The sequence below is a fragment of the Salvelinus namaycush genome, chromosome 5, assembly GCF_016432855.1.
Source record: "Salvelinus namaycush isolate Seneca chromosome 5, SaNama_1.0, whole genome shotgun sequence".
In the NCBI taxonomy this organism is placed as follows: Eukaryota; Metazoa; Chordata; class Actinopteri; order Salmoniformes; family Salmonidae; genus Salvelinus; species Salvelinus namaycush.
Window position 1 is genome coordinate 73539799 of NC_052311.1, and position 72089 is coordinate 73611887.

General features: G+C 43.7%; 1 protein-coding gene across 1 annotated transcript; it reads left to right on the forward strand.

Annotated features, from left to right (window-relative positions):
• Positions 1-2395: 2395 nt before the first annotated feature.
• On the forward strand, positions 2396-20998 carry has2 (hyaluronan synthase 2). Its single transcript, XM_038993344.1, has 3 exons — positions 2396-3022; positions 16781-16882; positions 19119-20998. Exons 1-3 carry the CDS (start codon positions 2396-2398, stop codon positions 20052-20054), a joined length of 1665 nt encoding a protein of 554 aa, XP_038849272.1. The 3' UTR covers positions 20055-20998.
• The last annotated feature ends 51091 nt before the right edge of the window (positions 20999-72089 follow it).

A 72089-nucleotide genomic window follows, 5' to 3' on the forward strand; every position in this document is an offset into this window, starting at 1 on the left:
TTATTGTAGTCTACCAAAACGTCCCTCAGCCTTTAATATAGACTACCAAGACGACCTCAGCCTTTAATGTAGTCTACCAAGACGACCTCAGCCTTTAATGTAGTCTACCAAGACGACCTCAGCCTTTAATGTAGTCTACCAAGACGACCTCAGCCTTTAATATAGACTACCAAGACGACCTCAGCCTTTAATATAGACTACCAAGACAACCTCAGCCTTTAATATAGTCTACCAAAACGTCCCTCAGCCTTTAATATAGTCTACCAAAACATCCCTCAGCCTTTACTGTAGTCTACCAAGACGACCATCAGCCTTTACTGTAGTCTACCAAGACGACCTCAGCCTTTAATGTAGTCTACCAAGACGACCTCAGTCTTTAATGTAGTCTACCAAGACGACCTCAGCCTTTAATGTAGTCTACCAAGACGACCTCAGCCTTTAATGTAGTCTACCAAGACGCCCTCAGCCTTTACTGTAGTCTACCAAGACGACCTCAGCCTTTAATGTAGTCTACCAAGACGCCCTCAGCCTTTAATGTAGTCTACCAAGATGACCTCAGCCTTTAATGTAGTCTACCAAGACGCCCTCAGCCTTTACTGTAGTCTACCAAGACGCCCTCAGCCTTTAATGTAGTCTACCAAGACGCCCTCAGCCTTTAATGTAGTCTACCAAGACGACCTCAGCCTTTAATGTAGTCTACCAAGACGACCTCAGCCTTTAATGTAGTCTACCAAGACGACCTCAGCCTTTAATATAGACTACCAAGACGCCCTCAGCCTTTAATGTAGTCTACCAAGACGCCCTCAGCCTTTACTGTAGTCTACCAAGACAACCTCAGCCTTTAATGTAGTCTACCAAGACGCCCTCAGCCTTTAATGTAGTCTACCAAGACGCCCTCAGCCTTTAATGTAGTCTACCAAGACGCCCTCAGCCTTTAATGTAGTCTACCAAGACGACCTCAGCCTTTAATGTAGTCTACCAAGACGACCTCAGCCTTTAATGTAGTCTACCAAAACATCCCTCAGCCTTTATTTGACCAAGAAGTACTACTTTGTTCTCCATTGTGACAGATGGGTCTTTAGTGTTACTGGACAGACCCATGCAGGCAGCATTGGACACATCAAAGTGTCACTTATGATAGATCCAAGATCTTTAATTAAAACAAAGTAACAAGATGCACTACTACCTGCTTCACTGTGACAGAAGGGTCTTTAGTGGAGACCCCCAAAACTGGCATTCAAATAAAACAAGTCATGATAGTGTTTCTTTGTTTTTCAACAGCACCTTGAAGTGTCACTTAAACTATCACATGTCTAAGCCTTAAACAAAAGGTGCCACCCTCCTACTGCCTCAACTGATCAAATGTACCACCATATTCTTCAATGTGACAGAAGGGTCTTTAGTAGAGAGGCAGCGTTTTATATTTCCCTGCTCTTGTCTTCCCACGGAGATATAAACAGATGATGTCAGAGGGTGGTGCTCGCTCTCTCGCTCGACTCTTACGTCTGCCCAGCAGATGGGATGCAGCGTTAATAAAAAAGACTTGGAACAATCGGCCATAGAGAACCATCTGACATTTAGAGGGGGATTTTGGGGAGGGGGATGTAGGGAGAGAGGGATGGGAGGAGTCTGTTTACAGTCTGTCTGAACCCGTTTTCTTGTTGTTGTAAAACATGGAGTCTGTTGCTATGGTGACAGAGTAGAGTTAGGGAAGAGCTTTTACAGTGACGCATCGTAATGATGATTATTAGGTACATTTATCATCATTATCATCATTATGGTGATTATTAGGAACATTTATCATCATTATCATCATTATGTCTTCTGTATATTTCTAACAAGTTGACCAATTCATATCTGAAGCTGTGTTCATTTAGTAATTACCATATCAATGTCCTCCCAGTTACTCTACTGTCATCTCATTATTGATCCCACTGTATGTCTCTACTGTCATCTCATTATTGATCCCACTGTATGTCTCTACTGTCATCTCATTATTGATCCTGCTGTATGTCTCTACTGTCATCTCATTATTGATCCCGCTGTATGTCTCTGCTGTCATCTCATTATTGATCCCACTGTATGTCTCTACTGTCATCTCATTATTGATCCCACTGTATGTCTCTACTGTCATCTCATTATTGATCCCACTGTATGTCTCTACTGTCATCTCATTATTGATCCCACTGTATGTCTCTACTGTCATCTCATTATTGATCCCACTGTATGTCTCTACTGTCATCTCATTATTGATCCCACTGTATGTCTCTACTGTCATCTCATTATTGATCCCACTGTATGTCTCTACTGTCATCTCATTATTGATCCCACTGTATGTCTCTACTGTCATCTCATTTGACATTGACAATGATTCTGTTCTTGTTTGCTTTTCCAGATGAAATGTGATAAAGCTCTCACCTACCTAAGAATTTTCGGGACGACAATGTTTGGAGTCTCGCTACTTGTGGGAATTTCTACCGCCTACATCATGGGCTACCAGTTTTTCACCACGGCACGAAACCACTTGTCCTTCGGGCTGTACGGGGCCATCCTGGTCATCCACCTCATCATCCAGAGTCTGTTTGCTGTCCTAGAACACCGGAACATGAGGAGATCCCTGGAGACGCCCATCAAACTCACCAAATCACTGGCCCTGTGCATTGCAGCCTATCAGGAGGACCCGGCCTACCTGAGGAAGTGTTTGGTATCGGTCAAGAGGTTGACCTACCCGGGCATCAAGGTCATCATGGTGATCGACGGGAATAACGAGGAAGACAACTACATGATGGAGATCTTCCGGGAGATCATGGGGTGGGATAAAGCCACCACGTACGTCTGGAAAAATAACTACCACCACCGGGGACCTGAGGAGACGGACCAGATGTACGCTGAGAGCCTGCAGGCCATCTCGCGCCTTGTGCTCAATAATAAATGTGTCTGCATCATGCAGAAGTGGGGAGGCAAGAGGGAAGTAATGTACACAGCCTTCAAAGCCCTGGGGAGGAGTGTGGACTATGTTCAGGTAAGTCCTGGAGGGAGGAGGGGTTGGAGGGGGGGGGGGAGCGGTGGGGTACACAAAGACCCTTTTGTGCTCTCTTTCTTTAAAAGGATGGTGTGGAAGCCTTGTGTATGTACTGTAGCCCTACGGCTGTAAGGCTAATGCTGTTCACAGAGTGCTAGAGCTCAGCGTTAAACCCATTTACATATGTTTCTGCACTCAGTCCAACTCAGACAAAGTGGAGAGACCTGTAGGCTAATAGGTTGGAGTCAGATCATGTTGCATAGCATCGTGTCAAAACACACAGTATTCTCAGTGAGGAACTTTAAAAGTGACAGTATCCGCATTAGCTACTATCCCAAGGCGTGTATTAAGTTCCTTCATTAACATTTACTAAGTAAACAGCACCAACTGTGCTGTATATACTACATTGTGAATAGTTATACAGCAATACTGTAGCGTAGGTCCTCCAAACTGTTCTGGATAATACTGTAGCGTAGGTCCTTCAAACTGCTCTGGATAATACTGTAGTGTAGGTCCTTCAAATTGCTCTGGATAATACTGGAGTGTAGATACTCCAAACTGTTCTGGATAATACTGGAGTGTCGGTCCTCCAAACTGCTCTGGATAATACTGTAGAGTAGGTCTGATCAAACTGCTCTGGATAATACTGTAGTGTGGGTCCTCCAAACTACTCTGGATAATACTGGAGTGTAGGTCCTCCAAACTGCTCTGGATAATACTGGAGTGTCGGTCCTCCAAACTGCTCTGGATAATACTGGATTGTAGGTCCTCCAAACTGCTCTGGATAATACTGGAGTGTAGGTCCTCCAAACTGCTCTGGATAATACTGGAGTGTAGGTCCTCCAAACTGCTCTGGATAATACTGGAGTGTAGGTCTGATCAAACTGCTCTGGATAATACTGGAGTGTAGGTCTGATCAAACTGCTCTGGATAATACTGGAGTGTAGGTCCTCCAAACTGCTCTGGATAATACTGTAGTATAGGTCTGATCAAACTGCTCTGGATAATACTGTAGTGTAGGTCTGATCAAATTGCTCTGGATAATACTGGAGTGTAGGTCCTTCAAACTGCTCTGGATAATACTGGAGTGTAGGTCTGATCAAACTGCTCTGGATAATACTGTAGTGTAGGTCCTTCAAACTGCTCTGGATAATACTGGAGTGTAGGTCTGATCAAACTGCTCTGGATAATACTGTAGTGCAGGTCTGATCAAATTGCTCTGGATAATACTGGAGTGTAGGTCCTTCAAACTGCTCTGGATAATACTGGAGTGTAGGTCTGATCAAACTGCTCTGGATAATACTGTAGTGTAGGTCCTTCAAACTGCTCTGGATAATACTGTAGTATAGGTCTGATCAAACTGCTCTGGATAATACTGGAGTGTAGGTCCTCCAAACTGCTCTGCATAATACCGGAGTGTAGATCCTCCAAACTGCTCTGGATAATACTGGAGTGTAGGTCCTCCAAACTGCTCTGGATAATACTGGAGTGTAGATCCTCCAAACTGCTCTGGATAATACTGGAGTGTATGGCACCTATTCAGTGCACTACTTTTGTCCAGGGCCCCTAGGGCTCCATTTGGGACGCAGCCTAGTACACTGCTGTCTTTCCACCTTAAACTCCTGGTTTCAGTTATAATTCTAACCTCTGATCCAAAGCTTATGGAGGGCTAACTGTGTTGGCCTTGTCACAGATCTGTTTTAGCTAGCTATTAGCTACCAGACCTGTGTGGTTATTCTCACTGTGGGGTCGTCTGTCTAACGTACCTGATCGTGACGGTTAAAGCCTTGGCTTGGCAACACACAGATGACTTACTTGACTTGACTTAGGTTACGTCCCAAATGGCACCCTATTCCCAAACATAGTGCACTACTTTTGATCACTACCCTAAGGGCCCTGGTCAAAAGTAGTGCACTATATAGGGAATAGGGTGCCAAAACAGTTCGGTAGAATTCGTGCATATACTGTATTATGACAACATTTTGTGACATTTTTGTTATTTTTGGACTTCGGTGAGGGTTTTTTCAGCTGTTCGTGCACACGCATTTTTTTTCTGGAGGCAATCACCTTCGTCGGTGATTGGTCAACGGTAGGGATTCTTCAATAAAGTCTTTGTTGTCATTCAACATAAGACGACTTGTTTTCATGCACATTTTGTCATTGAAAAACACTGCACCAAACATAAATTGTTTGACTAAGATCACTTCTGCAAAAAAAAAAAAGATTTCTTGAGTTATCTTAGATTAATTCTGACTATTTTGAGGGAGTGTATACTGGCTACGGCGTCTCAAAATGGACAAACAGTACTACTGCCGCTCTTTTATCATTTTCAAAGTGAAGGTCTTTTTAAGGGAGTATGCGAGCACACTCGTTCGGTTCGACTAGCTTCAGCCGAAAAGTGCTAAGCATATGTGGGAACTCCTTCAAGACTGTTGGAAAAGCATTCCAGGGTGAAGATTCATTCCAACTGAAGCTGACGCCTTAATTCCTTTTAGCTACTAGTGGAGCAGAGGGCCTCGACAGTTCAACACAGACATGACAGATTGTTCTCTACGGCCATGTCCTTTCAAAGGGCCTCGACAGTTCAACACAGACATGACAGATTGTTCTCTATGGCCATGTCCTTTCAGAGGGCCTCGACAGTTCAACACAGACATGACAGATTGTTCTCTACGGCCATGTCCTTTCAGAGGGCCTCGACAGTTCAACACAGACATGACAGATTGTTCTCCATGTCCTTTCAGAGGGCCTCGACAGTTCAACACAGACATGACAGATTGTTCTCTATGGCCATGTCCTTTCAGAGGGCCTCGACAGTTCAACACAGACATGACAGATTGTTCTCCATGTCCTTTCAGAGGGCCTCGACAGTTCAACACAGACATGACAGATTGTTCTCCATGTCCTTTCAAAGGGCCTCGACAGTTCAACACAGACATGACAGATTGTTCTCCATGTCCTTTCAGAGGGCCTCGACAGTTCAACACAGACATGACAGATTGTTCTCTATGGCCATGTCCTTTCCGAGGGCCTCGACAGTTCAACACAGACATGACAGATTGTTCTCCATGTCCTTTCAGAGGGCCTCGACAGTTCAACACAGACATGACAGATTGTTCTCTACGGCCATGTCCTTTCAGAGGGCCTCGACAGTTCAACACAGACATGACAGATTGTTCTCCATGTCCTTTCAGAGGGCCTCGACAGTTCAACACAGACATGACAGATTGTTCTCTACGGCCATGTCCTTTCAGAGGGCCTCGACAGTTCAACACAGACATGACAGATTGTTCTCCATGTCCTTTCAGAGGGCCTCGACAGTTCAACACAGACATGACAGATTGTTCTCTACGGCCATGTCCTTTCAGAGGGCCTCGACAGTTCAACACAGACATGACAGATTGTTCTCTATGGCCATGTCCTTTCAGAGGGCCTCGACAGTTCAACACAGACATGACAGATTGTTCTCTACGGCCATGTCCTTTCCGAGGGCCTCGACAGTTCAACACAGACATGACAGATTGTTCTCCATGTCCTTTCAGAGGGCCTCGACAGTTCAACACAGACATGACAGATTGTTCTCCATGTCCTTTCAGAGGGCCTCGACAGTTCAACACAGACATGACAGATTGTTCTCTATGGCCATGTCCTTTCAGAGGGCCTCGACAGTTCAACACAGACATGACAGATTGTTCTCTATGGCCATGTCCTTTCAGAGGGCCTCGACAGTTCAACACAGACATGACAGATTGTTCTCTACGGCCATGTCCTTTCAGAGGGCCTCGACAGTTCAACACAGACATGACAGATTGTTCTCTATGGCCATGTCCTTTCAGAGGGCCTCGACAGTTCAACACAGACATGACAGATTGTTCTCTACGGCCATGTCCTTTCAGAGGGCCTCGACAGTTCAACACAGACATGACAGATTGTTCTCCATGTCCTTTCAGAGGGCCTCGACAGTTCAACACAGACATGACAGATTGTTCTCCATGTCCTTTCAGAGGGCCTCGACAGTTCAACACAGACATGACAGATTGTTCTCTACGGCCATGTCCTTTCAAAGGGCCTCGACAGTTCAACACAGACATGACAGATTGTTCTCCATGTCCTTTCAGAGGGCCTCGACAGTTCAACACAGACATGACAGATTGTTCTCCATGTCCTTTCAGAGGGCCTCGACAGTTCAACACAGACATGACAGATTGTTCTCTATGGCCATGTCCTTTCAAAGGGCCTCGACAGTTCAACACAGACATGACAGATTGTTCTCTACGGCCATGTCCTTTCAAAGGGCCTCGACAGTTCAACACAGACATGACAGATTGTTCTCCATGTCCTTTCAGAGGGCCTCGACAGTTCAACACAGACATGACAGATTGTTCTCCATGTCCTTTCAGAGGGCCTCGACAGTTCAACACAGACATGACAGATTGTTCTCCATGTCCTTTCAGAGGGCCTCGACAGTTCAACACAGACATGACAGATTGTTCTCTATGGCCATGTCCTTTCAGAGGGCCTCGACAGTTCAACACAGACATGACAGATTGTTCTCCATGTCCTTTCAAAGGGCCTCGACAGTTCAACACAGACATGACAGATTGTTCTCCATGTCCTTTCAAAGGGCCTCGACAGTTCAACACAGACATGACAGATTGTTCTCCATGTCCTTTCAGAGGGCCTCGACAGTTCAACACAGACATGACAGATTGTTCTCTACGGCCATGTCCTTTCAGAGGGCCTCGACAGTTCAACACAGACATGACAGATTGTTCTCCATGTCCTTTCAGAGGGCCTCGACAGTTCAACACAGACATGACAGATTGTTCTCTACGGCCATGTCCTTTCAGAGGGCCTCGACAGTTCAACACAGACATGACAGATTGTTCTCCATGTCCTTTCAGAGGGCCTCGACAGTTCAACACAGACATGACAGATTGTTCTCCATGTCCTTTCAGAGGGCCTCGACAGTTCAACACAGACATGACAGATTGTTCTCCATGTCCTTTCAGAGGGCCTCGACAGTTCAACACAGACATGACAGATTGTTCTCTACGGCCATGTCCTTTCAGAGGGCCTCGACAGTTCAACACAGACATGACAGATTGTTCTCTATGGCCATGTCCTTTCAGAGGGCCTCGACAGTTCAACACAGACATGACAGATTGTTCTCCATGTCCTTTCAGAGGGCCTCGACAGTTCAACACAGACATGACAGATTGTTCTCCATGTCCTTTCAGAGGGCCTCGACAGTTCAACACAGACATGACAGATTGTTCTCCATGTCCTTTCAGAGGGCCTCGACAGTTCAACACAGACATGACAGATTGTTCTCTACGGCCATGTCCTTTCAGAGGGCCTCGACAGTTCAACACAGACATGACAGATTGTCCTCTACGGCCATGTCCTTTCAGAGGGCCTCGACAGTTCAACACAGACATGACAGATTGTTCTCTATGGCCATGTCCTTTCAGAGGGCCTCGACAGTTCAACACAGACATGACAGATTGTTCTCTACGGCCATGTCCTTTCAGAGGGCCTCGACAGTTCAACACAGACATGACAGATTGTTCTCTACGGCCATGTCCTTTCAGAGGGCCTCGACAGTTCAACACAGACATGACAGATTGTTCTCTATGGCCATGTCCTTTCCGAGGGCCTCGACAGTTCAACACAGACATGACAGATTGTTCTCCATGTCCTTTCAGAGGGCCTCGACAGTTCAACACAGACATGACAGATTGTTCTCTACGGCCATGTCCTTTCAAAGGGCCTCGACAGTTCAACACAGACATGACAGATTGTTCTCCATGTCCTTTCAGAGGGCCTCGACAGTTCAACACAGACATGACAGATTGTTCTCCATGTCCTTTCAGAGGGCCTCGACAGTTCAACACAGACATGACAGATTGTTCTCTATGGCCATGTCCTTTCAGAGGGCCTCGACAGTTCAACACAGACATGACAGATTGTTCTCCATGTCCTTTCAGAGGGCCTCGACAGTTCAACACAGACATGACAGATTGTTCTCTACGGCCATGTCCTTTCAAAGGGCCTCGACAGTTCAACACAGACATGACAGATTGTTCTCCATGTCCTTTCAGAGGGCCTCGACAGTTCAACACAGACATGACAGATTGTTCTCCATGTCCTTTCAGAGGGCCTCGACAGTTCAACACAGACATGACAGATTGTTCTCTATGGCCATGTCCTTTCAGAGGGCCTCGACAGTTCAACACAGACATGACAGATTGTTCTCTATGGCCATGTCCTTTCAAAGGGCCTCGACAGTTCAACACAGACATGACAGATTGTTCTCTACGGCCATGTCCTTTCAGAGGGCCTCGACAGTTCAACACAGACATGACAGATTGTTCTCTACGGCCATGTCCTTTCAGAGGGCCTCGACAGTTCAACACAGACATGACAGATTGTTCTCCATGTCCTTTCAGAGGGCCTCGACAGTTCAACACAGACATGACAGATTGTTCTCCATGTCCTTTCAGAGGGCCTCGACAGTTCAACACAGACATGACAGATTGTTCTCTACGGCCATGTCCTTTCAGAGGGCCTCGACAGTTCAACACAGACATGACAGATTGTTCTCCATGTCCTTTCAGAGGGCCTCGACAGTTCAACACAGACATGACAGATTGTTCTCCATGTCCTTTCCGAGGGCCTCGACAGTTCAACACAGACATGACAGATTGTCCTCTACGGCCATGTCCTTTCAAAGGGCCTCGACAGTTCAACACAGACATGACAGATTGTTCTCCATGTCCTTTCAGAGGGCCTCGACAGTTCAACACAGACATGACAGATTGTTCTCCATGTCCTTTCAGAGGGCCTCGACAGTTCAACACAGACATGACAGATTGTTCTCTACGGCCATGTCCTTTCAGAGGGCCTCGACAGTTCAACACAGACATGACAGATTGTTCTCCATGTCCTTTCAGAGGGCCTCGACAGTTCAACACAGACATGACAGATTGTTCTCTACGGCCATGTCCTTTCAGAGGGCCTCGACAGTTCAACACAGACATGACAGATTGTTCTCTATGGCCATGTCCTTTCCGAGGGCCTCGACAGTTCAACACAGACATGACAGATTGTTCTCTATGGCCATGTCCTTTCCGAGGGCCTCGACAGCTCAACACAGACATGACAGATTGTCCTCTACGGCCATGTCCTTTCAGAGGGCCTCGACAGTTCAACACAGACATGACAGATTGTTCTCCATGTCCTTTCAGAGGGCCTCGACAGTTCAACACAGACATGACAGATTGTTCTCCATGTCCTTTCAAAGGCAGCCAGTTTAAACTGAATTACTCCAAATTGCTTAAATGGAAATAAAAAAAATAAAAATCGACGTCATAGTCATTATCTCCAGAACCATCCCTGCGTCAACATATGTGAAAATTTAACATTTCTATGTTTTGCTGTAAAATAGATAGAAGAAGATGTGTTTCCATTGACATCATCGGTGTGCATCATGTGATTTTAGTAGGCATTACCTACTAATTACCTACTAATTAGTTTATGATGTCATTGGAAACACCTACCTTCCTCCATCTTTTTTTACTACTAAACATTAAAACGCGCCATTTTCAAATATGTTGACGTTGGAGTGGTGCTGGAGATGATGGCTAATGACATTGAATTGTCCCTTTAAGCATTCCTCTTAGCAGTCCTGTTATGTCTGATAAGATATGTTGCATCAGTGGATGAACTTGACGTGACCTTTATTTAGCTACCGGTTGCTGCATGATCATCACAGTAAACTAACATGGCCGAGTGCGTCCCAAATAGCACCCCCCTTTCCCTAGATAGTGCATTACTTCTGACCAGGGCCCATAGGGTCAAAAGAACTAAACCTTATATTCTCACCATAACTGTGTGTGAATGTGTTGATATTGTGGCATAGGGTAACACTTAACTACACAGGCGTAAGAGAAACTTAGTGTAAAGTGTTACCCGGCATTGCTTTGCGGTGTCATTATTCTGTTGGCAGGTACATTATGGGTAATATTCACCACACTGTGAGAGGAAAGCCCCCCGGGACTGTTAGACAGAGGACATGTCCTACATTAGGAGAAGGACTACAACACTGACTGTTAGACAGAGGACATGTCCTACGTTAGGAGAAGGACTACAACGCTGTCTGTCGGACAGAGGACATGTCCTACGTTAGGAGAAGGACTACAGCGCTGTCTTTCGGACAGAGGACATGTCCTACGTTAGGAGAAGGACTACAACACTGTCTGTCGGACAGAGGACATGTCCTACGTTAGGAGAAGGACTACAACACTGTCTGTCGGACAGAGGACATGTCCTACGTTAGGAGAAGGACTACAACGCTGTCTGTCGGACAGAGGACATGTCCTACGTTAGGAGAAGGACTACAGCGCTGTCTTTCGGACAGAGGACATGTCCTACGTTAGGAGAAGGACTACAACACTGTCTGTCGGACAGAGGACATGTCCTACGTTAGGAGAAGGACTACAGCGCTGTCTTTCGGACAGAGGATATGTCCTACGTTAGGAGAAGGACTACAACGCTGTCTGTCAGACAGAGGACATGTCCTACGTTAGGAGAAGGACTACAACACTGTCTGTCGGACAGAGGACATGTCCTACATTAGGAGAAGGACTACAGCGCTGTCTGTCGGACAGAGGACATGTCCTACGTTAGGAGAAGGACTACAATGCTGTCTGTCGGACAGAGGACATGTCCTACGTTAGGAGAAGGACTACAACGCTGTCTGTTGGACAGAGGACATGTCCTACGTTAGGAGAAGGACTACAACGCTGTCTGTCGGACAGAGGACATGTCCTACGTTAGGAGAAGGACTACAACGCTGTCTGTTGGACAGAGGACATGTCCTACGTTAGGAGAAGGACTACAACGCTGTCTGTCAGACAGAGGACATGTCCTACGTTAGGAGAAGGACTACAACACTGTCTGTCGGACAGAGGACATGTCCTACGTTAGGAGAAGGACTACAACACTGTCTGTCAGACAGAGGACATGTCCTACGTTAGGAGAAGGACTACAACGCTGTCTGTCAGACAGAGGACATGTCCTACGTTAGGAGAAGGACTACAATGCTGTCTGTCGGACAGAGGACATGTCCTACGTTAGGAGAAGGACTACAACGCTGTCTGTTGGACAGAGGACATGTCCTACGTGTAGTATGGATCCAGATGGAACATCAGTGAATCCATTGTTCGTCTGCTGACTTCATGACCCCCCCGACCTTCGCCTTTTGTGATGTCAAAACCCTGTGGTATTTGTGGCACAGATCAACCGACTGACGCCAGATCGAACATGTTTTACTGAGGAGACCTTTTACACAAGCTATTCCCGATAACCACTTATCGAAGGAACAACTGATTATTAGCGGTTTTCATGTCGTCTCCCCAAGCTGAGGCTCGTTACAGCTGCAATCTGTTACCTCTTTTACAGTGAAACTATAAATATTAAATGGGACTTTCCCCCTTCGTTTTCAGCATCTGTAGTCTTTGCAGTAATTTGATGCGGGTGATCTGTGAATATGAATGCCATTTATGGACCCGTCAGAACAGGTTTGGTGCTAAACGTTGCTATGGGACTGGTTGCCAAGGGGCAGTGATCAAAGAAACTGAATTCCATTTCTTTGGTAGTGATGCTGCTTCTCTTAATCAAACACTCTACAGATGATGAAAATAACATGAGGAATGTTGTGCACATTAGCAGACGTGCCAACAGGCTATGCCAAACTACGCATGAGTATCTGTTCTCACCGGGAAAGGGGGAGTGTGTGTTGGTGTTCTGTGTATCAAAACCAATAGACTGGTTAGGGGTACAGAGGTCTATTCCTGAGGTGGTTTGATTATCTTCTGGCCATATCATTCTCTTTAGTTACTCTCCTTTCATGGCATTTGTGTATTAATACATTGCTCTTACAGCAGAAAGATAGAATTGAATTATCACAGTTCTACACGATGAAAATGTCTTCCTTTTCAAACAATTCAAACAGCTGTCTTGATCTTTCTCCATATATGACCATTTTGAAACAGCTATAGAGCTATACTACAAAATCTCTGCCACCATCAGAACACAACCAATCACAACACAACCCTCTCTCAGTCAGAACACAACCAATCACAACACAACCCTCTCTCAGTCAGAACACAACCAATCACAACACAACCCTCTCCCAGTCAGAACACAACCAATCACAACGCAACCCTCTCTGTCAGAACACAACCAATCAGAACACAACCCTCTCCCAGTCAGAACACAACCAATCACAACACAACCCTCTCTGTCAGAACACAACCAATCACAACACAACCCTCTCCCAGTCAGAACACAACCAATCACAACGCAACCCTCTCTCAGTCAGAACACAACCAATCAGAACACAACCCTCTCCCAATCAGAACACAACCAATCACAGCACAACCCTCTCAGTCAGAACACAACCAATCACAACCCAGCCCTCTCAGTCAGAACACAACCAATCACAACCCTCTCCCAATCAGAACACAACCAATCACAACGCAACCCTCTCTCAATCAGAACACAACCAATCAGAACACAACCCTCTCCCAATCAGAACACAACCAATCACAGCACAACCCTCTCAGTCAGAACACAACCAATCACAACCCAGCCCTCTCAGTCAGAACACAACCAATCACAACCCTCTCCCAATCAGAACACAACCAATCACAGCACAACCCTCTCAGTCAGAACACAACCAATCACAACCCAGCCCTCTCAGTCAGAACACAACAAATAACAACCCTCTCCCAGTCAGAACACAACAAATAACAACCCTCTCCCAGTCAGAACACAGCCAATCACAACCCTCTCCCAGTCAGAACACAACCAATCACAACCCTCTCTCAGTCAGAACATAACCAATCACAGCACAGCCCTCTCTCAGTCAGAACACAGCCAATCACAACCCTCTCCCAGTCAGAACACAACCAATCACAACCCTCTCTCAGTCAGAACATAACCAATCACAACCCTCTCCCAGTCAGAACACAACCAATCACAACCCTCTCCCAGTCAGAACACAACCAATCACAGCACAACCCTCTCAGTCAGAACACAACCAATCACAACCCAGCCCTCTCAGTCAGAACACAACCAATCACAACCCTCTCCCAGTCAGAACACAACAAATCACAACCCTCTCCCAGTCAGAACACAACCAATCACAACCCTCTCTCAGTCAGAACACAACCTTACTGTATCACTTCCAGTCTAGGAAGCCGTCCCAAACAGCACAGCACAGCAACCTTCCTTCCTTCCTTCCTTCCTTCCTTCCTTCCTTCCTTCCTTCCTTCCTTCCTTCCTTCCTTCCTTCCTTCCTTCCTTCCTTCCTTCCTTCCAGCCTTCCTTCCTTCCAGCCTTCCTTCCTTCCTTCCAGCCTTCCTTCCTTCCTTCCTTTCAGCCTTCCTTCCTTCCTTCCAGCCTCCCAGCCTCCCAGCCTCCCAGCCTCCCATCCTCCCAGCCTCCCAGCCTCCCAGCCTCCCAGCCTCCCAGCCTCCCAACCTCCCAGCCTCCCAGCCTCCCAGCCTCCCAGCCTCCCAGCCTCCCAGCCTCCCAGCCTCCCAGCCAAACCCCATCCCTCCCTACACCGGCCCCAATGACTTCACTGACCCAATGAAATCATTCCCAATGAAGGAGTGACTGGAGAAACCTTTCTAATCTGTGAAGAGATTGCTGCAAATAGGACTTTACTCACCCGGTTGTTTGTTGACCAACTGACGGACCTTCCCACTTGACACAAACTTGTTTTGGAACAATCTTTCCCGGGAAACATCCACGTTGCAAACAAATCTTCAACTTGACATCCAAAAGAGTTTCAAAGAAACACAAAGCAACACTGTATGTCAGTAATCAGTGTAATTAATGTACCAATACGGTACGTCAGTAATCAGTGTAATTAATGTACCAATACGGTACGTCAGTAATCAGTGTAATTAATGTACCAACACTGTACATCAGTAATCAGTGTAATTAATGTACCAACACTGTACGTCAGTAATCAGTGTAATTAATGTACCAACACTGTACATCAGTAATCAGTGTAATTAATGTACCAACACTGAACGTCAGTAATCAGTGTAATTAATGTACCAACACTGTACGTCAGTAATCAGTGTAATTAATGTACCAACACTGTACGTCAGTAATCAGTGTAATTAATGTACCAACACTGTACATCAGTAATCAGTGTAATTAATGTACCAACACTGTACGTCAGTAATCAGTGTAATTAATGTACCAACACTGTACGTCAGTAATCAGTGTAATTAATGTACCAATACGGTACACCAGTAATCAGTGTAATTAATGTACCAACACTGAACGTCAGTAATCAGTGTAATTAATGTACCAACACTGAACGTCAGTAATCAGTGTAATTAATGTACCAACACTGTACGTCAGTAATCAGTGTAATTAATGTACCAACACTGTACGTCAGTAATCAGTGTAATTAATGTACCAATACGGTACACCAGTAATCAGTGTAATTAATGTACCAACACTGTACGTCAGTAATCAGTGTAATTAATGTACCAACACTGAACGTCAGTAATCAGTGTAATTAATGTACCAACACTGTACGTCAGTAATCAGTGTAATTAATGTACCAACACTGTACGTCAGTAATCAGTGTAATTAATGTACCAACACTGTACGTCAGTAATCAGTGTAATTAATGTACCAACACTGTACGTCAGTAATCAGTGTAATTAATGTACCAACTGTACATCAGCAATCAGTGTAATTAATGTACCAACACTGTACGTCAGTAATCAGTGTAATTAATGTACCAACACTGTACGTCAGTAATCAGTGTAATTAATGTACCAACACTGTACATCAGTAATCAGTGTAATTAATGTACCAACACTGTACGTCAGTAATCAGTGTAATTCATGTACCAACACTGTACGTCAGTAATCAGTGTAATTAATGTACCAACTGTACATCAGCAATCAGTGTAATTAATGTACCAACACTGTACGTCAGTAATCAGTGTAATTAATGTACCAACACTGTACGTCAGTAATCAGTGTAATTAATGTACCAACACTGTACATCAGTAATCAGTGTAATTAATGTACCAACACTGTACGTCAGTAATCAGTGTAATTAATGTACCAACACTGTACGTCAGTAATCAGTGTAATTAATGTACCAACACTGAACGTCAGTAATCAGTGTAATTAATGTACCAACACTGTACATCAGTAATCAGTGTAATTAATGTACCAACACTGTACGTCAGTAATCAGTGTAATTAATGTACCAACACTGTACATCAGTAATCAGTGTAATTAATGTACCAACACTGTACGTCAGTAATCAGTGTAATTAATGTACCAACACTGTACATCAGTAATCAGTGTAATTAATGTACCAACACGGTACGTCAGTAATCAGTGTAATTAATGTACCAACACTGTACGTCAGTAATCAGTGTAATTAATGCGCTGCTGATTGGTCAAATTGGCCAATATAAAACAAACATATCCAGCCCAAAAACTTGACGAAGGACTCTTTGTCTGTGTAACGAGATCTTCTGGCCTAGTTTAGCTTTCTAACTTTGTGTTGTGAGAGAGAGAGAGCGTGAGAAGTGTTTTGGGTGAAGTGTTTTGTAGATTGAACAGGATAGTGTGTACCCTTGTGTTTCAGGTGTGAAGTGTTTTGTGGATTCAACAGGATTGTTTGTCCCCCCTTGTGTTTCAGGTGTGTGACTCTGACACTATGCTGGATCCTGCGTCCTCTGTGGAGATGGTGAAGGTTCTGGAGGAAGACCCCATGGTGGGAGGAGTGGGAGGAGACGTCCAGGTAATGTCTCCATTGTTATTGACTAGTCTGTTTGTCTGAGACTGTGTTCTCCTAGCCTGGTACCGTACTGTAGGTGCTGAAACCAGCTCCAGTCTCCATTGTTATTGACTAGTCTGTTTGTCTGAGACTGTGTTCTCCTAGCCTGGTACCGTACTTTAGGTGCTGAAACCAGCTCCGTTCTCCATTGTTATTGACTAGTCTGTTTGTCTGAGACTGTGTTCTCCTAGCCTGGTACCGTACTTTAGGTGCTGAAACCAGCTCCGGTCTCCATTGTTATTGACTAGTCTGTTTGTCTGAGACTGTGTTCTCCTAGCCTGGTACCGTACTTTAGGTGCTGAAACCAGCTCCAGTCTCCATTGTTATTGACTAGTCTGTTTGTCTGAGACGGTGTTGTCCTAGCCTGGTACCGTACTGTAGGTGCTGCAACCAGCTACAGTCTTCTGTTGATAGAAGACTAGTGTTGGGTTCAGCACAGGGGAGTCTGCTCAGGGGAGGACGGCTCATAATAATGTCTGGAACGGAGCAAATGGAATGGCAGCAAACCATGTGTTAGATGTATTTGATACCATTCCACTCATTCTGCACCAGTCATTACCACGAGCACCGTCCTCCCCAATTAAGGTGCCACCAACCTCCTGTGGTTCAGCACCTACAGTACATACGGCATGGATACAAAGCTAGGGTTGTCCAACTGCTTTCAGAGATGTACTGGGTGTGCAGGTGGGTCATCTAACCCAGTGGAGTCTGCTGAGGGGAGGACGGCTCATAATAATGTCTGGAATGGACTGAATGAAATGGTATCAAACACATGTAGTCTGAGAGAATCTTCAGAGTTGCTCCGGTTAAACTGAGAGAATCTTCAGAGTTGCTCCGGTTAAACTGAGAGAATCTTCAGAGTTGCTCTGGTTAAACTGAGAGAATCTTCAGAGTTGCTCCGGTTAAACTGAGAGAATCTTCAGAGTTGCTCCGGGTTAAACTGAGAGAATCTTCAGAGTTGCTCCGGTTAAACTGAGAGAATCTTCAGAGTTGCTCCGGTTAAGCTGAGAGAATCTTCAGAGTTGCTCCGGGTTAAACTGAGAGAATCTTCAGAGTTGCTCCGGTTAAACTGAGAGAATCTTCAGAGTTGCTCCGGTTAAGCTGAGAGAATCTTCAGAGTTGCTCCGGTTAAGCTGAGAGAATCTTCAGAGTTGCTCCGGTTAAACTGAGAGAATCTTCAGAGTTGCTTCGGGTTAAGCTGAGAGAATCTTCAGAGTTGCTCCGGTTAAACTGAGAGAATCTTCAGAGTTGCTCCGGTTAAACTGAGAGAATCTTCAGAGTTGCTCCGGTTAAACTGAGAGAATCTTCAGAGTTGCTCCGGTTAAACTGAGAGAATCTTCAGAGTTGCTCCGGTTAAACTGAGAGAATCTTCAGAGTTGCTCCGGTTAAACTGAGAGAATCTTCAGAGTTGCTCCGGTTAAACTGAGAGAATCTTCAGAGTTGCTCCGGTTAAGCTGAGAGAATCTTCAGAGTTGCTCCGGTTAAGCTGAGAGAATCTTCTCACACTGTGGTTTATTAACTGATGTGGTGATGTTGATGCCTTTACGACCCGCATTTAGAAGTTACAAAGAAATAAACACAAACCTCTTAAAATTATTTTGATAGCTTTTTCAACAAGTATGCTTCAGTGCATAAAATAAAGCTTTAGTGCTTTCTTTTATGATCCTGTAAAGTATTTCTGGACAAGAGAAAGAGTAATGGTTCAGCCTACACAGTTGTTGAGGACCAAATCTGCCCGTATTGAATTTAAAGTTCCCTGAATACCAAATAATACAAACTATAAAAATGCATCTACACAACAGGACATTCCTTGACAAAATTGAGTCAGCCTATACCTTAGGCTTACATTGATTACTCTCTGGTGAGAATTCTACACAATAGCAGGTTGATAGGTGCTTCCGTGCTTCTACACCTGCATTTCTTGCTGTTTGGGGTTTTAGGCTGGGTTTCTGTACAGCACTTTGAGATATCAGCTGATGTAAGAAGGGCTATATAAATACATTTGATTTGATTTGATAGGTGGAACATTTGTAAGAGCTCTGGGAGAGTTGATAGCATTTCCTTTTGCTAATTAGGGGTCCTTAAACCAATTGCCCACAATTGTGCCGTTTGGTTGCTATGCTAATACTATAGAATGTGTTTACAGCAGTTGTTAACCAACTTAAATACCCTGACCCTATGTGTCTTTCTTCCTCCACAGATCCTGAACAAATACGAGTCCTGGATCTCGTTTCTTAGCAGCGTCCGTTACTGGATGGCCTTCAACATCGAGCGGGCGTGTCAGTCCTACTTCGGCTGCGTCCAGTGCATCAGCGGACCACTGGGAATGTACAGGAACAACCTGCTCCACGAGTTCATAGAGGATTGGTACAACCAGACCTTCATGGGCAGCCACTGTAGCTTCGGCGACGACCGCCACCTCACCAACCGCGTGCTGAGCCTGGGCTACGCCACCAAGTACACGGCCCGGTCCAAGTGCCTGACCGAGACCCCCATCACCTACCTGCGCTGGCTGAACCAGCAGACCCGCTGGAGTAAGTCCTACTTCAGAGAGTGGCTCTACAACGCCATGTGGTTCCACAAACACCACCTCTGGATGACCTACGAGGCTGTCATCACCGGGTTCTTCCCCTTCTTCCTCATCGCCACGGCGATACAGCTGTTCTACCAGGGGAGGATCTGGAATATCCTTCTCTTCCTGTTGATCGTCCAGGCGGTCGCCCTCATCAAGTCCTCCTTTGCCTCCTGCATGAGGGGCAACATCGTCATGGTCTTCATGTCCTTCTACTCAGTGTTGTACATGTCCAGTCTGCTACCGGCCAAGATGTTCGCTATCGCCACCATAAACAAGGCCGGCTGGGGCACGTCAGGGAGGAAGACGATCGTGACTAACTTCGTAGGGCTCGTTCCCATATCGGTCTGGTTCACCATCCTCTTCCTTGGCATTATCTATACGGTCGTCCAGGAAACCAGAAAAGATGTTCCTTTTCCAGACTCTGAAAAGATAGTGTTAATGGTGGGTGCGATAGTGTACGCCAGCTACTGGGTCATGCTGTTGACGTTGTACATGGTGCTGATCACTAAATGTGGCAAGAGGAAGAAAGAACAGCAGTATGATATGGTGCTGGATGTATGACATCTCCCTCCTCATCCTCCTCCTCCCCTGAAACTCCTCGGTTGGGTCTTAAACGCCACTCTATTTCCTGCATAGTGCACTACTTTTGACCAGGGTCCATACAGGGCTCTGGTCAAAAAGTAACACACTTTTTTTTTAGGGATCAGGGTGCAGTTTGAGGCGCAGACTATCTCCCTCTCAACAACGTTTACAAAGTGAAGAATCTCAAACTGCTCCTTGATTGTTGGACTCTCGGCGGGTGACGTGAAGTGAGGATGCCAGGAGAGCGATATCATTGCTGCTGTGACTGACTGCAACAAGAAACTACAGATATTTTCTTCTGAAATATTATGATGATGAGGTAAAACTCTTGTTGGTGATGTGTTTTGCCAAATGGAAAACCACCAAACGGACATCCTGTTTTTCCACATAGATACACAGAGATGATATGCATAATGTCCTATGCACTTTTACGTCTCACTCCCATTGTGCATAATGCTTGACAGAGTCATTTGAAGATGAAATACCTCAGTGGTTATGCTTTTCATTGTATGAGTGAGTGATCGGGATGCACCCAGAAAATGGCTCGTTCTTGATTATAACATAATTTATGATGTTTTTGGTCATATTTGTCCTTTTTTTTATACACAGTTCTTAATGAAAGTCAAAGCTGGAATTTCTCAGTTCTTTTGGCCATGCTGTATCTGTTGACTTGTTACTTTGTAAGTTACATATTATATTTTAATGCCTTTTTATATAGACTTTTTAAAAATTCTATTTTTGCTTTAATAACCACCAAAGATTCTTTATTTTCATTCATTTTTATATAAAATGGAGAGAAAAAAATGCATTGTGCATTCAACTGTTATAACAATGACGTGTGTATCTGACCAAAAAATGTGAAGTTAACAGCTGGGGTTTTGTCTGCAATGATAACAATAAAATGCAATTCTAGGGATAAGTTATTGAATACAAGAAGGGTGATTAACCTGTGTTTTTTTTATGTACAATGAGAGAAAACCAGCAATATTTATAAGAACATTCTGTGGTTTTCTAGATAATTCTATATTTAATAATATACATTTCATAATAGACCTTATAGAGACCGTCGTTCGTTTTGGAGAGGTAGCCGTTCTGCAGGATTTTGCTCCAGCCCTAATCTTAACATAGCCTTTCGCAAATCTAAATTAGCAAGACAGCACAAACAGATCTGGGACCAGGCTAGCTCTAACACACTCTATTCTACTGATCAGCACAAACAGATCTGGGACCAGGCTAGCTCTAACACACTCTATTCTACTGATCAGCACAAACAGATCTGGGACCAGGCTAGCTCTAACACACTCTATTCTACTGATCAGCACAAACTGATCTGGGACCAGGCTAGCTCTAACACACTCTATTCTACTGATCAGCACAAACAGATCTGGGACCAGGCTAGCTCTAACACACTCTATTCTACTGATCAGCACAAACAGATCTGGGACCAGGCTAGCTCTAACACACTCTATTCTACTGATCAGCACAAACTGATCTGGGACCAGGCTAGCTCTAACACACTCTATTCTATTGATCAGCACAAACTGATCTGGGACCAGGCTAGCTCTAACACACTCTATTCTACTGATCAGCACAAACTGATCTGGGACCAGGCTAACTGTTACTGCAGGGCTGGAGCAAAAGCCTGCCACGCAGTATCTCTTCAGGCGGCGGTTTAACCACCTTTTGCCTTACTGTAGGACTTCCTGAAATAGGTTTCAAGGTTTCATACGAGTTCACATGAGGACATTCGTCACATGATGCATTCTGAAAATTGTATAAACAATGCGTTAATCCACATCAGATTAAAATCCCAAAAGATACATTTTCGCAAAAATGTAATGATCTATTCCAGAGTACTTACTCTTTAGAATCTTATTAGAATTGATCAGACCGAATATTGAACCGTGACTTTGGGATCATGGGTAGTATTATCATGAAGCACTTTTGTGTTGTGCCAAAAAATAAAAAAATAAAATATCTTACTATGTTTAGAAAGTTGTCATTATTAATCTGTAATAGTACTTCTGTCATAATGAATATGTGTGACTCCCTCGTGTCTTATAACACTGACGGTCAGTAAAACACACTTGTTTGCACATAAAATGAGACATTCTCACTAGTGTAGAAGTGTTAGTTTACATTGGCGGATGTTGCTGTTTGGCTGCTGTTGTGTTTTATTGTTGCCATGGAGACAGCTGAACCTGGAGATCAGAGGGCCTTTCTCCAGACAAGTATCTCGGGGTGGAGAGTTGCCATGGAGACAGCTGAACCAGGAGATCAGAGGGCCTTTCTCCAGACAAGTATCACGGGGTGGAGAGTTGCCATGGAGACAGCTGAACCAGGAGATCAGAGGGCCTTTCTCCAGACAAGTATCACGGGGTGGAGAGTTGCCATGGAGACAGCTGAACCAGGAGATCAGAGGGCCTTTCTCCAGACAAGTATCACGGGGTGGAGAGTTGCCATGGAGACAGCTGAACCTGGAGATTAGAGGGCCTTTCTCCAGACAAGTATCACGGGGTGGAGAGTTGCCATGGAGACAGCTGAACCTGGAGATTAGAGGGCCTTTCTCCAGACAAGTATCACGGGGTGGAGAGTTGCCATGGAGACAGCTGAACCTGGAGATTAGAGGGCCTTTCTCCAGACAAGTATCACGGGGTGGAGAGTTGCCATGGAGACAGCTGAACCAGGAGATCAGAGGGCCTTTCTCCAGACAAGTATCACGGGGTGGAGAGTTGCCATGGAGACAGCTGAACCTGGAGATTAGAGGGCCTTTCTCCAGACAAGTATCACGGGGTGGAGAGTTGCCATGGAGACAGCTGAACCTGGAGATTAGAGGGCCTTTCTCCAGACAAGTATCACGGGGTGGAGAGTTGCCATGGAGACAGCTGAACCTGGAGATTAGAGGGCCTTTCTCCAGACAAGTATCACGGGGTGGAGAGTTGCCATGGAGACAGCTGAACCTGGAGATTAGAGGGCCTTTCTCCAGACAAGTATCACGGGGTGGAGAGTTGCCATGGAGACAGCTGAACCTGGAGATTAGAGGGCCTTTCTCCAGACAAGTATCACGGGGTGGAGAGTTGCCATGGAGACAGCTGAACCTGGAGATTAGAGGGCCTTTCTCCAGACAAGTATCACGGGGTGGAGAGTTGCCATGGCAGAGAAGCTTATTTATTGTACACACAAACGTTTTAGTATAAAGTAGCAGAGTAGTGAAATCAGTCGTCTAGACTTGGCCATTCCATAAGAATCCTCTCACTAATCTTCCCAGGTCATCCAGGAGGTTCACTTTGAATGAGATACATCACACGGTATTAATGGGGAAGATTTTTCTTTAAGCAGAATTCTCCCACAGAATTCTCTCACAGAATTCTCTCACAGAATTCTAACTCAATACTCTATTATTCAAGACAGCCCATTCCAGAGTACAGAACTAGGTTATTACTCACACAATATGACATGTTCAAGTCCTTCTAGACTAACATTGGATTGAACACCTGCTGTTAAAATCCTCCTGAGTTCTGCTGCATTTCTGTCCAGTCTCCAACATGGCTCCCAAATGGCCCTAGTCAAAAGGAGTACACTATATAGGGAATAGGGTTCCATTTGTGATGAAAACTCTTGTCTGGTCTCAGACCGTAAGGGGACAACTGGAACTGCAACATTGTACCACTTTCAACAGGTGGTTAAAAAAAATCCAGCTTCTTCCTGGTTGGTTGGGTCATGGAAAGAAAAAGTAAATGTGAATTCTCTCAGTACTGCACAGTCACCAAGCCAGCTGTGTTTTCTCTGTCTAGCTACCTCACTGTAGTAACAGACCGAGAGACCCAGTCATACATCCAGAACGGCACATGTGGGCAACATCGGAGCCAAGTCCCTCAGTGTGTCACTCCTGGGTTCAAAAACTATCCGAAATCCTTATACCTACTTTGTCTATGTTTGATTGAGCTTGCCTGGCAAAATGGAACCAATGGAATCATTCCAAAAGTGTAAAACCCCGACCATCTGGCACTCCAGGCAGGCTAAAGCAAATGCTGAAAGTATGTGAAAGATTTGGAATAGTACTTGAACCCAGGTTCTGCAGTGCGTCAGCAGTGAAACGCCATTCCCAGCTCTGCCAGAGGCATTAAAGTAGCGCTCAGAGCTGCAGCTATTCCCCTCTGTCTGTGGGAATGAATGTATGTAACTCATGTCATGTTCTCCTGCATGCAGAGCTCCAGTTCTTGGTCAGGGCTGCTAGACTCTGCACATTGGAATCATTAGCAGTACAGCTGATACATATGCCATGAGGATCTGTGGGACTGAATGACTCAACCGTTCTAGAAGCCATTGAGACTCTAAAGAACACATTGGCTGTTGTGAATGTTCTACTCATACTGTAGATATAGAACAGATGTGAGGAGTTCCATTCCAAGACGCTATATATGCATTTTCTGAATCTTTTCGTAAATTCAATTTTTTTGTTTAAAGAATTTCTGAAAGAGATTGGTGTGTTTTCTCCATCTAATCATGGAACGGGGTTGTTGAATGACAGACGGGTGTGTTTGAAACCTATCACTACATGGTTTCACGTCAGAGAGACAAACCATCACATGTTGTTGAATGACAGACGGGTGTGTTTGAAACCTATCACTACATGGTTTCATGTCAGAGAGACAAACCATCACATGTTGTTGAATGACAGACGGGTGTGTTTGAAACCTATCACTACATGGTTTCATGTCAGAGAGACAAACCATCACATGTTGTTGAATGACAGACGGGTGTGTTTGAAACCTATCACTACATGGTTTCACGTCAGAGAGACAAACCATCACATGTTGTTGAGTGACAGACGGGTGTGTTTGAAACCTATCACTACATGGTTTCACGTCAGAGAGACAAACCATCACATGTTGTTGAATGACAGACGGGTGTGTTTGAAACCTATCACTACATGGTTTCATGTCAGAGAGACAAACCATCACATGTTGTTGAATGACAGACGGTGTGTTTGAAACCTATCACTACATGGTTTCACATCAGAGAGACAAACCATCACATGTTGTTGAATGACAGACGGGTGTGTTTGAAACCTATCACTACATGGTTTCATGTCAGAGAGACAAACCATCACATGTTGTTGAATGACAGACGGGTGTGTTTGAAACCTATCACTACATGGTTTCATGTCAGAGAGACAAACCATCACATGTTGTTGAATGACAGACGGGTGTGTTTGAAACCTATCACTACATAGTTTCACGTCAGAGAGACAAACCATCACATGTTGTTGAATGACAGACGGTGTGTTTGAAACCTATCACTACATGGTTTCATGTCAGAGAGACAAACCATCACGTTGTTGAATGACAGACGGGTGTGTTTGAAACCTATCACTACATAGTTTCACGTCAGAGAGACAAACCATCACATGTTGTTGAATGACAGACGGGTGTGTTTGAAACCTATCACTACATGGTTTCATGTCAGAGAGACAAACCATCACATGTTGTTGAATGACAGACGGGTGTGTTTGAAACCTATCACTACATGGTTTCATGTCAGAGAGACAAACCATCACATGTTGTTGAATGACAGACGGGTGTGTTTGAAACCTATCACTACATGGTTTCATGTCAGAGAGACAAACCATCACATGTTGTTGAATGACAGACGGGTGTGTTTGAAACCTATCACTACATGGTTTCACGTCAGAGAGACAAACCATCACATGTAGTTGAATGACAGACGGGTGTGTTTGAAACCTATCACTACATGGTTTCACGTCAGAGAGACAAACCATCACATGTTGTTGAATGACAGACGGGTGTGTTTGAAACCTATCACTACATGGTTTCATGTCAGAGAGACAAACCATCACATGTTGTTGAATGACAGACGGTGTGTTTGAAACCTATCACTACATGGTTTCACATCAGAGAGACAAACCATCACATGTTGTTGAATGACAGACGGGTGTGTTTGAAACCTATCACTACATGGTTTCATGTCAGAGAGACAAACCATCACATGTTGTTGAATGACAGACGGGTGTGTTTGAAACCTATCACTACATGGTTTCATGTCAGAGAGACAAACCATCACATGTTGTTGAATGACAGACGGGTGTGTTTGAAACCTATCACTACATGGTTTCACGTCAGAGAGACAAACCATCACATGTTGTTGAGTGACAGACGGGTGTGTTTGAAACCTATCACTACATGGTTTCACGTCAGAGAGACAAACCATCACATGTTGTTGAATGACAGACGGGTGTGTTTGAAACCTATCACTACATGGTTTCATGTCAGAGAGACAAACCATCACATGTTGTTGAATGACAGACGGTGTGTTTGAAACCTATCACTACATGGTTTCACATCAGAGAGACAAACCATCACATGTTGTTGAATGACAGACGGGTGTGTTTGAAACCTATCACTACATGGTTTCATGTCAGAGAGACAAACCATCACATGTTGTTGAATGACAGACGGGTGTGTTTGAAACCTATCACTACATGGTTTCATGTCAGAGAGACAAACCATCACATGTTGTTGAATGACAGACGGGTGTGTTTGAAACCTATCACTACATGGTTTCACGTCAGAGAGACAAACCATCACATGTTGTTGAGTGACAGACGGGTGTGTTTGAAACCTATCACTACATGGTTTCACGTCAGAGAGACAAACCATCACATGTTGTTGAATGACAGACGGTGTGTTTGAAACCTATCACTACATGGTTTCACATCAGAGAGACAAACCATCACATGTTGTTGAATGACAGACGGGTGTGTTTGAAACCTATCACTACATGGTTTCATGTCAGAGAGACAAACCATCACATGTTGTTGAATGACAGACGGGTGTGTTTGAAACCTATCACTACATGGTTTCATGTCAGAGAGACAAACCATCACATGTTGTTGAATGACAGACGGGTGTGTTTGAAACCTATCACTACATGGTTTCATGTCAGAGAGACAAACCATCACATGTTGTTGAATGACAGACGGGTGTGTTTGAAACCTATCACTACATGGTTTCATGTCAGAGAGACAAACCATCACATGTTGTTGAATGACAGACAGGTGTGTTTGAAACCTATCACTACATGGTTTCATGTCAGAGAGACAAACCATCACATGTTGTTGAATGACAGACGGGTGTGTTTGAAACCTATCACTACATGGTTTCACGTCAGAGAGACAAACCATCACATGTTGTTGAATGACAGACGGTGTGTTTGAAACCTATCACTACATGGTTTCATGTCAGAGAGACAAACCATCACATGTTGTTGAATGACAGACGGGTGTGTTTGAAACCTATCACTACATGGTTTCATGTCAGAGAGACAAACCATCACATGTTGTTGAATGACAGACGGTGTGTTTGAAACCTATCACTACATGGTTTCACGTCAGAGAGACAAACCATCACATGTAGTTGAATGACAGACGGGTGTGTTTGAAACCTATCACTACATGGTTTCACATCAGAGAGACAAACCATCACATGTTGTTGAATGACAGACGGTGTGTTTGAAACCTATCACTGCATGGTTTCATGTCAGAGAGACAAACCATCACATGTTGTTGAATGACAGACGGTGTGTTTGAAACCTATCACTACATGGTTTCATGTCAGAGAGACAAACCATCACATGTTGTTGAATGACAGACGGTGTGTTTGAAACCTATCACTACATGGTTTCATGTCAGAGAGACAAACCATCACATGTTGTTGAATGACAGACGGGTGTGTTTGAAACCTATCACTACATGGTTTCATGTCAGAGAGACAAACCATCACATGTTGTTGAATGACAGACAGGTGTGTTTGAAACCTATCACTACATGGTTTCATGTCAGAGAGACAAACCATCACATGTTGTTGAATGACAGACAGGTGTGTTTGAAACCTATCACTACATGGTTTCATGTCAGAGAGACAAACCATCACATGTTGTTGAGTGACAGACGGGTGTGTTTGAAACCTATCACTACATGGTTTCACATCAGAGAGACAAACCATCACATGTTGTTGAATGACAGACGGTGTGTTTGAAACCTATCACTACATGGTTTCATGTCAGAGAGACAAACCATCACATGTTGTTGAATGACAGACAGGTGTGTTTGAAACCTATCACTACATGGTTTCATGTCAGAGAGACAAACCATCACATGTTGTTGAATGACAGACGGGTGTGTTTGAAACCTATCACTACATGGTTTCATGTCAGAGAGACAAACCATCACATGTTGGTGAATGACAGACGGTGTGTTTGAAACCTATCACTACATGGTTTCACGTCAGAGAGACAAACCATCACATGTAGTTGAATGACAGACGGGTGTGTTTGAAACCTATCACTACATGGTTTCACGTCAGAGAGACAAACCATCACATGTAGTTGAATGACAGACGGGTGTGTTTGAAACCTATCACTACATGGTTTCACGTCAGAGAGACAAACCATCACATGTAGTTGAATGACAGACGGGTGTGTTTGAAACCTATCACTACATGGTTTCACGTCAGAGAGACAAACCATCACATGTAGTTGAATGACAGACGGGTGTGTTTGAAACCTATCACTACATGGTTTCATGTCAGAGAGACAAACCATCACATGTTGTTGAATGACAGACGGGTGTGTTTGAAACCTATCACTACATGGTTTCATGTCAGAGAGACAAACCATCACATGTTGTTGAATGACAGACGGGTGTGTTTGAAACCTATCACTACATGGTTTCATGTCAGAGAGACAAACCATCACATGTTGTTGAATGACAGACGGGTGTGTTTGAAACCTATCACTACATGGTTTCATGTCAGAGAGACAAACCATCACATGTTGTTGAATGACAGACGGGTGTGTTTGAAACCTATCACTACATGGTTTCATGTCAGAGAGACAAACCATCACATGTTGTTGAATGACAGACGGGTGTGTTTGAAACCTATCACTACATGGTTTCATGTCAGAGAGACAAACCATCACATGTTGTTGAATGACAGACGGGTGTGTTTGAAACCTATCACTACATGGTTTCATGTCAGAGAGACAAACCATCACATGTTGTTGAATGACAGACGGGTGTGTTTGAAACCTATCACTACATGGTTTCATGTCAGAGAGACAAACCATCACATGTTGTTGAATGACAGACAGGTGTGTTTGAAACCTATCACTACATGGTTTCATGTCAGAGAGACAAACCATCACATGTTGTTGAATGACAGACGGGTGTGTTTGAAACCTATCACTACATAGTTTCACGTCAGAGAGACAAACCATCACATGTTGTTGAATGACAGACGGTGTGTTTGAAACCTATCACTACATGGTTTCACATCAGAGAGACAAACCATCACATGTTGTTGAATGACAGACAGGTGTGTTTGAATCCTATCACTACATGGTTTCATGTCAGAGAGACAAACCATCACATGTAGTTGAATGACAGACGGGTGTGTTTGAAACCTATCACTGCATGGTTTCATGTCAGAGAGACAAACCATCACATGTTGTTGAATGACAGACGGTGTGTTTGAAACCTATCACTACATGGTTTCATGTCAGAGAGACAAACCATCACATGTTGTTGAATGACAGACAGGTGTGTTTGAAACCTATCACTACATGGTTTCATGTCAGAGAGACAAACCATCACATGTTGTTGAATGACAGACGGTGTGTTTGAAACCTATCACTACATGGTTTCATGTCAGAGAGACAAACCATCACATGTTGTTGAATGACAGACGGTGTGTTTGAAACTTATCACTACATGGTTTCATGTCAGAGAGACAAACCATCACATGTTGTTGAATGACAGACGGTGTGTTTGAAACCTATCACTACATGGTTTCACGTCAGAGAGACAAACCATCACATGTTGTTGAATGACAGACGTGTGTGTTTGAAACCTATCACTACATGGTTTCACGTCAGAGAGACAAACCATCACATGTTGTTGAATGACAGACGGTGTGTTTGAAACCTATCACTACATGGTTTCACGTCAGAGAGACAAACCATCACATGTTGTTGAATGACAGACGGTGTGTTTGAAACCTATCACTACATGGTTTCACGTCAGAGAGACAAACCATCACATGTTGTTGAATGACAGACGGGTGTGTTTGAAACCTATCACTACATGGTTTCATGTCAGAGAGACAAACCATCACATGTTGTTGAATGACAGACGGGTGTGTTTGAAACCTATCACTACATGGTTTCACGTCAGAGAGACAAACCATCACATGTAGTTGAATGACAGACGGGTGTGTTTGAAACCTATCACTACATAGTTTCACGTCAGAGAGACAAACCATCACATGTTGTTGAATGACAGACGGTGTGTTTGAAACCTATCACTACATGGTTTCACATCAGAGAGACAAACCATCACATGTTGTTGAATGACAGACAGGTGTGTTTGAATCCTATCACTACATGGTTTCATGTCAGAGAGACAAACCATCACATGTAGTTGAATGACAGACGGGTGTGTTTGAAACCTATCACTGCATGGTTTCATGTCAGAGAGACAAACCATCACATGTTGTTGAATGACAGACGGTGTGTTTGAAACCTATCACTACATGGTTTCATGTCAGAGAGACAAACCATCACATGTTGTTGAATGACAGACAGGTGTGTTTGAAACCTATCACTACATGGTTTCATGTCAGAGAGACAAACCATCACATGTTGTTGAATGACAGACGGTGTGTTTGAAACCTATCACTACATGGTTTCATGTCAGAGAGACAAACCATCACATGTTGTTGAATGACAGACGGTGTGTTTGAAACTTATCACTACATGGTTTCATGTCAGAGAGACAAACCATCACATGTTGTTGAATGACAGACGGTGTGTTTGAAACCTATCACTACATGGTTTCACGTCAGAGAGACAAACCATCACATGTTGTTGAATGACAGACGTGTGTGTTTGAAACCTATCACTACATGGTTTCACGTCAGAGAGACAAACCATCACATGTTGTTGAATGACAGACGGTGTGTTTGAAACCTATCACTACATGGTTTCACGTCAGAGAGACAAACCATCACATGTTGTTGAATGACAGACGGTGTGTTTGAAACCTATCACTACATGGTTTCACGTCAGAGAGACAAACCATCACATGTTGTTGAATGACAGACGGGTGTGTTTGAAACCTATCACTACATGGTTTCATGTCAGAGAGACAAACCATCACATGTTGTTGAATGACAGACGGGTGTGTTTGAAACCTATCACTACATGGTTTCACGTCAGAGAGACAAACCATCACATGTAGTTGAATGACAGACGGGTGTGTTTGAAACCTATCACTACATAGTTTCACGTCAGAGAGACAAACCATCACATGTTGTTGAATGACAGACGGTGTGTTTGAAACCTATCACTACATGGTTTCACATCAGAGAGACAAACCATCACATGTTGTTGAATGACAGACAGGTGTGTTTGAATCCTATCACTACATGGTTTCATGTCAGAGAGACAAACCATCACATGTAGTTGAATGACAGACGGGTGTGTTTGAAACCTATCACTGCATGGTTTCATGTCAGAGAGACAAACCATCACATGTTGTTGAATGACAGACGGTGTGTTTGAAACCTATCACTACATGGTTTCATGTCAGAGAGACAAACCATCACATGTTGTTGAATGACAGACAGGTGTGTTTGAATCCTATCACTACATGGTTTCATGTCAGAGAGACAAACCATCACATGTAGTTGAATGACAGACGGGTGTGTTTGAAACCTATCACTGCATGGTTTCATGTCAGAGAGACAAACCATCACATGTTGTTGAATGACAGACGGTGTGTTTGAAACCTATCACTACATGGTTTCATGTCAGAGAGACAAACCATCACATGTTGTTGAATGACAGACAGGTGTGTTTGAAACCTATCACTACATGGTTTCATGTCAGAGAGACAAACCATCACATGTTGTTGAATGACAGACGGTGTGTTTGAAACCTATCACTACATGGTTTCATGTCAGAGAGACAAACCATCACATGTTGTTGAATGACAGACGGTGTGTTTGAAACTTATCACTACATGGTTTCATGTCAGAGAGACAAACCATCACATGTTGTTGAATGACAGACGGTGTGTTTGAAACCTATCACTACATGGTTTCACGTCAGAGAGACAAACCATCACATGTTGTTGAATGACAGACGTGTGTGTTTGAAACCTATCACTACATGGTTTCACGTCAGAGAGACAAACCATCACATGTTGTTGAATGACAGACGGTGTGTTTGAAACCTATCACTACATGGTTTCACGTCAGAGAGACAAACCATCACATGTTGTTGAATGACAGACGGTGTGTTTGAAACCTATCACTACATGGTTTCACGTCAGAGAGACAAACCATCACATGTTGTTGAATGACAGACGGGTGTGTTTGAAACCTATCACTACATGGTTTCATGTCAGAGAGACAAACCATCACATGTTGTTGAATGACAGACGGGTGTGTTTGAAACCTATCACTACATGGTTTCACGTCAGAGAGACAAACCATCACATGTAGTTGAATGACAGACGGGTGTGTTTGAAACCTATCACTACATAGTTTCACGTCAGAGAGACAAACCATCACATGTTGTTGAATGACAGACGGTGTGTTTGAAACCTATCACTACATGGTTTCACATCAGAGAGACAAACCATCACATGTTGTTGAATGACAGACAGGTGTGTTTGAATCCTATCACTACATGGTTTCATGTCAGAGAGACAAACCATCACATGTAGTTGAATGACAGACGGGTGTGTTTGAAACCTATCACTGCATGGTTTCATGTCAGAGAGACAAACCATCACATGTTGTTGAATGACAGACGGTGTGTTTGAAACCTATCACTACATGGTTTCATGTCAGAGAGACAAACCATCACATGTTGTTGAATGACAGACGGTGTGTTTGAAACCTATCACTACATGGTTTCATGTCAGAGAGACAAACCATCACATGTTGTTGAGTGACAGACGGGTGTGTTTGAAACCTATCACTACATGGTTTCACGTCAGAGAGACAAACCATCACATGTTGTTGAGTGACAGACGGGTGTGTTTGAAACCTATCACTACATGGTTTCACGTCAGAGAGACAAACCATCACATGTTGTTGAATGACAGACGGTGTGTTTGAAACCTATCACTACATGGTTTCATGTCAGAGAGACAAACCATCACATGTTGTTGAATGACAGACGGGTGTGTTTGAAACCTATCACTACATGGTTTCACATCAGAGAGACAAACCATCACATGTTGTTGAATGACAGACGGGTGTGTTTGAAACCTATCACTACATGGTTTCACATCAGAGAGACAAACCATCACATGTTGTTGAATGACAGACGGGTGTGTTTGAAACCTATCACTACATGGTTTCACGTCAGCGAGACAAACCATCACATGTTGTTGAATGACAGACGGTGTGTTTGAAACCTATCACTACATGGTTTCATGTCAGAGAGACAAACCATCACATGTTGTTGAATGACAGACGGGTGTGTTTGAAACCTATCACTACATGGTTTCACATCAGAGAGACAAACCATCACATGTTGTTGAATGACAGACGGGTGTGTTTGAAACCTATCACTACATGGTTTCACATCAGAGAGACAAACCATCACATGTTGTTGAATGACAGACGGGTGTGTTTGAAACCTATCACTACATGGTTTCATGTCAGAGAGACAAACCATCACATGTTGTCGAATGACAGACGGTGTGTTTGAAACCTATCACTACATGGTTTCATGTCAGAGAGACAAACCATCACATGTTGTTGAATGACAGACGGTGTGTTTGAAACCTATCACTACATGGTTTCATGTCAGAGAGACAAACCATCACATGTTGTTGAGTGACAGACGGGTGTGTTTGAAACCAATCACTACATGGTTTCACGTCAGAGAGACAAACCATCACATGTTGTTGAATGACAGACGGGTGTGTTTGAAACCTATCACTACATGGTTTCATGTCAGAGAGACAAACCATCACATGTTGTTGAATGACAGACAGGTGTGTTTGAAACCTATCACTACATGGTTTCACGTCAGAGAGACAAACCATCACATGTTGTTGAATGACAGACGGTGTGTTTGAAACCTATCACTACATGGTTTCACGTCAGAGAGACAAACCATCACATGTTGTTTAATGACAGACAGGTGTGTTTGAAACCTATCACTACATGGTTTCATGTCAGAGAGACAAACCATCACATGTTGTTGAGTGACAGACGGGTGTGTTTGAAACCTATCACTACATGGTTTCACGTCAGAGAGACAAACCATCACATGTTGTTGAATGACAGACGGTGTGTTTGAAACCTATCACTACATGGTTTCACGTCAGAGAGACAAACCATCACATGTTGTTGAATGACAGACGGTGTGTTTGAAACCTATCACTACATGGTTTCATGTCAGAGAGACAAACCATCACATGTTGTTGAGTGACAGACGGGTGTGTTTGAAACCTATCACTACATGGTTTCACGTCAGAGAGACAAACCATCACATGTTGTTGAGTGACAGACGGGTGTGTTTGAAACCTATCACTACATGGTTTCACGTCAGAGAGACAAACCATCACATGTTGTTGAATGACAGACGGTGTGTTTGAAACCTATCACTACATGGTTTCACGTCAGAGACACAAACCATCACATGTTGTTGCAAAACAAGATACAGTGCATTCAGAAAGTATTCAGACCCCTTCCCCTTTTTCCACATTTTGTTACGTTACAGCCTTATTCTGAAATGTATTAAATTAAAACAATTTCCTCATCAATATACACACAATACCCACAATGACAAAGTGAAAACAGGTTTTTAGAAATTTTTGCAAATGTATTAAAAATAGAAAACAGAAATACCTTATTTACATAAGTATTCAGACCCTTTGCTATGAGACTCGAAATTGAGCTCAGCTGCATCCTGTTTCCATTGATCCTCCTTGAATTGTTTCTACAACTTGATTGGAGTCCACCTGTGGTAAATTCAATTTATTGGACATGATTTGGAAAGGCACACACCTGTCTATATCAGGTCCCACAGTGCATGTCAGAGCAGAAACCAAGCCATGAGGTCGAAGGAATTGTCCATAGAGCTCAGCGACAGGATTGTGTCACGGGCACAGATCTGGGGAAGGATACCAAAACATTTCTGCAGCATTGAAGGGCCCCAAGAACACAGTGGCCTCCATCATTCTTAAATGGAAGAAGTTTGGAACTACCAAGACTCTTCCTAGAGCTGGCCGCCCGGCCAAACTGAGCAATTGGGGGAGAAGTGCCTTAGTCAGGGAGGTAACCAAGAACCCGATGGTCACTCTGACAGAGTTCCAGAGTTCCTCAGTGGAGATGGGAGAACCTTTCAGAAGGATAACCATCTCTGCAGCACTCCACCAATCAGGCCTTTATGGTAGAGTGGCCAGACGGAAGCGATTCCTCAGTAAAAGGCACATGACAGCCCATTTGGAGTTTGCCTAAAGGCACCTAAAGGACTCTCAGATCATGAGAAACAAGATTCTCTGGTCTGATGAAACCAAGATTGAACTCTCTGAACTGAATGCCAAGCGTCACGTCTGGAGGAAACCTGTCAGGGACTGGGAGACTAGTCAGGATCGAGGGAAAGATGAACAGAGCAAAGTACAGAAAGATCCTGGATGAAAGCCTGCTCCAGAGTGCTCAGGACCTCAGACTGGGGCGAAGGTTCACCTTCCAACAGGACAACGACCCTAAGCACACAGCCAAGACAATGCAGGAGTGATTTCAGGACAAGTCTCTGAATGTCCTTGAGTGGCCCAGCCAGAGCCCAGACTTGAACCCGATCGAACATCTCCGGAGAGACCTGAAAATAGCTGTGCAGCGACGTTCCCCATCCAACCTGACAGAGCTTGAAAGGATCTGCAGAGAAGAATCAGCGAAACTGTTGAAATACAGGTGTACCAAGCTTGTAGCATCATATCCAAGAAGACTTGAGGCTGTAATCGCTGCCAAAGGTTCTTCAACAAAGTACTGGGTAAAGGGTCTGAACACTTGTAATTTCAATTTTTTAAATATTTAATACATTTGCAAGAAATGCTAAAAACCTGTTTTTGCTTTGTCATTATGGGGTATTTGGTGTAGATTTATGAGGGGAAAAAACAATTTCATCAATTTATAATAAGACTGTAACGTAACAAAATGTGGAAAAGTAGCACTGGAAGGTTTTACACAGTCAAATGTGACAAATGATACATTTGTGACATCAATATTTAACTGTAATTTGTTTTTATCTCGTCTCTGGTCAAGAGTAGTGCACTATATAGGGAATAGGGTGCCATTTGGGACGAGGCCTAACTCTAACCAAACACTGTAGCATGAGGCTAGAATTGGTGTTAAATATACAGGATAGGAACATACCATTCCAGATAACCAATGGATATACAGGATAGGAACATTCCATTCCAGCTAACCAATGGATATACATGATAGGAACATACCATTCCAGCTAACCAATGGATATACAGGATAGGAACATACCATTCCAGATAACCAATGGATATACAGGATAGGAACATACCATTCCAGATAACCAATGGATATACAGGATAGGAACATACCATTCCAGATAACCAATGGATATACAGGATAGGAACACACCATTCCAGATAACCAATGGATATACAGCGTTTTGCAACTAAACCCATTGTAATACACATCTAAAATCTGTTAATCCAAAATCTGAGGACAGTAATGTTTATACACACTTAAAAAGGTAGAGCCAAAGCATCCATTTCTGATGAAAAAATACACTCTTCATATGTCTATAGTTCTGTTGTCCAGAGGGAAAGCAGTGTATTCTAATACACTCTTCATATGTCTATAGTTCTGTTGTCCAGAGGGAAGGCTGTGTATTCTAATATACTCTTCACATGTCTATAGTTCTGTTGTCCAGAGGGAAGGCTGTGTATTCTAATACACTCTTCATATGTCTATAGTTCTGTTGTCCAGAGGGAAGGCTGTGTATTCTAATATACTCTTCATATGTCTATAGTTCTGTTGTCCAGAGGGAAGGCTGTGTATTCTAATACACTCTTCATATGTCTATAGTTCTGTTGTCCAGAGGGAAGGCTGTGTATTCTAATACACTCTTCATATGTCTATAGTTCTGTTGTCCAGAGGGAACGCTGTGTATTCTAATACACTCTTCATATGTCTATAGTTCTGTTGTCCAGAGGGAAAGCAGTGTATTCTAATACACTCTTCATATGTCTATAGTTCTGTTGTCCAGAGGGAAGGCTGTGTATTCTAATACACTCTTCATATGTCTATAGTTCTGTTGTCCAGAGGGAAGACTGTGTATTCTAATACACTCTTCATATGTCTATAGTTCTGTTGTCCAGAGGGAAGGCTGTGTATTCTAATACACTCTTCATATGTCTATAGTTCTGTTGTCCAGAGGGAAGACTGTGTCTTCTAATACACTCTTCATATGTCTATAGTTCTGTTGTCCAGAGGGAAAGCAGTGTATTCTAATACACTCTTCATATGTCTATAGTTCTGTTGTCCAGAGGGAAGGCTGTGTATTCTAATACACTCTTCATATGTCTATAGTTCTGTTGTCCAGAGGGAAGACTGTGTATTCTAATACACTCTTCATATGTCTACGGTTCTGTTGTCCAGAGGGAGGGCTGTGTATTCTAATACACTCTTCATATGTCTATAGTTCTGTTGTCCAGAGGGAGGGCTGTGTATTCTAATACACTCTTCATATGTCTATAGTTCTGTTGTCCAGAGGGAAGGCTGTGTATTCTAATACACTCTTCATATGTCTATAGTTCTGTTGTCCAGAGGGAAGGCCGTGTATTCTAATACACTCTTCATATGTCTATAGTTCTGTTGTCCAGAGGGAAGGCTGTGTCTTCTAATACACTCTTCATATGTCTATAGTTTTGTTGTCCAGAGGGAAGGCTGTGTATTCTAATACACTCTTCATATGTCTATAGTTCTGTTGTCCAGAGGGAACGCTGTGTATTCTAATACACTCTTCATATGTCTATAGTTCTGTTGTCCAGAGGGAACGCTGTGTATTCGTTTGGTCTCTCGTTTATATGATATATGTTGAAGCTATGTTATAAAAGCTAACGAGGTCAAAAGTTATTTAAGTTAAGGCAGCATTGTACAAGTTAAGGCAGCATTGTACAGTATATACTAGGCCAACCTAACATAAACCTACAGTATATACTAGGCCAACCTTACATTAATCTACATTATATACTAGGCCAACCTTACATGAATCTACAGTATATACTAGGCCAACCTTACATGAATCTACAGTATATACTAGGCCAACCTTACATGGATATACAGTATATACTAGGCCAACCCTACTTAAATCTACAGTATATACTAGGCCAACCCTACTTAAATCTACAGTATATACTAGGCCAACCTTACATGAATCTACAGTATATACTAGGCCAACCTTACATGAATCTACAGTATATACTAGGCCAACCCTACTTAAATCTACAGTATATACTAGGCCAACCCTACTTAAATCTACAGTATATACTAGGCCAACCTTACATGAATCTACAGTATATACTAGGCCAACCTTACATGAATCTACAGTATATACTAGGCCAACCCTACTTAAATCTACAGTATATACTAGGCCAACCCTACTTAAATCTACAGTATATACTAGGCCAACCCTACTTAAATCTACAGTATATACTAGGCCAACCTTACATGAATCTACAGTATATACTAGGCCAACCTTACATGAATCTACAGTATATACTAGGCCAACCTTACATGAATCTACAGTATATACTAGGCCAACCCTACTTAAATCTACAGTATATACTAGGCCAACCCTACTTAAATCTACAGTATATACTAGGCCAACCTAACATGAATCTACAGTATATACTAGGCCAACCTAACATGAATCTACAGTATATACTAGGCCAACCCTACTTAAATCTACAGTATATACTAGGCCAACCTAACATGAATCTACAGTAAATACTAGGCCAACCTTACATGAATCTACAGTATATACTAGGCCAACCTTACATGAATCTACAGTATACACTAGGCCAACCTTACATTAATCTACAGTATATACTAGGCCAACCCTACTTAAATCTACAGTATATACTAGGCCAACCTTACATTAATCTACAGTAAATACTAGGCCAACCTTACATGAATCTACAGTATATACTAGGCCAACCTAACATGACTCTACAGTATATACTAGGCCAACCTTACATTAATCTACAGTATATACTAGGCCAACCTAACATTAATCTACAGTATATACTAGGCCAACCCTACTTAAATCTACAGTATATACTAGGCCAACCTAACATTAATCTACAGTATATACTAGGCCAACCTTACATGAATCTACAGTATATACTAGGCCAACCTAACATTAATCTACAGTATATACTAGGCCAACCTTACATGAATCTACAGTATATACTAGGCCAACCTTACATTAATCTACAGTATATACTAGGCCAACCTTACATTAATCTACAGTAAATACTAGGCCAACCTTACATGAATCTACAGTATATACTAGGCCAACCTAACATGACTCTACAGTATATACTAGGCCAACCTTACATTAATCTACAGTATATACTAGGCCAACCCTACTTAAATCTACAGTATATACTAGGCCAACCCTACATGAATCTACAGTATATACTAGGCCAACCTTACATTAATCTACAGTAAATACTAGGCCAACCTTACATGAATCTACAGTATATACTAGGCCAACCTAACATGACTCTACAGTATATACTAGGCCAACCTTACATTAATCTACAGTATATACTAGGCCAACCCTACTTAAATCTACAGTATATACTAGGCCAACCCTACATGAATCTACAGTATATACTAGGCCAACCCTACATAAATCTACAGTATATACTAGGCCAACCTTACATGAATCTACAGTATATACTAGGCCAACCTAACATTAATCTACAGTAAATACTAGGCCAACCTAACATAAATCTACAGTATATACTAGGCCAACCTTACATGAATCTACAGTATATACTAGGCCAACCTAACATGAATCTACAGTATATACTAGGCCAACCCTACATAAATCTACAGTATATACTAGGCCAACCTAACATAAATCTACAGTATATACTAGGCCAACCTTACATAAATCTACAGTATATACTAGGCCAACCTTACATGAATTCCACTGAATTCATTTATTTTTTAGGTTTATACTTGTGACTTCAATGTTCATTACAACTGTTGGCCTTAATAAGACAATTAGATTTGGAACATACTAGAGCGTGGTTACGGTAAGCTATAAAAACTCAGGCTAGGTGAAGAAGGCACTGAATCATTTGTAGGAATCTAGAGGTCATTACAGTACATTTTATAGATTTGGCCTCTTTCCTCAAGACACCCAAATGTGGCTGGCCACTGTACCATTATCAGTTTCCCATGGTTTTGAGAGGCCAGAATACCTACTTAATGAGGGTATATATGTAAATAAATACATAACTTCTATCCACATAGAAAAGGTTGTCCAGGGCCATAAGATCTGAGTCTTAATAGCTGTGTTTGATTCAGCATCAGCTATTGCTTCCCATGCTTATATAGTTACATTTGAGTCATTTATTATATTTTATTTAACCTTTATCTACCATTCAACGTTATCTACCATTCAACGTCATCTACCATTCAACGTCATCTACCATTCAACGTCATCTACCATTCAACGTCATCTACCATTCAATGTCATCTACCATTCAACGTCATCTACCATTCAATGTCATCTACCATTCAACATCATCTACCATTCAATGTCATCTACCATTCAATGTCATCTACCATTCAACATCATCTACCATTCAATGTCATCTACCATTCAACATCATCTACCATTCAACGTCATCTACCATTCAACGTCATCTACCATTCAATGTCATCTACCATTCAATGTCATCTACCATTCAACATCATCTACCATTCAATGTCATCTACCATTCAATGTCATCTACCATTCAACGTCATCTACCATTCAACGCCATCTACCATTAAATGTCATCTACCATTCAATGTCATCTACCATTCAACATCATCTACCATTCAACGCCATCTACCATTCAACGTCATCTACCATTAAATGTCATCTACCATTCAACGCCATCTACCATTCAACGTCATCTACCATTCAATGTCATCTACCATTCAACGCCATCTACCATTCAACGCCATCTACCATTCAACGTCATCTACCATTCAATGTCATCTACCATTCAACGTCATCTACCATTCAATGTCATCTACCATTCAACGCCATCTACCATTCAACGCCATCTACCATTCAACGTCATCTACCATTCAATGTCATCTACCATTCAACGTCATCTACCATTCAATGTCATATACCATTCAATGTCATCTACCATTCAACGTCATCTACCATTCAATGTCATCTACCATTCAACGTCATCTACCATTCAATGTCATCTACCATTCAACGTCATCTACCATTCAACGTCATCTACCATTCAACGCCATCTACCATTCAACGTCATCTACCATTAAATGTCATCTACCATTCAACGCCATCTACCATTCAACGTCATCTACCATTCAACGCCATCTACCATTCAAAGTCATCTACCATTCAACGCCATCTACCATTCAAGTGTCTGTTCTCAAGATGTCCTGTTCACTAATCTCCAGGGGGTTTTGTCTCTTGCCTCCCAACAATAAACATGTGTTTTATGTCATTTGTTTCATTGTTTCGCTCAGCGGGGAAAGGTCCAAACAGAGACACATGAAGAGACCCTCCCTCCCCTCAACAGCAATTATTTACTGACTGTCGTCATTAGTCTTTCATGACCAACAGGCCATTCAGAGAAATCATATTTACCCTGCTGCCGTTAATAAAATCACAGATGGAACTGGAACCTAGAATCAACGAAACGCACCGCCTGCCTTTGTTCCCCTCCCTGCTGAAACAGCCTGAGGTCGTTCCCTCCCTGCTAAAGCAACCTGAGGTCGTTCCCCTCCCTGCTAAAGCAACCTGAGGTCGTTCCCCTCCCTGCTGAAACAGCCTGAGGTTGTTCCCTCCCTGCTAAAGCAACCTGAGGTCGTTCCCTCCCTGCTGAAACAGCCTGAGGTCGTTCCCCTCCCTGCTAAAGCAACCTGAGGTCGTTCCCCTCCCTGCTAAAGCAACCTGAGGTCGTTCCCTCCCTGCTGAAACAGCCTGAGGTCGTTCCCTCCCTGCTAAAGCAACCTGAGGTCGTTCCCTCCCTGCTAAAGCAACCTGAGGTCGTTCCCTCCCTGCTAAAGCAACCTGAGGTCGTTCCCTCCCTGCTAAAGCAACCTGAGGTCGTTCCCTCCCTGCTGAAACAGCCTGAGGTCGTTCCCTCCCTGCTGAAACAGCCTGAGGTCGTTCCCTCCCTGCTAAAGCAACCTGAGGTCGTTCCCTCCCTGCTAAAGCAACCTGAGGTCGTTCCCCTCCCTGCTAAAGCAACCTGAGGTCGTTCCCTCCCTGCTAAAGCAACCTGAGGTCGTTCCCCTCCCTGCTAAAGCAACCTGAGGTCGTTCCCTCCCTGCTAAAGCAACCTGAGGTCGTTCCCCTCCCTGCTAAAACAGCCTGCTGTCGTTCCCCTCCCTGATAAAACAGCCTGCTTTCGTTCCCTCCCTGCTAAAACAGCCTGCTGTCGTTCCCCTCCCTGCTAAGACACCCTGCTGTCGTTTCCCTCCCTGCTAAAACAGCCTGCTGTCGTCCCCCTCCCTGCTAAAACACCCTGCTGTCGTTCCCCTCCCTGCTAAAACAGCCTGCTGTCGTTTCCCTCCCTGCTAAAACAGCCTGCTGTCGTTCCCCTCCCTGCTAAAACAGCCTGCTGTCGTTTCCCTCCCTGCTAAAACAGCCTGCTGTCGTTCCCTCCCTGCTAAAACAGCCTGCTGTCGTTCCCCTCCATGCTAAAACAGCTGTGAGCTCCATCTGAAAACAGTGAAAAGTCAGGACTCTCCTGATGGGCATGGGGTATGTGAAACAACACACACACACACGCACACACATAAACACACACAGGACACACACACACACACACAGTACACACACGCACACACACACACATAAACACACACAGGACACACACACACACACATCCTGACTGGATCCCATATGACTGACTCAGCCATCCTGACTGGATCCCATATGACTGACTCAGCCATCCTGACTGGATCCCATATGACTGACTCAGCCATCCTGACTGGATCCCATATGACTGACTCAGCCATCCTGACTGGATCCCATATGACTGACTCAGCCATCCTGACTGGATCCCATATGACTGACTCAGCCATCCTGACTGGATCCCATATGACTGACTCAGCCATCCTGACTGGATCCCATATGACTGACTCAGCCATCCTGACTGGATCCCATATGACTGACTCAGCCATCCTAACTGGATCCCATTAGACTAACTCAGCCATCCTGACTGGATCCCATTAGACTGACTCTGCCATCCTAACTGGATCCCATATGACTGACTCAGCCACCCTGACTGGATCCCATATGACTGACTCAGCCATCCTGACTGGATCCCATATGACTGACTCAACCATCCTGCCTGTTTGTCTGCCCTGAATCAGGTTTACAACCATAGAAGAACCCATTGTGTTTTAACAGGATTAAACTGTATATCCCACGGTTGCCCCACTTTGATGGTGTTTCATCCCAAATGGCACCCTATTCCCTATATAGGGCACTACTTCTGACCAGGGCCTTTGGCCCATAATAGGGAATAGGGTGCCATTTGAGACGCAGGCATGGTGTTTCTGTGGGGGAACACTGGGTGGTCAACCACAAACCTCTGGTAGAGCAGCCGACGGAGTTTACCAACGTCCCCCGTCATACTGAAGCCCTGGCTGGCTGCGACCAAAGGGAGTTATCAACTCATTACCTGCTGGTGATTACATCTCATTATGTAGTTAAGTTCTGGTGATTACATCTCATTATGTAGTTAAGTTCTGGTGAATAGATGTAATGGCGTTATTAGTGGTTAAGTAGAGAGGGTCTGAAGAAGGGAAGGAAAGAATACTAGAGGGGATACTTTGATTGTGGAGCACCAAGCCAGATCAGCCCGACCACCCGTAACATTGGGAGGGAGAAGTCAATGGGATTTACCATGGCTGCCCCAGGGCAGTAGTGTCTGGAAAGAATCAAGACGCTTTGCTTATGCTCCACAATGGCAGGTCAATTAGTGACTTCACAATGGCAGGTCAATTAGTGACTTCACAATGGCAGGTCAATTAGTGACTTCACAATGGCAGGTCAATTAGTGACTTCACAATGGCAGGGCAATTAGTGACTCCACAATGGCAGGTACATTTGTGACTCCACAATGGCAGGTCAATTAGTGACTTCACAATGGCAGGTCAATTAGTGACTCCACAATGGCCGGTCAATTTGTGACTTCACAATGCCAGGTCAATTAGTGACTCCACAATGGCAGGTCAATTAGTGACTTCACAATGGCAGGGCAATTAGTGACTCCACAATGGCAGGTACATTTGTGACTCCACAATGGCCGGTCAATTTGTGACTCCACAATGGCCGGTCAATTTGTGACTCCACAATGACAGGTCAATTAGTGACTCCACAATGGCATGTCAATTTGTGACTCCACAATGGCAGGTCAATTTGTGACTCCACAATGGCAGGTCAATTTGTGACTCCACAATGGCCGGTCAATTTGTGACTCCACAATGGCAGGTCAATTTGTGACTCCACAATGGCCGGTCAATTTGTGACTCCACAATGGTAGGTAAATTTGTGACTCCACAATGGCAGGTCAATTTGTGACTCCACAATGGCCGGTCAATTTGTGACTCCACAATGGCATGTCAATTTGTGACTCCACAATGGTAGGTAAATTTGTGACTCCACAATGGCAGGTCAATTAGTGACTCCACAATGGCAGGTCAATTAGTGACTCCACAATGGCAGGTCAATTAGTGACTCCACAATGGCAGGTCAATTTGTGACTCCACAATGGCAGGTCAATTAGTGACTTCACAATGCCAGGTCAATTAGTGACTCCACAATGGCCGGTCAATTAGTGACTTCACAATGCCAGGTCAATTAGTGACTCCACAATGGCAGGTCAATTAGTGACTTCACAATGCCAGGTCAATTAGTGACTCCACAATGGCAGGTCAATTAGTGACTTCACAATGGCAGGGCAATTAGTGACTCCACAATGGCAGGTACATTTGTGACTCCACAATGGCCGGTCAATTTGTGACTCCACAATGACAGGTCAATTTGTGACTCCACAATGGTAGGTAAATTAGTGACTCCACAATGACAGGTCAATTTGTGACTCCACAATGACAGGTCAATTTGTGACTCCACAATGACAGGTCAATTTGTGACTCCACAATGACAGGTCAATTTGTGACTCCACAATGGTAGGTAAATTAGTGACTCCACAATGGCATGTCAATTTGTGACTCCACAATGGCAGGTCAATTAGTGACTCCACAATGGCAGGTCAATTAGTGACTCCACAATGGCAGGTCAATTAGTGACTCCACAATGGCAGGTCAATTAGTGACTCCACAATGGCAGGTCAATTAGTGACTCCACAATGGCAGGTCAATTAGTGACTCCACAATGGCAGGTAAATTAGTGACTCCACAATGGCATGTCAATTTGTGACTCCACAATGGCAGGTCAATTAGTGACTCCACAATGGCAGGTCAATTAGTGACTCCACAATGGCAGGTCAATTAGTGACTCCACAATGGCAGGTCAATTAGTGACTCCACAATGGCAGGTAAATTAGTGACTCCACAATGGCAGGTCAATTTGTGACTCCACAATAGCAGGTCAATTAGTGACTCCACAATGGCGGTTATACATGATTACTAGCAGGGCTGCTCCCTACAGGATGATAAATTATAGTAAAGACACTGACATGATGGACAAACCCTGAAAAACAGGGTTTATAAAATGTACAATATATTGGTAATGAGACAGCAGTTCCCTTTTCCCATTGGGTAAACCACTTGGGATAGTTTTCCAAATATATCCGATTGCCCCAGCCCGGATCTTTGGGGTTTGCCAGCAATCAGCTGCTCTGTTGATTGAAAAGAATATCACATTTATAAAGAAAACATTATGTCATAATACTGAGGAAAATACACAGCATGAGAGGCTGATCAGACTCAGACCTGGGTTCAAAGACTATTTGTTATCATTTCACATACTTTATCTGGGCTTGATTGAGCTGGCCTGGCACGGGACTAATGGAATAGTCACAAAACTGGAAACCTCACCCAGCTGGCACTTCAGGCAAACTAAAGCAAATGTTACAAGTGTTTGAAAGATTTCAAGTAGTACTTGAACCCTGCAGGTCTCGACTGGACGGTCTACCAACACCTGTATTTACTTACTACAGCCAATACTGGGCATTGGAGATCATTGTGCCAGAAATCAAATAAATGAACATCGTAAGCAGTTTCGTGTTTGACTGTTGATGAATGGCTGGAGGACAGGAAGTCAACGCACACCATCTTAAGAGCTTTTTAATGAATGTGCTGCTGCCAACATGATGTCTGGAAGAACATGGGTATGGAACAAGAGTTTGTCAAAGATGATTAATTTAATGTGTTCACAATGATGTCCGAGGGTCTAAGTGTTGGGTGGGATTGTCAGGGTTCACTATAAACTGTGTGTTAGGTGGGATTGTCAGGGTTCACTATAAACTGTGTGTTAGGTGGGATTGTCAGGGTTCACTATAAACTGTGTGTTAGGTGGGATTGTCAGGGTTCACTATAAACTGTGTGTTAGGTGGGATTGTCAGGGTTCACTATAAACTGTGTGTTGGGTGGGATTGTCAGGGTTCACTATAAACTGTGTGTTAGGTGGGATTGTCAGGGTTCACTATAAACTGTGTGTTGGGTGGGATTGTCAGGGTTCACTATAAACTGTGTGTTAGGTGGGATTGTCAGGGTTCACTATAAACTGTGTGTTAGGTGGGATTGTCAGGGTTCACTATAAACTGTGTGTTAGGTGGGATTGTCAGGGTTCACTATAAACTGTGTGTTGGGTGGGATTGTCAGGGTTCACTATAAACTGTGTGTTAGGTGGGATTGTCAGGGTTCACTATAAACTGTGTGTTGGGTGGGATTGTCAGGGTTCACTATAAACTGTGTGTTAGGTGGGATTGTCAGGGTTCACTATAAACTGTGTGTTAGGTGGGATTGTCAGGGTTCACTATAAACTGTGTGTTGGGTGGGATTGTCAGGGTTCACTATAAACTGTGTGTTAGGTGGGATTGTCAGGGTTCACTATAAACTGTGTGTTAGGTGGGATTGTCAGGGTTCACTATAAACTGTGTGTTGGGTGGGATTGTCAGGGTTCACTATAAACTGTGTAGATAAAAAACAACAACAATTGAATCCCTTTTCAGATATAATTGTAGCCCTCTCCTGCAGTCACATGACCTAGTGGCCTCATGGGTGGAATGTTATTCATATTATTCATCATTTCATAATTAATACACTTTTGTTTTACACTGAAAATCCGGTGTTTCCGTGTCAAATGGTTTTGTGATATTTCAGTCTTCTGTGATGTACTGTATATAAAGTGTAATATTTGGATGCAAACTCAAAATGTAATACATTTCAACTCTATTTCTGACATGGTACATGTGTCTTCTTTTTTTAAAGCCCATAACCATGTGTGTGAGGTGAATACTTTTGTTTCAAAGTAGATTTGTTTAAGACTAACAACAATCACTCTGTGTGACCCTGATTTAGCCCACTGCAGTAAAAGGTTAAGGTGGCAAAATGTGAAGACTGTGCAGGGGGTGTGTAGACTTTCACTAGCAATTGTATGTAGAAGATGGAGGAGTGGACTTCAAGGAATGAACTTCATCATTATTTTCCCAAGCTTGCCATGCATTATTTAACTCAGGTATATCACAAGGGACTAAGAAATACATATATTTCTACTCAAAATGGCTGTGGAAACTGGCGGAATGGCTGGTAGAAAAGAGAAAAGCCAATGCAGGAAGAACATATTGAAGCTTGAGTTCCTCTAAAACAAATAATGAATAAATAAATAAAAGCAATGGGATTTCCTCCTCCCTAAACCAAGATCTTGTTCAAAAAGGCCTTAGTGTCCAATATCGGGCTGATACAGTAGATGTCACGCTGACTGGCTACAGTACTCAGTTAAATAAAGGTTAAATAAAAATACATACAATTAAAAATGAAAGTACTCAGACCCTGCTGATGAAAAATAAAAGGAAATCTCCACTGGAAAGGACTGTGTGTTTTCTTGCATTGGTGACAACAGCAATAAGAGGAAAAGGCAAGAATCAACCATAGCTGAAACATGTCTCTGTACTTTTCAAGTCTGAAAGTAACTTCCCATTCGTCCATTTGGTAGCATTTTTGATTGAGGATGCAACAAAGGCCCTTCTGACATGGCTGTGCTCTGGTGATTTACTGGTCCCCAGGGACACTGCCATTCCGCTCGGCTCCAGATGCTTTATAAACAAGGGGACTTCCTGTGATTCTGGAGACTACGTATCAAATGGCACCCTATTCTCTATATTAGTGCACTACTTGTGACCAGAGTCATATGACCAGAGCGCTAAAGTAGTGCACTTTATAGGGAATAGGGTGCCATTTTGAAATGCAGCCTGACTGGCGCTCCTTGCACATGTCGAGCAAAGCACTCGCCTCAATCACCCCTCAGTCCCACTTCCAGCCCTGAAACCTGCCTGGCGCAGTTTCTGAAGGGTGGGAGGGCTTGGAGGGCCCTGGTTTTATAGTGTTATAGTGTTTCACAGCAGTACTGTGCTGCCTGGCTGCTGACTGTTCCCAATAGTGCTGCTGGGATTATCTTGTCACCGAACAACATCTGGAAGAGTGTTTACGCTGTACATCCGACATGAAAAGACAAGCCCCTCTAAAGAGTTATTAGCTTCAGAACACAGTGATTTAAGACTACTTTGAGCCTTTTAACGGATATGTTTTAAATCACTGTTCAACACGTAAGGAAATGAACACGTCGAAAGCGCTGTGTTGAAGTGACTTTGATTCATGAATAGTTGAACTCTCTGGATAACCTTGAAAACATTTAACAAACTATGATATATTGTACATCTACAGTATCTGCCAATGTCAAAAATCCGTTTTGCACCTGTATCCAACTGTAGCCTTTCATTCATTATCAGTTGTTTAGTGTCTTAGACTCCGTAGAGCCTCAGAGATAATGTAGAGAACAGAACACCTATCCTGTACCTCAGAGATAATGTAGAGAACAGAACACCTATCCTGTACCTCAGAGATAATGTAGAGAACAGAACACCTATCCTGTACCTCAGAGATAATGTAGAGAACAGAACACCTATCCTGTACCTCAGAGATAATGTAGAGAACAGAACACCTATCCTGTACCTCAGAGATAATGTAGAGAACAGAACACCTATCCTGTACCTCAGAGATAATGTAGAGAACAGAACACCTATCCTGTACCTCAGAGATAATGTAGAGAACAGAACACCTATCCTGTACCTCAGAGATAATGTAGAGAACAGAACACCTATCCTGTAACTCAGAGATAATGTAGAGAACAGAACACCTATCCTGTACCTCAGAGATAATGTAGAGAACAGAACACCTATCCTGTACCTCAGAGATAATGTAGAGAACAGAACACCTATCCTGTACCTCAGAGATAATGTAGAGAACAGAACACCTATCCTGTACCTCAGAGATAATGTAGAGAACAGAACACCTATCCTGTACCTCAGAGATAATGTAGAGAACAGAACACCTATCCTGTACCTCAGAGATAATGTAGAGAACAGAACACCTATCCTGTAACTCAGAGATAATGTAGAGAACAGAACACCTATCCTGTACCTCAGAGATAATGTAGAGAACAGAACACCTATCCTGTACCTCAGAGATCTCCCCTCACAAACTCAGATCCTTTACACCTGAAGTCCACAGGCGAAGCTGGACACTGAAGTACTTTCTCAGATGCTTTGTGTGTCTGAGTGCTACTGGCCTGGCGTTATTTATGTAATTCTCTGTTCATTTAGGATTGTTGGGGGACACACTGCTGCATCAGCCTCGCCTTAAAACTAAACTCTTCTTCCATCTAGGTAAGGAGTCATTCCAATAGGTTTAACATGGCTGTAGTGCCCTCCCAGGCTGCCTGGATGGATGGATGGATGGACGATGGATGGATGGATCCTCATGGCGTTTGTTCTGTGTTGTTAAATACAGACGTTAAGGCATTTTTTCTTATTCAAAACAGCTGTCAAGTCTACGTAGTTTTGGTCGTTAAGATGAGCAGACTTTGGGGAAGTGAAATGTGTCTTCGTTTTGTAGTTTTTTGTAAATGTTAGTTACAAAATGTGGTGCCTGTCCTCCGTATCCTCCAGACCACAACAACATGGTGGAGAAAAGCGCTTTGATGATAAAGAAGAAGATACAATGTAGGTGCTTCAGTTACTCTTCAGATATTGGCTCCCTGTAACCTTTAAAAACCGTTGAATTAACTAAGTGTTGTCAAACAAAGCCTAACATCAATCTGCTTAAGTACCGAGACGCCAATCCAACTGATCGGTTAAGACGTTTCTGGTTACTGTAGAGGCTGAGATGATGGAAAATGCACCAAGACTATATAACTATTGCCCTCCAAAACTATACAACTATTGCCCTCCGAGACATTACAACTATTACCCTCTGAGACTATATAACTATTGCCCTCCAAAACTATATAACTATTGCCCTCCAAGACTATATAACTATTGCCCTCCAAAACTATACAACTATTGCCCTCCAAAACTATACAACTATTGCCCTCCAAGACTATATAACTATATAACTATTGCCCTCCAAAACTATATAACTATTGCCCTCCAAGACTATATAACTATTGCCCTCCAAAACTATACAACTATTGCCCTCCAAAACTATACAACTATTGCCCTCCAAAACTATACAACTATTGCCCTCCGAGACATTACAACTATTACCCTCTGAGACTATATAACTATTGCCTTCCAAGACTGTATAACTATTGCCCTCCAAGACTATATAACTATTGCCCTCCAAGACTGTATAACTATTGCCCTCCAAGACTATATAACTATTGCCCTCCAAAACTATATAACTATTGCCCTCCAAGACTATATAACTATTGCCCTCCAAGACTATATAACTATTACCCTCCAAGACTATATAACTATTGCCCTCCAAAACTATATAACTATTACCCTCCAAGACTATATAACTATTGCCCTCCAAGACTATATAACTATTACCCTCCAAGACTATATAACTATTGCCCTCCAAAACTATATAACTATTACCCTCCAAGACTATATAACTATTGCCCTCCAAGACTATATAACTATTGCCCTCCAAGACTATATAACTATTGCCCTCCAAGACTATATAACTATTGCCCTCCAAGACTATATAACTATTGCCCTCCAAGACTATATAACTATTGCCCTCCAAGACTATATAACTATTGCCCTCCAAGACTATATAACTATTGCCCTCCAAAACTATATAACTATTACCCTCCAAGACTATATAACTATTGCCCTCCAAGACTATATAACTATTGCCCTCCAAGACTATATAACTATTGCCCTCCAAGACTATATAACTATTGCCCTCCAAGACTATATAACTATTGCCCTCCAAGACTATATAACTATTGCCCTCCAAGACTATATAACTATTGCCCTCCAAGACTATATAACTATATAACAAATTCTTTAGGTCCATCGGTCATCCCAAATGTACTGTCCAGCTCACCTCTGACACTTTTGGGCTCTACTGGTCTCCTGTGTCAGGGTTAGGGCTTCAGAACATCCCTGATATACATCCTACCTCCTCAGACAGTCCTTACTGGACGCCGACAGGAGGAAGTTGGTTTTCCAAAGCCTTTGTTTCTCTGCTTGCTTCTGATCCAAGTCTCCACCTTGGCTCTAGCTGGTGGGTCCAGTCCAGTTTACGGAACTCAAGACAATGAAACCAGCGGTCAACCTTGAGTTACAGTGAGGGCTTCTGAACATCCCTGACCGCCTAGCTCCTCGGTCATCATTACAGACACCAACCGAAGGATGATGGTTGCTTTCTTTGTCTTGCCTCTGTGATTGGACCTGATCCAAGTCTCCACCCGGACTCTAGTTGATGAGTCCAGTCCAGTTTCAGAAGCTTATTCAAAAGCCTTCCAGACCAAAGGTCACCCCAAATGTACTGTCCATCTGACCTCTGACAACACTGAACTGGCTGTACTTTAAAGGCTTTACAGACAGACTGTACCTGTAAATATGTCTCTAGTATCTAGAATAGCTCTCGTCGTCATGACCCTGGCTGACCCGTCCCGCCCAGTCCTGTCTTATGAACTCATTCTTAAAAGCTGTTAAAACCAAAGGTCACGTCATACGGACTGTCCATATCACCTCTGACACCACTTGTGTCTGGTGGGCTGTATTTAAAAGGCTTGGGCTGTACTAACCGACTAAGATTAAAATAACTAGTGGTAGATGTGGCTGTAGTATCTACAGTAGTATGGTTCTCAGTATCATGACACTTGCAGTCCAGTCATAAGAACTCTTTAGAAGAAGTTAAAGCCTTTCAAGCCAAAAGGTCACTCCTAACAGACTGTCCATGTCACTTCTGATAACACTTGGCTGTACTTTCAGGTCACCTCAGACTGTCCATGTCACTTCTGATACCACTTGGCTGTACGTTCAGGTCACTCCAAACAGACTGTCCATGTCACTTCTGATAACACTTGGCTGTACTTTCAGGTCACCTCAGACTGTCCATGTCACTTCTGATAACACTTGGCTGTACTTTCAGGTCACCTCAGACTGTCCATGTCACTTCTGATACCACTTGGCTGTACTTTCAGGTCACCTCAGACTGTCCATGTCACTTCTGATAACACTTGGCTGTACTTTCAGGTCACCTCAGACTGTCCATGTCACTTCTGATACCACTTGGCTGTACTTTCAGGTCACCTCAGACTGTCCATGTCACTTCTGATACCACTTGGCTGTACTTTCAGGTCACCTCAGACTGTCCATGTCACTTCTGATACCACTTGGCTGTACTTTCAGGTCACCTCAGACTGTCCATGTCACTTCTGATACCACTTGGCTGTACTTTCAGGTCACCTCAGACTGTCCATGTCACTTCTGATACCACTTGGCTGTACGTTCAGGTCACTCCAAACAGACTGTCCATGTCACTTCTGATAACACTTGGCTGTACTTTCAGGTCACCTCAGACTGTCCATGTCGACTCTGACACACCTTGGGACAGAGCCAACTGTACAGTAATTAAAAGGCTTTAAAAACAGTCTGAAATAATAGTTACAATGATAAAACGTCTCTCACGCCGCCGATGAGATTCAAACTGTCAGAAAGAACAAATGGTTTGAATCATAGCGTCCTGATCCAGGGCAGGCTGCAGCCGTTACCATCACAACCACCGCATCACAGACGGACAGCATCCGACCTCCATGACTGACTTTAATTCTCTAGCGAACTTTAAACAATGTCCTTAAATACTTATTTACACAGAGAATAAAGTGACCATATCAAAGGTCTTGATGAATGTCTTTTTAGACCGGTCTCTGTAAACACAGCCATTAATGGCAGGACTAATAGTGACTGATTGTCTTTCTGGCAGAGGGGAAGTAGAAACAGATGTAGACTTACAGATGGAACATCTCGTTGGAATTAATGGACAGTCGAGAGGAGACATCCGGCAGGGTTTCAGGCAGTTGCAGAGAGAGATACAAGTAGCTAATGCTAACGCTAATGCTATTTCTTTCATCTGGGACGTGGTTGCTTTAGATTGAGCCAGAGTAGGAGTTAGTACAGGTCTGCTAACCGGTAATGCTAATGGGGTGCTCTTTCACTGTGTGGGGAGAGTAGCATTCACAGAGCACATGGTAGACCTGCAGGGTGGTGTGGGAGAGTAGCATTCACAGAGCACATGGTAGACCTGCAGGGTGGTGTGGGGAGAGTAACATTCACAGAGCACATGGTAGACCTACAGGGTGGTGTGGGGAGAGTAGCATTCACAGAGCACATGGTAGACCTGCAGGGTGGTGTGGGAGAGTAACATTCACAGAGCACATGGTAGACCTGCAGGGTGGTGTGGGGAGAGTAGCATTCACAGAGCACATGGTAGACCTACAGGGTGGTGTGGGGAGAGTAACATTCACAGAGCACATGGTAGACCTGCAGGGTGGTGTGGGGAGAGTAACATTCACAGAGCACATGGTAGACCTGCAGGGTGGTGTGGGGAGAGTAACATTCACAGAGCACATGGTAGACCTGCAGGGTGGTGTGGGAGAGTAGCATTCACAGAGCACATGGTAGACCTGCAGGGTGGTGTGGGAGAGTAGCATTCACAGAGCACATGGTAGACCTGCAGGGTGGTGTGGGGAGAGTAGCATCACAGAGCACATGGTAGACCTGCAGGGTGGTGTGGGGAGAGTAGCATCACAGAGCACATGGTAGACCTGCAGGGTGGTGTGGGGAGAGTAGCATTCACAGAGCACATGGTAGACCTGCAGGGTGGTGTGGGAGAGTAACATTCACAGAGCACATGGTAGACCCGCAGGGTGGTGTGGGGAGAGTAGCATTCACAGAGCACATGGTAGACCTACAGGGTGGTGTGGGGAGAGTAACATTCACAGAGCACATGGTAGACCTACAGGGTGGTGTGGGGAGAGTAACATTCACAGAGCACATGGTAGACCTACAGGGTGGTGTGGGGAGAGTAACATTCACAGAGCACATGGTAGACCTGCAGGGTGGTGTGGGGAGAGTAACATTCACAGAGCACATGGTAGACCTGCAGGGTGGTGTGGGGAGAGTAACATTCACAGAGCACATGGTAGACCTACAGGGTGGTGTGGGAGAGTAACATTCACAGAGCACATGGTAGACCTGCAGGGTGGTGTGGGGAGAGTAACATTCACAGAGCACATGGTAGACCTACAGGGTGGTGTGGGGAGAGTAACATCCACAGAGCACATGGTAGACCTACAGGGTGGTGTGGGGAGAGTAACATTCACAGAGCACATGGTAGACCTGCAGGGTGGTGTGGGGAGAGTAACATTCACAGAGCACATGGTAGACCTACAGGGTGGTGTGGGGAGAGTAACAATCACAGAGCACATGGTAGACCTGCAGGGTGGTGTGGGGAGAGTAACATTCACAGAGCACATGGTAGACCTGCAGGGTGGTGTGGGGAGAGTAACAATCACAGAGCACATGGTAGACCTACAGGGTGGTGTGGGGAGAGTAACATTTACAGAGCACATGGTAGACCTGCAGGGTGGTGTGGGGAGAGTAACATTCACAGAGCACATGGTAGACCTGCAGGGTGGTGTGGGGAGAGTAACATTTACAGAGCACATGGTAGACCTGCAGGGTTGTATTTGTAATGGGTGATAACCTGACCAACAGGAGTTTACATTACAAAACTGAACAAACGTATTAAAACCAGCAGTTGGAAAATGAGTACTTTAAACAGACGGTAAGAGGTTGTGCAATGCTTGCTTGATTTTATTTCAATTCCAGATGTAAATCCGTTTTGTTGAAATCCCTTCCAATTAGAGCTCAGTCACTACGACCAAACATACTACTCAATCCATTTGCATTGGCGTGGTCCAAGGTATTGAAAAGCCCTTCACTTTTTACAGAAGGTTATGACATCATGGAGGCAGACACACCACAGAATTCACATTTCCCTCCCTGATCTGAGTGTACTCGTGTAAAATGTACATGTGCCAGCAAATGCAGCTGTCAGGATCCAAAACAACGACAACAGGAGAGGGATTTATGCATATCCAACTTATTGGGAGCACCAAGTAGTGAGCATACATTTGATTTTGTTAAACAAGACCACATAACCACAGATCAACCAGGAAGCCAGGAAAATATCTGGCAAACAAATGTCACTTATGTTTGGGATGTTCGTCATTGGTTATTGGATTCTTTTAATGTGCCGTCATGTATTTATGGATCTCTAGAACGAGAACCCATGAGAATCCAGCGTGTTTATATTCCCTATATAGTGCACGACTTTTGTCCAGGGCCCATAGGAGTCTGGTCTAAAGTAGTGCACTATGTAGGGAATAGGGTGCCATTTGGGACTCATGCTTAAACTACTTTCAAATATCCAAGCTGAACTAAATGTGAGACTTTTCTGTCCTCCTCCCCATCTTCCTCCTCCTCCCCTTCCTCACCCACCACACCACCTTTTCCTTCTCCTCCTCCCCTCCTCCAGCTCTCTCTCCACCTCCTCCTTAACCTCCCCCTCTTCTCCCTCTACGAGGGAGTACATGGCATCAGCTGAGCGGTGCTAACAGAGGTCCATTCAGGTTGCTGTGCTGCTAGTTGGTCAGTGGACCCATAACAGGCACACCCATTCACTAACAGCTGTTTATATGCACTACCTCTACTACCACCTGAGTGAACCAGCCAGGGCTGAATCCCAAATGGCACCCTATTCTCTATATTTATTTAATTTCATCTTTATTTAACTAGTTAAGAACACATTTTTATTTACAATGACGGCCTACCCCGGCTAAACCCTCTCCTAACATGGACGACGCTGGGCCAATTGTGCGCCGCCCTATGGGACTCCTGATCACGGCCGGTTTGTGACACAGCCCAGTATCGAACCAGGGTCTGTAGTGACACCTCTAGCACTGTGATGCAGTGCATTAGACCTCTGCGCCACTCGGGAGCAATATAGTGAACTACTTTTGACCAGGGCTCTGTATAGGGAATAAGGTGCTATTGGGATGAATCCCACTACTGAAGCCAGAAGTTTAACATTGGGATGAATCCCACCACTGAAGCCAGAAGTCTAACATTGGGATTAATCCCACTACTGAAGCCAGAAGTCAAACATTGGGATTAATCCCACTACTGAAGCCAGAAGTCTAACATTGGGATTAATCCCACTACTGAAGCCAGAAGTCTAACATTGGGATTAATCCCACTACTGAAGCCAGAAGTCAAACATTGAGATTAATCCCACTACTGAAGCCAGAAGTCTAACATTGGGATTAATCCCACTACTGAAGCCAGAAGTCAAACATTGAGATTAATCCCACTACTGAAGCCAGAAGTCTAACATTGGGATTAATCCCACTACTGAAGCCAGAAGTCAAACATTGGGATTAATCCCACTACTGAAGCCAGAAGTCTAACATTGGGATTAATCCCACTACTGAAGCCAGAAGTCTAACATTGGGATTAATCCCACTACTGAAGCCAGAAGTCAAACATTGGGATTAATCCCACTACTGAAGCCAGAAATCAAACATAGGGATTAATCCCACTACTGAAGCCAGAAGTCAAACATAGGGATTAATCCCACTACTGAAGCCAGAAGTCTAACATTGAGATTAATCCCACTACTGAAGCCAGAAGTCAAACATTGGGATTAATCCCACCACTGAAGCCAGAAGTCAAACATTGTGATTAATCCCACTACTGAAGCCAGAAGTTAAACATTGGGATTAATCCCACTACTGAAGCCAGAAGTCAAACATTGGGATGAATCCCACTACTGAAGCCAGAAGTCAAACATTGAGATTAATCCCACTACTGAAGCCAGAAGTCTAACATTGGGATTAATCCCACTACTGAAGCCAGAAGTCAAACATAGGGATTAATCCCACTACTGAAGCCAGAAGTCTAACATTGAGATTAATCCCACTACTGAAGCCAGAAGTCAAACATTGGGATTAATCCCACTACTGAAGCCAGAAGTCAAACATTGGGATTCATCCCACTATTGAAGCCAGAAGTCAAACATTGGGATTAATCCCACTACTGAAGCCAGAAGTCAAACATAGGGATTAATCCCACTACTGAAGCCAGAAGTCTAACATTGGGATGAATCCCACTACTGAAGCCAGAAGTCAAACATTGGGATTAATCCCACTACTGAAGCCAGAAGTCAAACATTGGGATTAATCCCACTACTGAAGCCAGAAGTCAAACATTGAGATTAATCCCACTACTGAAACCAGAAGTCTAACATTGGGATTAATCCCACTACTGAAGCCAGAAGTCAAACATTGGGACCAATGACTTGAATTAGTATGGTTGTTTCATGCAGTATACCTTTATAATCGTCCTCCTCCTCAGCCCAGCCAACATTCCCGCTCATTAACATGTCCTAATGGGGTTTAATAGATATTACCTAGCTCCAGATGATAACGTAATAGGAAAATGTTTAATAAAGTGAGTGATTAAATAACAGGTGCTGAGGCGTAATCAGACCACCAGGTGAGTTCAGCTGTAAACTGACTTGATGTCACTGATACTAGATAACACTTGTCTTGCAGTACTGCGGCTCTGACAAAAACCAGCGTAAATATATAACACGCTTTCACTACTTCCAAAGGGCCAGTATCTGAATTTAAATACAACATTATAAATACAGTAGTTTGTCTAAATAGTATTTGACAAACACATGAGACCACCATAAAGCTGAGCTATGGAAGGGAACCTAAGGGGATATGATGTCATCGCTGTAATGGCTGCTGGTTGTAAGAGCTGAAGGCTCGTGTCTGGAGGCTGTTAGAAATGATGCTGTGACCCACACTTCAGTCAGAATGAAAGGGCCTCAGAGAGCGGAGTGGGGTCTCTCTCTCTCTCTTTCTCTGACCCTCTCCCTCTCTCTCTCTCTGACCCTCTCCCTCTCTGCCACTTTCTTCCTCTCTCTCTCCCGCTCTGCCTCTCTCTCTCTCTCCCTCCCCCCTCTCTCCCAGAACCTTCCAGCTGATGTTGGGAAGGATGACGTCAGCGCTTGCAGGCATCAAACACTTGGCAGTAGAGACAGAGAGAGACAGGCCAGGTTGTTGTAGGGCCTTACACTGTGCTTCTGTTGCCTGTTACAGGGGAAATGTTTGTGGGACATTAAGGAATACCCTATACTGCCAGCAAGAGGGCAGCGTAGAATCAACACATTTAGAGCTCCCGCCTTCAGAACAGATCTGGGTTCAAGTACTATTCGAAATCATTTAAAATTCTTTAACTGTGCTTGATTGAGCTTGCATGTTGCAATGGAACCAATTGAAACGTCCCAAAAGTAAAAACACTTCCCTACGGGCACTTCAGACAGACTAAAGCAAACACTGAAAGTATTTGAAAAATTCCAAATAGTATTTGAATCCAGGTCTGCTTCAGCGCGGAGGTTCTCTCAATAGAGATTCTGTGTTTCGTCTGGACTCGTCTGAAGAGAGATAAACATGCCGACTCCTGTTTTCCCCATGGCTGAGGTAACAGCCTGTAAGGTGAAACAGACTAATAATCAACACGTAGGAGCGCGGGAAAAAGGTATACGAGAACTTTCATATACTGTCTACTAAGTCCTTACCCTGTCAGAGAGTACCGGGAGACCTATAGGATACTAAGTCCTTACCCTGTCAGAGAGTACCAAGAGACCTATAGGATACTAAGTCCTTACCCTGTCAGAGAGTACCAGGAGACCTATAGGATACTAAGTCCTTACCCTGTCAGAGAGTACCAGGAGACCTATAGGATACTAAGTCCTTACCCTGTCAGAGAGTACCAGGAGACCTATAGGATACTAAGTCCTTACTCCATCAGAGAGTACCAAGAGACCTATAGGATACTAAGTCCTTACCCTGTCAGAGAGTACCAGGAGACCTATAGGATACTAAGTCCTTACCCTGTCAGAGAGTACCAGGAGACCTATAGGATACTAAGTCCTTACCCTGTCAGAGAGTACTAAGAGACCTATAGGATACTAAGTCCTTACCCTGTCAGGGAGTACTAAGAGACCTATAGGATACTAAGTCCTTACCCTGTCAGATAGTACCAAGAGACCTATAGGATACTAAGTCCTTACCCTGTCAGAGAGTACTAAGAGACCTATAGGATACTAAGTCCTTACCCTGTCAGAGAGTACCAAGAGACCTATAGGATACTAAGTCCTTACCCTGTCAGAGAGTACTAAGAGACCTATAGGATACTAAGTCCTTACCCTGTCAGAGAGTATTAAGAGACCTATAGGATACTAAGTCCTTACCCTGTCAGAGAGTACTAAGAGACCTATAGGATACTAAGTCCTTACCCTGTCAGAGAGTACTAAGAGACCTATAGGATACTAAGTCCTTACCCTGTCAGAGAGTACCAAGAGACCTATAGGATACTAAGTCCTTACCCTGTCAGAGAGTACCAGGAGACCTATAGGATACTAAGTCCTTACCCTGTCAGAGACTACTAAGAGACCTATAGGATACTAAGTCCTTACCCTGTCAGAGAGTACTAAGAGACCTATAGGATACTAAGTCCTTACCCTGTCAGAGAGTACCAAGAGACCTATAGGATACTAAGTCCTTACCCTGTCAGAGAGTACCAAGAGACCTATAGGATACTAAGTCCTTACCCTGTCAGAGAGTACCAAGAGACCTATAGGATACTAAGTCCTTACCCTGTCAGAGAGTACCGGAAGACCTATAGGATACTAAGTCCTTACCCTGTCAGAGAGTACCAGGAGACCTATAGGATACTAAGTCCTTACTCCATCAGAGAGTACCAGGAGACCTATAGGATACTAAGTCCTTACCCTGTCAGAGAGTACCAGGAGACCTATAGGATACTAAGTCCTTACCCTGTCAGAGAGTACTAAGAGACCTATAGGATACTAAGTCCTTACCCTGTCAGAGAGTACTAAGAGACCTATAGGATACTAAGTCCTTACCCTGTCAGAGAGTACCAAGAGACCTATAGGATACTAAGTCCTTACCCTGTCAGAGAGTACCGGGAGACCTATAGGATACTAAGTCCTTACCCTGTCAGAGAGTACCAGGAGACCTATAGGATACTAAGTCCTTACCCTGTCAGAGAGTACCAAGAGACCTATAGGATACTAAGTCCTTACCCTGTCAGAGAGTACCAGGAGACCTATAGGATACTAAGTCTTTACCCTGTCAGAGAGTACCAAGAGACCTATAGGATACTAAGTCCTTACCCTGTCAGAGAGTACCGGGAGACCTATAGGATACTAAGTCCTTACCCTGTCAGAGAGTACCAGGAGACCTATAGGATACTAAGTCCTTACCCTGTCAGAGAGTACCAGGAGACCTATAGGATACTAAGTCCTTACCCTGTCAGAGAGTACCGGGAGACCTATAGGATACTAAGTCCTTACCCTGTCAGAGAGTACCAGGAGACCTATAGGATACTAAGTCCTTACCCTGTCAGAGAGTACCAGGAGACCTATAGGATACTAAGTCCTTACCCTGTCAGAGAGAACCAGGAGACCTATAGGATACTAAGTCCTTACCCTGTCAGAGAGTACCGGGAGACCTATAGGATACTAAGTCCTTACCCTGTCAGAGAGTACCAGGAGACCTATAGGATACTAAGTCTTTACCCTGTCAGAGAGTACCAGGAGACCTACAGGATACTAAGTCCTTACCCTGTCAGAGAGTACCAGGAGAGGCTACTCCCAGGTAGCATAATCCCAGTATAAGGACACATTACATCCACCTGCTCCTCTAATGCTATATGATCTGATCACCAGTCTCAGACAGTCAGATTTCATAACCAACTCCCTCTGATCTACGCCCAATGTTAACTCTCCTGCAGCGATCTGGAACCCAATGTTAACTCTGATCTGGAACCCAATGTTAACTCTCCTGCAGCGATCTGGAACCCAATGTTAACTCTGATCTGGAACCCAATGTTAACTCTCCTGCAGCGATCTGGAACCCAATGTTAACTCTCCTGCAGCGATCTGGAACCCAATGTTAACCCAATGTTAACCCAATGTTAACTCTCCTGCAGCCATATGGAACCCAATGTTAACCCAATGTTAACACAATGTTAACTCTCCTGCAGCCATATAGAACCCAATGTTAACTCTCCTGCAGCCATATGGAACCCAATGTTAACTCTCCTGCAGCCATATGGAACCCAATGTTAACCCAATGTTAACACAATGTTAACTCTCCTGCAGCCATATGGAACCCAATGTTAACTCTCCTGCAGCCATATGGAACCCAATGTTAACCCAATGTTAACACAATGTTAACTCTCCTGCAGCCATATAGAACCCAATGTTAACTCTCCTGCAGCCATATGGAACCCAATGTTAACTCTCCTGCAGCCATATGGAACCCAATGTTAACTCTCCTGCAGCCATATAGAACCCAATGTTAACCCAATGTTAACACAATGTTAACTCTCCTGCAGCCATATGGAACCCAATGTTAACTCTCCTGCAGCCATATGGAACCCAATGTTAACCCAATGTTAACACAATGTTAACTCTCCTGCAGCCATATGGAACCCAATGTTAACTCTCCTGCAGCCATATGGAACCCAATGTTAACCCAATGTTAACACAATGTTAACTCTCCTGCAGCCATATAGAACCCAATGTTAACTCTCCTGCAGCCATATGGAACCCAATGTTAACTCTCCTGCAGCCATATGGAACCCAATGTTAACTCTCCTGCAGCCATATAGAACCCAATGTTAACCCAATGTTAACACAATGTTAACTCTCCTGCAGCCATATGGAACCCAATGTTAACTCTCCTGCAGCCATATGGAACCCAATGTTAACCCAATGTTAACACAATGTTAACTCTCCTGCAGCCATATGGAACCCAATGTTAACTCTCCTGCAGCCATATGGAACCCAATGTTAACCCAATGTTAACACAATGTTAACTCTCCTGCAGCCATATAGAACCCAATGTTAACTCTCCTGCAGCCATATGGAACCCAATGTTAACTCTCCGGCAGCCATATGGAACCCAATGTTAACTCTCCTGCAGCCATATGGAACCCAATGTTAACCCAATGTTAACACAATGTTAACTCTCCTGCAGCCATATAGAACCCAATGTTAACTCTCCTGCAGCCATATGGAACCCAATGTTAACCCAATGTTAACACAATGTTAACTCTCCTGCAGCCATATGGAACCCAATGTTAACTCTCCGGCAGCCATATGGAACCCAATGTTAACTCTCCTGCAGCCATATGGAACCCAATGTTAACTCTCCTGCAGCCATATGGAACCCAATGTTAACACAATGTTAACTCTCCTGCAGCCATATGGAACCCATATAACATTGTATTCAAAGGAACATCTGTACAATGTATAAAAAACGTTAGTTGACAACTCAACCAAATGTAAATCACAGCTAGATGTTGAACTGACATCTGTGCCCAATGGGTTATGGGATTAGTGGATTTATTAACTTGTATTACGTCATGGGAAGCTGCTGTGGGAGACTGTCAAGGACGATAACGGACGATATTGATATGAGTCTTTGCTCCATGCCAGGTCTCTGTTATGCATTAGTATAGGGTCTAGGGAGGAGAGAGAGAGAGGGGAGAGGTGGAACAGAGAGGGCAGAGAGGAGAAAGGACCTAGGGGAGCGAGACAGGACCACTAGCATTATTGTTATGGGTTAGTATAGGCTCTAGGGAGGAGAGAGAGAGAGGGGAGAGGTGGAACAGAGAGGGCAGAGAGGAGAGAGGACTTAGGGGAGAGAGACAGGACCACTAGCATTAGTATAGGGTCTAGGGAGGAGAGAGAGAGGGGAGAGGTGGAACAGAGAGAGGGCAAAGAGGAGAGAGGACCTATGGGAGAGAGACAGGACCACTAGCATTATTGTTATGGGTTAGTATAGGCTCTAGGGAGGAGAGAGAGAGAGGGGAGAGGTGGAACAGAGAGGGCAGAGAGGAGAGAGGACCTAGGGGAGCGAGACAGGACCACTAGCATTATTGTTATGGGTTAGTATAGGCTCTAGGGAGGAGAGAGAGAGAGGGGAGAGGTGGAACAGAGAGGGCAGAGAGGAGAGAGGACTTAGGGGAGAGAGACAGGACCACTAGCATTATTGTTATGGGTTAGTATAGGCTCTAGGGAGGAGAGAGAGAGAGGGGAGAGGTGGAACAGAGAGGGCAGAGAGGAGAGAGGACCTAGGGGAGAGAGACAGGACCACTAGCATTAGTATAGTATAGGAAGGGGAGACGTTAGTATAGGAAGGGGAGAAAGTAAGCCAGTTTGGTCTGGTACAGCGTCCAGACAAGATAAATAGTGGGGGTTCGCCATACCGGTAAAAAATCTGCCTATCACAATAATTAACACAAAATGTCAAGAATACTGTAGGATATTACACCAGGTCCCCTAGATAGTGCACTGCAATGGGACCTGGTCTAAAGTATTGGGGCAGTGATATTCAGGTAAAGGGAAGAGGTCTGGTCTAAAGTAGTACACTATATAGGGAAGAGGTCTGGTCTAAAGTAGTACACTATATAGGGAAGAGGTCTGGTCTAAAGTAGTACACTATATAGGGAAGAGGTCTGGTCTAAAGTAGTGTACTATATAGGGAAGAGGTCTGGTCTAAAGTAGTGTACTATATAGGGAAGAGGTCTGGTCTAAAGTAGTGTCCTATATAGGGAAGAGGTCTGGTCTAAAGTAGTACACTATATAGGGAAGAGGTCTGGTCTAAAGTAGTACACTATATAGGGAAGAGGTCTGGTCTAAAGTAGTACACTATATAGGGAAGAGGTCTGGTCTAAAGTAGTACACTATATAGGGAAGAGGTCTGGTCTAAAGTAGTACACTATATAGGGAAGAGGTCTGGTCTAAAGTAGTGTCCTATATAGGGAAGAGGTCTGGTCTAAAGTAGTGTACTATATAGGGAAGAAGTCTGGTCTAAAGTAGTGCCCTATATAGGGAAGAAGTCTGGTCTAAAGTAGTGCACTATACAGGGAAGAGGGTGCCATTTCAGACTGGGTTCCAGTCACACTGCATGGGTGGGCCTGTAAACCCAACCTCACCAGGAGGAAATCCCTCCTCTACTGTGACTGATAATATACACAAACACAGACATCAACATCAGGCTTCACAGCCCTATGAAGCTGTTTAGACACACATGTCAAATGACAACAAAGTGTTGAGCCGGGCTCTTCAACTGCTTTCAACATAAATCAAAACAGCTATTTGCCACTCAGTGGCAGAGCACAGTACAAAGTCCATCTGCATTAGAGTATGGTGAGAATGTATTGGACGGTAGCTTAGACTCACAGACGGTTTTCCTCTTCTGTTTATCTTTATAGCTACTGTTGAGCCCTGCAGCCAATTCAGACATCTTTTCTGAACCTGTTTTCAACGATGGCCAACAGCTGAGCTACAGAGCTGTCAAAATGTGTATTAACGTTATAAAAACTCACTGGAACAGGTTTAAAATAGGAAGAAAGTACATTGTTCTGTATGGTGGATCTATCATGTGTTGTTAGCAGGGATGAGTAGTGGTTAACCACTTGATCCACCCCCCACCACACACACACCTCCAGGGAAAAGCCTCCACCCCAGGTGTTAGCCCAAGCCCGGCCCAGGATGGGTGAGGTCATGCTGGGGAGCAAGGGAGGGATGGAGGGGAGGGAGGGAGGGAGGGAGGGAGGGAGGGAGGGAGGGAGGGAGGGAGGGAGGGAGGGAGGGAGGGAGGGAGGGATGGATGGATGGATGGAGGGAGGGAGTAAAAGTGCCCTTGTTTTCTTCATCAACTGATTCCCCTAGAGAAGGAAGGGTGTCCTACAGATGTTGTTTAGACACTGTTTTTCTACTCCATTACAACGCAGGGATCTCTATGACTTCATCCCCAAGTAGAATACCGACGAGAGTGTCGACTGTCGAGGCAATACTGACTTGGAATGACTCAATATCTCCACTTAGCAAAAGAATAGACAAAGTTTTGGAATAAGCTTTGACTTTGATTTAGGAGACGAGAAGGTCGCAGAAGGTCTGTTTGTGCTGTCTTGCCAACTCATCTTCACTCCAAACAGGCACAAGACAGCACAAATAGATCTGGAACCAGGCTATCAAAAAGGGGTCTGAATGCGGAAAATGCCACTCTCCCATTGGCTTAAGTGTAGAAACCAGATATGGAGCAACACATGATGTTATCGTGTAAATTATAATGTCAAACCAGTTGACCACGGATTAAGGAGCTGCTTCTAAAGAATGTTGTCGGCACATGTCCGACGTGTGAGAGAGACCACTCGTCCTTTATCCAAGCTGGTGTTTCAGTACTCTGAATGGACTGGGAGGACCGGATAGCGATGCATTTTGGAGCATTTTGGACCTCATCATCTCACAGCTGGTCGTGTAGAAAGAGACCTAATCTTCTCACAGCTGGTTGTGTATAAAAGGGGGATAAAATCAAGCTACGAGAAGAGAAAGCTGAAAACATCTTGGGGGATAGAACTGCCTTGACAATGCGGTCCAGTGTAGAGGAGTCCCTGCATGTGCAGTGTGGTAAGCCGTGCCAATAGAGAGTTTGGCAGAGCCAGAGTAGAGAAGCTCTCTAGTCTAACTCTACATGGGTGGATAAAGACATCTCTGCATGGCTGAGAGAATCAGTATCATTGCTTTCTCTCTCTCTCTCTCTCTCTCTCTCTCTCTCTCTCTCTCTCTCTCTCTCTCTCTCTCTCTCTCTCTCTCTCTCTCTCGGTCTCTCTCTTTCTTTCTACCTTTTTTTCCCCTCAAATTTAATTGCAGCATTTTTATGTTTGGCAAATTAGACAAGCTCTCTAAAAGTTCCCCTCTTTTTGGCTGTTTACTATGTGTCTCTGTTGGTTGCCATGGTAATAAACAGAAAACACACACACACACACACAACACACACAAACACTGGGAACACACATGCGAACACACGCACATACACACATAATCTCTCGCCCTACTACCGCTGCACACAGTCACTAGTCTGGACAATCTTGTCCCTGTGAAGAGAACAGAGCTGTAACGGAGGAGTACCAGCATGACAGATGTGAGAACTACTCCCTCTGGTGGTTACAATAAGCAGTTGAAGCCGACCAAAGCTGTAAAGCTGCTGCCAAATTGAATCAAAGCCATCATTGCAATCAGATGATTTTCTGTTGGGTCAACTGAATGATAACTCACACTGGTTGCTGAATTTGATTAGTATCAAGCCTTGTTAGAATACTTCAAGAATGAAGTACCTGGGATTTGTTAGAATACTTTAAGAATGAAGTACCTGGTATTTGTTAGAATACTTTAAGAATGAAGTACCTGGGATTTGTTAGAATACTTTAAGAAGGAAGGCCTGGGATTTGTTAGAATACTTTAAGAATGAACTACCTGGGATTTGTTAGAAAACTTTAAGAATGAAGGCCTGGGATTTGTTAGAATACTTTAAGAATGAACTACCTGGGATTTGTTAGAAAACTTTAAGAATGAAGGCCTGGGATTTGTTGGAATACTTTAAGAATGCATCATTCTTCCTCCATTCCTTGAAGCAGTAACGTGCAATCAGGGTCGTCAGGGTCGTCAGGGTCGTCAGGGTAGGCAGTGCTTACCCTGCGATAATCCCCCCCCCCCAAAAAAATTATATTTTATAAATGTGATCTAATGTTTTTTATCAATGATTCTGGTGGTTTTTATGCTCAAATCTCAAGGTTTACTAAAACTGCATCAATACCTCAGGAAAAGACCCAGAGTACTCAAGCCTTCCTTTCCATCCATTTAAGTCGTTGACGTGCATGGCCTTTCCTGGCTGTTAATGGACAGGGACAGCTAAGGCCTCGCTGCTTTGCTTAGCTTCATTTGTTGCATTGAGACAATTTCATATTTTGTGCATGTGTATAGCCTAAACGTGTTGTTGGGGTAAGCTCTGCACATTTCGGTGTGTCTACATCATTTTGCGCTCACATCCCTTGAACTAGAACACACACACTGGCAATCTTCTTCAAGACAGTATCACAACAATCATCAATACATGCCTGGATGGTGACTTGAGCACTACTCAGACAACGATAATACCTAGTACTACAATCATACTATTGTCACTTTAAAAGCAATAAGTTACATCGTATATCATTTCAGCATCATAACAAATCTACCTGGCGACCATAATCGGGAGCACAGGGAATGGTGCTTTGAGCAAGAACTATAAAAGAACAAACGATAGCAGACAACCCTGAACACAGGGCAAACTACACTGAACAAAAATATAAATGCAACATGCAACATTTTCTAAGATTTTACTGAGTTATAGTTTATATAAGGAAATCAGTCAACTGAAATAATACCCTGAACAAAAATCTAAACACAACAGGTGAAGTGTTGGTCCCATGTTTCATGAGCTGAAATTAAAGATCCCAGATATGTTCCATACACACAAAAAAGTTAATTTCTCTCAAATTTTGTACACAAATTTGTGTACATCCCTCTTAGTGAGCATTTGCCAAGATAATTCATCCACCTGACAGATGTGGCATATCAAGAATCTAATTAAACAGCCTGATTGTTACACCTTGTGCTGGGGACAATAAAAGGCCACTCTAAAATGTGCAGTTTTGTCACGCAACACACTGACACAGATGTCTCAAGTTTTGAGGGAGCGTGCAATTGGCTTGTTGACTGCAGGAATATCCGCTAGAGCTGTTGCTTGAGAATTTAATGTTCATTTTTCTACCATAAGCCGCCTCCAACGTCATTTTTTTAAAATGTGTCATTACGTCCAACCGCAGACCACGTGTAAACCACGCCAGCTAGAGGACCTCCACAATCAGCTTCTTTACCTGCGGGATCGTCTGAGACCAGCCCCCCGGACAGCTGATGAAACTGTGGGTTTGCACAACCAAAGAATTTCTGCACAAACTGTTAGAAACCGTCTCAGGAAAGCTCTTCTGCGTGCTCATCGTCCTCACCAGGGTCTTGACCTGACTGCAGTTCGGCGTCGTAACCGACTTCAGTGGGCAAATACTCAGCTTCGATGGCCACTGGCACTCTGGAGAAGTGTGCTCTTCACGGATGAATCCCGGTTTCAACTGTACCGGGCAGATGGCAGACAGCATGTATGGCATCATGTGGGTGAGCAGTTGCTGACTAAAATGTTGTAAACAGAGTGTCCCATGGTGGTGGTGGGGTTATGGTATGGGCAGGCATAATATACGGACATCAAACACAATTGCATTTTATCGATGGCAATTTGAATGCACAGAGATACCGTGACAAGATCCAGAGGCCCATTGTCGTGTCATTCACCCGCCTCCATCACCTCATGTTTCAGCATGATAATGCACGGCCCCAATTCCTGGAACCTGAAAATGTCCGAATTCTTCCATGGCCTGCATACTCATCAGACATGTAGATGAGTGGGACAACATTCCACAGCCCGCAATAAACAGCCTGATCAACTCAATGCGAAGGAGATGTCATGCTGCATGAGGGAAATGTTGGTCACACCAGATACTGACTGGTTTTCTGATCCACGCACCTACCTTTTTGTAAGGTATCTGTGACCAACAGATGTATATCTGTATTCCCAGTCATGTGAAATCCATGAATTAGGCCCTAATGAAATTATTTAAATTAACTGAGTTCCTTATATTAACCAACTCAGTAAAATCGTAGGAATTGTTGCATGTTGCGTTTATATTTTTTGTTCTTGTATGAAGTTGTAAATGTTCTTAGTTTGATCCTTTGAAAATAGACACAAAAATATTCTGGGGATGAGCATGTGCATCTTCAATATGTACCCATTGTTCCTCTTTAGTACATTTAACTATATGTCCCAAGTGAAAGCCTTGGGTGGCGAGGTGAAACAATTCCAAATCTGGAAGGTTAAACCACCCTCAGATTTAGGAAGATGTAAATCTTCCCTTTTTATTTTATGAGTTTTATTCACCCACATAAAGTCTTATGACCCAGTATACTTTTTCAAAGACATTTTGGGAGCCATGCCATAAAAAAAAAAGGTTTATTCTAACTGTAACATTTATGGGACAATTGTTCCATTTCATTAAATGTGCTTTCATGTTGTTGAGTAATGGGATAAAGTTATCTTTATATATTTGTTGTTTGTTGTCATTTAAGATATTTTGTGATCCACTTAAAGGATTGCTGTAAATCATGAGTTATTCTTATTTTTCCTTTGGCTATTATTTCGAGTAGTAAAACATGTTAAAAAGCAACAGATACCGTTAATAAGGAGGGGCTAAAAGCGTCTTATATGGTGAGCTACCAAGTAGCTAAGGACAGGCAAGCCCCATACTATTGTTGAGGACTTAACTCTTCCTGCTGCCGTGGATGTGGCTGGGACAATGCGGGGGGAAAAGGCCAAAAAAAACTATACAGACAATGCCTTCATCAAACAACACTGTTTCACAACGCATCAGTGACATGGCAGGAGATGTTTTGAAACAATTACTGCTTCGCATACGAGTCAGTGCGTTACAGCTGGATGAGTCAACAGACGTGGCGGGCCTGGCAGAGCTCCTGGTATATGTCCGTTACCTTTATAGGGGGTCAATTCTTCTTCTGCAAACCACTGGAAACCAGGACAACAGTAGAGGATTTTTTAAAGTACTGGACAGCTTTGTGACATCAAATGGACTTCGGTGGTCAAGATGTGTTGGCATCTGTACTGATGGTGCAAAAGCCATGACAGGGCGACATAGTGGAGTGGTAACGCGCGTGCAAGCAGTTGCTCCCGACGCCACTTGGGTACACTGCAGCATCCACCGAGAGGCTCTTGCTGCCAAGGGAATGCCTGACAGCTTGAAATACGTTTTGGACTCTACAGTGAAAATGGTTCACTTTGTTAAAGCAAGGCCCCTGAACTCTCATGTATTTTCTGCGTTATGCAATGATATGGGCAGCGACCATGTAACGCTTTTATAACATTCAGAAGTGCGCTGATTATCAAGGGGCAAAATATTGACACGTTTCTTTGAATTGAGAGACGAGCTTAAAGTTTTCTTTACTGACCATCATTTTCACTTGTCTGACTGCCTGCATGATGATGAGTTTCTCACACGACTGGCCTATCTGGGTGATGTTTTTTCTCGCCTGAATGATCTGAATCTAGGATTACAGGGACTCTCTGCAACTATATTCAATGTGGAGAACAAAATTGAGGCTATGATTAAGAAGTTTTAGCTCTTCTCTGTCTGCATTAACAAGGACAACACACAGGTCTTTCCATTATTGTATGATTTTTTGTGTGCAAATGAACTCAAGCTTATGGACAATGTCAAATGTGATATAGCGAAGCACCTGAGTGAGTTGGGTGCGCAAATACACATGTACTTTCCCAAAATGGATGACACAAACAACTGGATTCATTATCCCTTTCATGCCCTGCCTCCAGTCCACTTACCGATATCTGAACAAGAGAGCCTCATCGTAATTGCAATAAGTGGTTCAGTGAAAATTGAATTTAATCAGAAGCTACTGCCAGATTTCTGGATTGGGCTGCACTCAGAGTATCCTGCCTTGGCAAATCGTGCTGTTAAGACATTGATGCCCTTTGCAACCAGGCACCGATGTGAGAGTGGATTCTCAGCCCTCACTAGCATGAAAACCAAATACAGGCTCAGACTGTGTGTGGAAAATGATTTAAGACTGAGACTCTCTCCAATACAACCCAACATTGCAGAGTTATGTGCATCCTTTCAAGCACACCCTTCTCATTAACCTGTGGTGAGTTAATCACAATGTTTTATGAACAAATAAGGTTTTATATGTAAGATGGCTAAATAAAGAGCAAAATGATTGACTATTAATATATTATTATTTGTAACATTCCCACGAACTTATGTTTAATAAATGTATCGTATAGTGTGTGTGTTTGGCAGGCTTACAATGATGGCAAAAAACAACATTTGAGAGTGCGCTGACCCTGGTGCTTAGAGGGGGTACAGCTGGAGGTTGAATGTTTGGAGGGGTACGCTGACCCTGGTGCTTAGAGGGGGTACAGCTGGAGGTTGAATGTTTGAAGGGGTACGTTACTATTTTATTTTTATTTTATTTA

Excerpts from the sequence above, each read along its gene's own strand:
- has2 (XM_038993344.1), top strand. The coding sequence starts at position 2,396 with ATGAAATGTGATAAAGCTCTCACCTACCTAAGAATTTTCGGGACGACA. Across the intron at positions 3,023-16,780 it reads GGAGTGTGGACTATGTTCAG|GTGTGTGACTCTGACACTAT; the intron begins GTAAGTCCTGGA and ends CTTGTGTTTCAG. Across the intron at positions 16,883-19,118 it reads GAGTGGGAGGAGACGTCCAG|ATCCTGAACAAATACGAGTC; the intron begins GTAATGTCTCCA and ends CTTCCTCCACAG.